Consider the following 72,089-nt stretch of genomic DNA (forward strand, 5'->3'; position numbering starts at 1 on the left):
AATCTTCACTAAAGGTGTCAAATGAATGTAGTGGAGTAGTGGGAGAAAGTACAATATTTGATTCTGAAATGTAGTGGATGGAACTATAAAGTAGCATGAAATGGAAATACTCAGGTAAAGTAAAAATACCTCAAAACTGTACTTAAGTACAGTACTTGAGTAACTGTACGTAGTTACTTTCCACCATTGCTGTTTAACAGAGCCAGAACTGATGGAAATCAGTTTCTTGCCAACTCAAATACATATATAGAGAACACTGCATACAGTGACGCAATGCTGTGTACTTTACAAACATGACTAAAGTACTACTTTTTACTCGTACTAAAGTATTTTAAGTTCAAAGATCTGAACTTTGCCTTTAATTGTCAGAAAAAACAGAGGGACACACCCACTTATTCACCTTAAATGTTGTTAAATAAAGTGAGTGTATACTTGTGCATGTTTGCTGAGGACACAGATAAGTATCCTGAACCTACACCAGCTCTTTCACATTCTACTTAAATATTCCAAACCAGTGAAAAGTTCGCATGGCTGAGAAACTGTGAGGACTACCACACAGCAGCAGCGGTGAATTCCTGCAGTTGCCTATGCTTTGTCCTCTGACCTCTGAGGCTTTCGAATGAGAGTGGGGGTTAACCTTAAGCCATTTTGTATTTGTGTGTGTATGTGGGTGTGTGAAGAAAGAAAGAGTGCATGTTTTTAAAGTGTGCACTTGTGTGTTAATGGTAGTGTGTATGTGTGCGTTTGTACTTGCATCGGAGTCTTAAACAGGGGGGATGGGTTGTAAAGTCAAGAAGGAGGACGGGAAGATGCAGTAAATGGTCAGCACTATTGGAGGAGGAGAAGCAGGAAAAACCAGAATAGGCCACTAAAGCATGACCGAGGAATGGACAGCTACCGCCTCTCCAAGGGCTAATAGACAGCAAAACATGTACATTACCACTCTGTCTGTTACTGACGTTCCCACACTAATCACACACGTGTAACGATTAGACAGTACCTGTTTTATTGTAATGTGAAGAAATAAAAAGAGCAGAAGCTGTTATTTATCCTTTATAGGGTTGTTCCAGTTCTAACTGTTGACAGCTAATTCTCTAACAAATATTTCTAGAATGAAGATGATATGTCTTAACTTATGTAACCATTTCCAAAGCACAGCTATTTCCATAGTAAATTCCAATATTCTTAATTCTTTTATTAATTATTATTAATTAATTATAATTTTTTTTCAATTATTCACTGTCTTGCAAATCCTTTTTAGAGCCCTGGAAAGAACACGTAGACCAGCACGAGATACAAAAATGCTATGCGGTACAAAGGTAATAGAGAGGATGAAAATGAAACATATACTTCCGTGAAATCCATTCTTTTGTTTTTTTATTTTACAAGAATACAGTTAGATTAAAGGCTTCTCGTACCAATATAGTATTGATCAAGTAAACACAAGGATATGAATATAGTCATTAAACTGTATCCTGTCCATCAGTGTTTGGAGGATAGCGTCGCCCGGGAGATATCTGAGTTCCCTAATAAAAGGCCACTATCTGCCTGACTCGCCGTTGTGTTCAATATGGAGAGCTTATTGTGAAATGATTTTTACTTTTCTTTTGACACATACTGTAACTACCATGAAGATACTATTTGCATAACTAAAAAAATAGATAAACCACACCTCACCACCACCCAGGAATCTACAGTTGTAGATCAGCGTTTAGATGTCTTTGCAGACAGGGATGTGTTAGTGTTGAACAAAGCTGAAGTCTAGGGGAAAATGCCTGAGGTTTGTTTAGCCACAAACAGGAAATCAGGGTTTCCATTGGCACTCTTCAGGCCTGCCCTGTCCTGTCTGGTAAGAGGTTTCTAAAGTGGCGGGAACAACACTTGGGGTCTCCTGCAAAAGAGGCATGGTTTGCAGTAATGCAATTCAGTATTAAATAAATAAAAACTAACTGTCTTAGTGATTTATGGGACAAAAATGTGCCCTAATGTCGCTATTTGGTGGCCCAAAGCATAAAAAGAGAGACATACAAAACAGTTACATACCTGCTAGACTTGTGTGACAGAAAAGCTGTTGACGCTCATAATCATAGTAAGAATCATTAAGCATATGCATGCACGCTGTTGCTAACAATGGGCATCACGGTTTAAAATTTCAGGATCATGTGCGTTCAGCAGCTTAGAGGGAAACAGTCCTGTTCAAAGAGGATCCATAATTGTAACCATTGTCTTTTTCAGAGTTCTCTTGTTGCTGACGGGTAATAGAACTTTACAGCCTCCATATTTCAAAACCCCTGACCTCTGAGGGAACTCTTCCTCTATTGAGCCAAACCTTTTTTTTTTTTTTAATCAAGCATCTATCTCCAGTCTCTGTTATGAGCATGGTAAGGACACAGGAATATTCTTGTTGCTCTAACGCCTGTACTCCATACCAGCGATGGCTTGTTGAGATTCAGTTTAGGGCAACCCCCACTGTGAAAGTGAATAAGTAGGAATCATTAGTTTTATTGTTGCCTTTTGATTTGCAGAATAGTCAGTCTATACTAGATACACTGTGCATCATAGAAAATCTAAATAATAACTAATAACCTAACCTACCATTTTTATCTGACAATATAGGGACTGATTTTACACTGTTGCTGTCAAGTTGCTCTGTGTATTCAGAAAAATAAGTAAAATGAAATGTAACATGAGAAAGGACCTAATGCTACCTCACTAGATCTGTTGAGCCATGCAGTCACATAGTTAGCAGAGCAGTAATAATCATTTTGAATGTAATGTAGCTTGTCTGTCACTTCTTAAACCAACCAAATGATGCACTAATAAAAAAAGCTCTTTCTTACACTAATGAGTTACAATGAGTTATGAGTTAAAAATAGCCTTTTCTTATGGATTATAGATGCCAACAGTCCATAATGCAGTGCTGCTAAGGTTGCCAGGCTTAAATTGAGCTGTTATAAGAAACAGGACATTAGCCCAGTTATCATGTCCCATTATTATAATATAGGTTCTCACAGATCACAACCAGGCCAAGCTGCCTTGTGGTTTCACCCAGCCTTTGACACTGTTGAGACTGATATTCAATGAGATATTCAGGATTGTGACAGACTTATAACCAGCTACAGCTTCATTCCAAACTACTACTATTGGCCCTCCAAGATCTGGTCTATTAGCTCTGCTGACAATGGTGAGTTTAGTTAGTTAGAGCAGTAGGCGTAGCTTTTAACCAAGTGTCCATCCATTCATCCATCCATCCATCTCTCCATCAATATCCCTCCCCCACAATCCCTCTATCTGTGCCTTTCTGACCTCTGTATGGATGCAGCAGCTGAGTCCCTTATTGCCTGGCAACCACATCCTCCATCTTCTCCTGTGACAACTGCTCCGCAGCTCGCTGTTGTACAACGAGAGTGCCGGCAGCAGCTTTTCACCTCTGGCTGTTCAAAATATACCACTATCCAATGTCATACAATCTTCTGAATGAATGTGCAATTCAACAGACTAAATGTGACCATGAAATCTGTGTTTTACCCAAGAGCCTTTACATTCACATAACTGTTTCTTACTCAACAACTTGGTTGAGATTCCTTACTGTGAATAATGTGTTTGTTCAAATGAGTAAAACAAAGAGTAGGCCTGTGCAGCGCTTTTGTCAATATAAAGAGTAGGACAGACTAGCTTAGTTAATACCATTAATTACACCAATTAGTGTAATTGGCAAACCAACCCGGCACCCTCATCTTCCTCTGTGCATCCTCCTGCAACCAAATGCAAATTTTCACAACATGCTATCAGAATCGTTATAATGAGCCTCCGTCCCCTGCATCTGTGTGTATTGGGTGTGTTTCACTCTGAGTCGAACACACCCAATAGTGGGTGAGTGGATAACACCAACAGACGGGACGTGTGTGAACGAAATTAGGTTGAATGAAGGCGTGTGTACGTCAGAGTAGGTAGGATTTGCATCTATGTCAGTTATGTTCTGTGAGTAACTGCCAGGTGTGTGTTGACGGCTGGGAAAGTCTGAAGGGGTAAGGAAGTTTTGATCAAATGACAGATGTGCTAGATTATGTTTCTTCCTCTTAATTCTGCATTAGCTTCTTTCACAAAGACATTGTAGATACATAGCAGAGGAAGTATTACTTCCTCTACTATCACTATTATTATTTCTAGTCCTACTACAAACACTTCTTTTGCTACTTCTATAGCTTTTACTTGCTATACTATAATTTTAACCCCAGCCCTGATATCATAACCTCAGTTTCTCGTACTATTACTGCTGCCTTTACTGAAATGCTTGTACTGTGACTACAGTAGTAGTACGACTACTGCCTCAAGTGCCACAACTACCCTGTCCACCTTTAAAGAAGCACACTGAAGCCAAACAGCCGTACTTGCTGTCCAGCTTAGCACAAACACGCCTCTGCTCGTACATAAACACACACATTCACACACATTCATACACACACGTGGCCAATCTGACGTCAGCAGAAGGGATTTCCCATGCCACATGAGAGCGTCAGACAGACACTAGAAATGCTGTGTCACTCTGTGGCTGCCTCACCTCCCCATGCCACACTTCAGCTCCCTCTCTCTTTTCGTTTCCGTCTGTGACTCTGTGTCTCTGTCTGCCTCTCGCTTTCTGTCTTTTCGCCTCAACCTGCTGTGTCTTTGCCAGGCTGCCTGAACTTTTGCTGACTTTGTCTTGACTTTCAGAGGTTTTGTAATTCAGCAACCATTTTCTGTCTTGCACGTTTTTGCCCACTTTCATATCATAGCGGACTGCATTGCTTCACTATTTGGTTTTTGTTAAGCTACCCATTTCAGAAAAGCTGATCAGTGACAGTTTTTTATGAGGGCTTCATTAAAAAAGAGAACTTTATCTTTGCAGCGGTACCCGGTTGCTGATATGGATAAAACCATTTCCCCTTGGCTCTTTTGGTTATGTTCAGCTGTCTGGCAACAACGTACGTTGATGTCTGATTTAAAAAGGTACAAGCTGGAGATGATCTTTCACACTCAGAATGTAAACATTATGAACACAGGCTTCCAAAAAATGCTTGGTATGTCATTCTCGCACAGATTCCGTAAAAAGAAAATCTAAGTCCCCTGTAGCTTTTTCCTTTAAGTGAAAGTTTGAGGTAGTGTTTGCTTTGCAGGTCACTGATTTGTACACGTGAACACAATCACAGCTGGTGATTGTTTGATCTCGTGGTAACATGAAAACTTTGCTTATTGCACTCGTGTAGCTTTAATGTGTATCAGTGGTACAGTGCTCATTTTCTGTCTTCACTTGCTTTGAGTCAGCATGCTGGGCTCTGCTGTGTAATTGTGCGGGTCAGAAGGGGGGTTATGTGGCTGTTTGAGAGGGTCTGTGTGTGTGTGTGTGTGTGTGTGTGTGTGTGTGTGTGTGTGTGTGTGTGTGTGTGTGTGTGTGTGTGTGTGTGCGTGCGCATGCGTGCACACGCTGTGCAGTCCAGTCCAGTTATTGCAGGCAGCCCTGACACAGATGGTACTCAGCGATACCACATACCAGAGGCATTGTTTAGGGAAGGCGAGTTCGAGGAGATAATTGAATGGCATAGAGAGGACCCATCCCCCTCCCCAACACACACTCACACGCACACACGCGCAAATCTCCTGTCCACCTTCACTCTGTCTTCTTATGTCAGCCTCTTTTTCTCGTGTGTATGGTTCTACATACACTCGCAAACAAACTCACAGAGTCCTTCCCTTTTTGTATTTTAACCTAATCTTTTAACTAGCGCTCTCTCTCTCTCTCTCTCTCTCTCGCCGCCCTCAGTTACTCTCCTTCAGTTTCGCCCTAGCAGCAGAGCCCAGCCTGGCCTCTGATTGGTGGACGGACTGCCTTTGTGTGCTATCTCTAGCGTGACGTCTCTCTGGCGAACTCTGTGTGTGTTTGTGTGTGTGCATGTACATTTGTTCATGAGTGTATATGTTTGAAGAGACGGGGGGGTTGAGGGGGGCATTCACATCATGTATGCAGAAGGAGAAGAGAAAAAAAACTGAACGAGTGGGAGGAAGGAGCGATAGTGATCACAGAGAAAAAAAACCCCTCTTTCGTGTGTGTGTATGAGTGTGTGTGCGGTAGACCTATTGGCATACTATCAGGAGAGAGAGAGAGAGAGAGGGAGGGGGGTAGAGCAGTAGAGTAAGCGACAGAGAGAGAGAGAGAGAGAACGTGCGTACGAGGGCTCATGTAAAACCAGATTAAAAACACAAGATGGCTTCCTGAATGGGCTGCTGGAACACAGGCGAGAGAGAGAGAGACCGAGAAAGAAGAGTGGAGAGATAAAGAGAGAGAGAGAGCGAGAGAGAAGAAAGGGTTAGAGGAACAGAGGTGAAGACAAGAGGGAGCTGGAGTCTTCTGATGGGGATTCGGCTAGCGGACGGAGTACAAACCAAGGCAGCTCAGAGGCTTGGAGGGTAAATATTCATCACTCCAGACTATTTTAGGATTGATAGGTGGGTGGGGGGTGGAGGGGGTGGGAGATGAGATTGGCGGGACGGGGGAACAGCTCGAGACAAAACACATCATTTAACATTGAGACAGCCAGGGCCATGTAGACAAGGGGGACATGCTGTGCCAAATAAGAAGATGCTATTGTTTTACAATTATCAGCCGTGCTCTGATGAACCATTTCATTCTATTACATGTTATTCTCAGCTAACCTAGCCACTGACACTTGTCCATGTTTTGCCAAGTTGCCCTTTAAAAAACCAGGTTATGCCAATTTGTCTATTGCATATATTAGGAAGGTTGCGCCGGGTTGGGAAACAGACATTACATGATTCCATAACTGAAATCAAATGCTGTCTCTCATTCTCTGTCCCAGCAGTAGAGGGAAGTGCCGGCTCACAGTTTGAGCACAAATCCAAAAGAAAGGAGATCTTTTTGCACTGATGCTTTTTGATGATTGCTGAGGATGCTAGGAATTATAAGAAAATTGCTTGTAGAATGGCATGCATGTTGTACCTGGTAGTCCTACTGTCCTTAATGAGGAGTCTTTTTGAACAGGCCCTTGTCGCATTATTCTATTGATTGTTATTCTCTCCCCCTCCCATCTCTCTCTGTCTCCCTCTCACTCCCCCTGCTCTTGTTCTGTTGAATGGCTGTAAAGGTGGTATATTTTGAAGACAACAGTGGAGGCTGTTTGGGAAAACCGAAACTGGTAGCTGAGGTAAGAGAGAACACTGGGTTTGTCATTCCGCGTTGTGTGCGTGTCACCTCTGTCACCTCTGTCACCTCTGCGTAATCTCTGTCCATGTTGCTTTGATTCTCAGCTGTGGGTTCATCATTATGGTGAGGCTCTTAGAAGGTGTAAACGTGATGGTTTGGCAACACAGTGACCAGTCCCTCTGCTCCTTCTATGTGCGTCTATTCGCGCGTGCATTTTACAAATGTGAGCATTATTTTATGTATGTACTCGTGTATGTATTTGTGTGAACGGGTACTGCTGTGTCGCTAGGATGTCAGACGGTTTGCTGCTCTTTCCAGCGAAGACATGAGCTCTTTATATTAGCCCTGATATCATCGCCAAGTAGAATAAAGGTGCATTAGTCACCTTTAGGCATATATCTTCTAAATTTGAGTTGCTCTGCTCGGACGCTGACTATATTAAATCAACAACTTTGGCTTTATCTCCAAGCCGTGATGAGCTGAGCGCCTTAATGATAAAGTGGCAGCGTCCTCAGTTTAAAGCGTCCCACGCTGCCCACTGATTGGTGGCAGAGTCAGGCATGTGTAGATGCAAGAGACCAGGGAGAGGAGAAGGGAGGAGGAGGAGGAGGAACCCTACGCGCTGGCTCAGGAGCCAGGGGGCCGTCCTTCTTCTCCTAGGTTCTGGAGTCAAATGAGGTAAAGGGAGTAAAAGTTAGTGGGTCACGCATGCGTACGTGTTTGATTGTCGGGTGTAGTAACCTGTGGCGTGTGGCCACTGAGAGTTGCTGTTCTACAGCTTGCCGAGTCGGGGCACGCTTGTGTGTTTATGTGAAAAGGAAGTTTGAGCGGCGAGGTTTCGTGGAGAAAGAATTATGGAGAAAGAATTATAAGAATTATAATGATATAAGATCTGTGATATCCTCTCCAAGTAGAAGAAAGAAAACTTTGAACGGACTTGCCATCAGCTGCGTAGTGAAACATTTCAGTGTTGTAAACCTAGATGTGATGTGGAAGTGACAAGTCATGACTGGAAGACATGATACATTCACTTGCGTCACTACAGTGATAGGAAATACAGGTTAGCCAGTCAGTTTCAAATGTCATGGATGGGTTTAGCTCAGTTCTACTGACATACCTTAGCTTACCTCTAAGCCTGCTCTAATCCCTGGCCATGTGTGGACAGTCTCTTTATCTACAGGGTATATACGGCCATCTGGTTCACAGGGGGAAAAAAATCATTCAACTGTCCGTTTGTGAGAGAAGCTGTTGACTGTATTTAACAAGTTTGTGTTCTCTGCCATTGTGGCTTTCCCTCACTCTACTGTTTGTAGAGGGTCCTGGTTGCTGTGGATGTCCTTGGCGGAGTGTTTATCTCGTGAAAATCTGTTTCCTTGTCAGTCTGTTCCCTGCTTACACAAAGACAAACATGGTCTACACCCAACAAGCTGAGGGCACTATTTTTGGCGTTTTAAATGAGCAGTTATACATTATCATTAAGTATTTTCAGGACCCACACAACAACTCCAAGATGTTGGAACATAAAACATTGTGTGATAGGAGACATGGTTAAAATCGAGTTCGGCAGTACTGTGAATGATTTATTTCAGTACGGCAGAGCTTTCCTTGGCTGGTTTTTCTCTGCTGTTCAGAAAACAAAACTGAATTAAGAGGTTACTACAACAGGTCCTAAGACGAACAGACTGCACCCGTGTGATTTGTTTTTCTACGATCATACACAGGATTTCCTCTTTATACATGAGATGAACTTCACACAGCACACTGATGGGAAAGAGTCAAAATTAGAGTAGAAACACTCAAACCACTGAGTGCGTGACAGCAGATGGAATGTTTTTTAATCATATGTTTAGCATCGCGTGGAATCCCCAGCCTCGCTCGCAAAGGGTTAACACTGACCTAGTTTCCCTGGCAACACTGAATGTCTGATGACATCATTGCTTTAATTTTAGCTCAAGTCCGGCATCCAAGGTTGGTCACATGACCAACTAGTCGGCACCACATACACGTGTGTGTAGTTGGGTTGTAAGTAGTTTAGTATAGAGTACAGACTCAGGAAGCGGAGGGTTTGACATCAGCTCTTCCATTCAGTGTTGGCTTTTGATGTATTTACGGCTCTTTAAGGTTTCCACTCAGTCAGTAAAGAACTGTAGCTCTGCTTCCCATGTGTCAAGAAACTGTAACACACAGTCAACAATTATACCAGTAATCAGGATTGTTTTTCTCAAGATGAGACTCGCACCTATTTATCCTTTTGATCTTGAAGTCATGTTGTTTTGGTCTTGACTTCAACTCATATGTTTTTTGAAGATGAGTGAGTGTCAGATCTCATTCTCCTATATTACTCATTCTTTAAGGATACTGGATTAACATGAAAGGTATTTGAGATCTCCAACAGAACTGTACAAGGGTCGACAAAATTAAACAACACTTAGAGACAAAGATAAATTATAAGTCCTGAAAAGCATTAATTTATTGTGTGCCCTTAAGTTGGTGACACTACTGTATCTTTACAGAAGATTCCTTCAACCTGATAATACTGAATATATGACTTAAGTTTAAGCTGAATCATTGTCTACGAGTAAAAATGTGACTTACTACACTTCCCAAATAACTGCCCTGAACAACCCTGCATCCAAACCCAGGAAAACTCAATTGCTACCAGATTGCCACTCAGGCTTCCTTTAATAGTTGTAAAAGAACTATTTTATCAAAGACACCCCAAGGACTTGAAAACAGCACACATAAATCCTTGTTGGATTCCACGTGACATTTTAATGTATATAGTCACCAACGATTGCCTAGCTTACATGCAATCATTAATATATAGGCAGTTGCTAGGCTCTGCTAATAGTTCAGTATGTACCACTGAGCATGGCTGGAGTCTACATTGATTCCTGGGCTGGATCGATAGCCTGCATGGCACGATGAGTTGTGGTTGGTTGCTTGTTGGCATCGCTGGTGGTATTTGTGTTTGATGTCGGAGGGAGGTTGTCAGCCGCCTGGTGCCGCAGTTAATAAAAAATGAATGGAAAGAGAAGGAGGAGGAGCCCTCAGCTGTTGCTGGAGCTTTTTAACTCTCAGCTCTCTGGTGGCTCCTCTGCCGTCCCCACTGGGCACGCAGTTTATTCAGTCCTGAATCCTACTGCTGCCAGACGCTGCCAGGTTTTATGTAACACAGTGCCACAGCTGTTGGAGTTTTCATCACACACTCTTGAAACAAGCACATGAAAATATTGATTTTTGAAGCAGATTTATCTGAATTCAGTGGAGAGTGATATCTCCAAAAAAGGTGGAGGATTGGGCTGATTATAATGTAAGACAAGCTATAAAACTAGTAGAAATACAGGGCATGTAATCACTTCTCGAAAACCTCACATTAAAAGGACAAAACATCATCCAGCCATCATCTTCTAGATGCCTGCCTTTCACTTGAATGATTAAAAATAAATTTTGACCTTGACTGTAAATCCAGATAATTTAGTGTAAGTAAAGCACCACATGGCTTCATAGTGCACAGTGAAGGTTTTTCTGATTTGCCACAGTCGAGTACTGGCCCTTTAAGCCCAGCTACGCCTGACTTGAACATATGGGAAGCTAATCTTAGCCCAAGTCTTGAGAGAGACAAGGCTGGCAACAAGCCATTGTACAGGGCTGAGGAAGGTTTCTCTTGCTTTCTCTCTATCTGTTTTTCTCTCAAGTCTGAGCAATTTATGATTCAACAGCCAAATATAGTCACCGAAAACTCACCACATAGTCATTTCAGCTGAGATGTGTTTCACCTTACATAAATTACTCTAGTATTTTAAACAACTGTATTCTGTTAATGATTATATCATTTTCCAATCAGATTTGACTGCTCAGCTCTTTTTCATGACTTGGCACACATTACCCTGGCAGGTAGTAGGACACAGTGTTCTTTTATTGTTTTTCAACCATTTTAATGTATTTCCCATCCATTTCCCTTCCGTCTGTTGTCCACTCTCTTTGTTTCATACCCAAAATTTTCTAACATATTCTGTATATTAATTACATTCCTTTCCTTCATTTCACGTCCCAAACCTCAAGCACAAAGAACCGCCTCTCAAAAATAGCGCCCCCCCTCCTCTTCCTCCTCCTCCTTGTTATTTTTTAGCGGCTCCACCCTGCAGAACAGCCCCCCACCCATCACCACCTTTCCATTTTTTTCTCTCCTCCCTCCCAAACCACTCCTCCCTTTCTCTTTGTGAGAAGTGGTGGTGGTGGTGGTGGGGGGGCCTTCCCCAGCTGGGCTATTCGTGCTGACTTGCACGTGCCGAATGTCAGGAGGTATGACTCAGACTGGATACTCTACACTTGTTACTACGATCCACACCCAAACACACCCTGAACCTAACACCATCCTGCCTGGGAAGTGTGTGTGTGTGTGTGTGTGTGTGGGGGGGGGGGGGCATCGCAATGACAGACAAAGAGAAAAAACAGCCAAACAGGCAGACACAAGGATTAAATAACAGGGTAATAAACAATATGTTAACCTGTACAAAAAAGTCACTATCAATAATTTTACTATCTGTATCCTTTTCATGAATTTAGTGATATTTGTGCCTGGTTTGTTCATAAAAAGACCAAACGAGACTAAAAATAATAAACTAATCATAATAATAAGAGATTTCAGTCAGATATTTCCCTGATTCGTTCAACCAGGCGCAACCACTTTGTGTTGCTTCTACTCTGTTAAATCTAATGTGCCCAGAGCAGCCCTGCAGCCTCTTGTCCCGCCCACCAATAAACCCAGTGACCCTCTGTGAACAATCCAATACTGTATGCATACTAGCATGTATGTGTGTGGAGAAAAAAAATCATTAAAGTGTGCCTCTGCCTTTGCAAGAGTCTTTGATGTCTTTTGGCTTGTGTGTTACAAGGAGGCAGGAAGTGAGCAAGAGATTGAAAGATAAAGAGAAAGAGAGCAAAAATAGAGGGGGAGGGGGAAGGAGAGAGAGTCACAGAGTGTGTCAGATCAGATGACCTTGATGCCATTAGACTGCAGGGTAACAAGGGGGGGTGGGGGTATGGGGGAGAGAGAGGTGGAGTCAGCTGACAGGGAGAGATGGGAGGAGGGGAAAGGACCCTCATGTAATGACCATGATGCTCATGTGAGTTGTTTTAATGGCTACTAGAGAAAGTGTTTTTTCCCCTTAATGGCACAAATATTCCCACTGATTATAGGTGATGAAAGTGAAGGTGATAGTGAAATCACAGAAATTCTCCCATTGAGCACCTGATACCGAACGCCTTGTTATTTATTGGCTTTTCTGTGTTTCTCACACACACACACACACACACACACCACCCACTACCAATGTGCTGGTAAATGTGTGTTAGGGTTTTATGTCAGGACTTTGTTGAGAAGAAAAGACAAAGATGACTCAGGCTTAGTCATATGCAAACCAACCCAACACACACACTGCTGAGGATGAACCTTCTTTGTCAGTCATCCCTCCTACAACTGTGTAGTGCTGAGAAGCAGTGAGCAAGAGACAGAAAAGTTAGAGAGAGAGAGAGAAAAGGAGAGATAAAGAGAGAGATGAGGGTGTGAAACAATTCATTTGGATGATAATATGACTACACTGTGAGATGAAGTGATCGATGTGAGAATTGGAGTCTATGTTGTACTATGCTCTTTCTCTCAATGCCCGGTTACAGCAGGTTTACTGTAAGTGTCATGTTTTCCATTTCATTTTCACCAATAGTTTAGGTACTTGGATAGTTGTTGTAATTTCCAATGTCTTGAGGTCTCAGTGTGTCTCAGTGTCATGTGAGGAGTTAGAAGTTAACTAGGACAGGGCTACAGACTGTATGACTCTTAGTTGTAATGTAACCTATCTTGTTCTGTTATGTAGTTGTGAAGTAACCCATTGTGGAAGGAAATCAGGAAGTGATTTCAGGAAAGCTATCTTGTGCAAACCTGACTGGCATAATCATACTGTTGCTTCTGTGTATAGCCATAATTATACAGAAACACTTAATGTCCTTTTCTGTCATTGTTGCTTACATAAATCCACAAGTAAGCCCTCTATTCTTCAAATAATGTGCCTTCTCAATCAAGATTATTCTTACTGTAATTTAGCTTTATCTGCCTACATACAGTAAATTGTGTCATATTGATATACAGTGTGTTGTTTAGTATCCGCATCATCTGTGGGAAACAGCTGGATTTGCCACTGTAGGGGATCCTTCTTCTGTTGATGTTTTGGACAAATGTACTTCTTTGTTTTACTCAGTTGTGTATGTGGACACGTGTACGTGACAAACTCACTCAGAGATCGTTTTCACAATGGGAGTGAGTGAGTTAATGATTTCTGTTGGTATGTATGTATATGACTCTTCTCTAGGTCACAAGTTCAGCTTATGTTTATGTTCTGTTTTCCTGATGTTCATTTAAAAACTGTGAAAGTGTTATAGCCATGTTATGTCATTCATTTGTTGCACTGTTTATATTAGATCTAGCTGTGATGACTGCCGGTCTGCCAAGATCTCTTTTAGCCTAATGGCCACGTTAGCTTGTTAAGTTATGTATGGCCAGTATTGCTTAAAGAACTCCTTCAACTGAAAGGTCTGACTTTTCTGATAACAGCCCAGCACAGGGCTGAAGGATAGAAAATGTCTGTTGTTTTCAGTGGGTCTTTGTAATGAGGTAATGCGCTGGGAGAGCATGGGATTCAGGAATTAAGTCGAGTCCTGGGCTAGAAATGCAATGTCACTGTAGCCGAGGGAGAGCGCAAGCACAAGTCAGTCGGGTGAATGAAAGCGCATGTTTTCGAGTGTCCGTTGGTGTGTGGTGTTGGTGATAGTAGAGAGTGGGCATGTGCCAGATTATACATGTGCCCACCCTTGTTGGGAGACACTGATGATGATGACGATGCAGCTACGTCATCGCCACATGTGTTTCCTACCTCTCTTGCTCACCGCTCTCACTCTTGCTTATTGGCACTCCCTGGTCATGTGACCTAATGCTCTACTTCTCTCCTTCCCTTAGACAGCTTAGGCTGCGCTGTGTTTCTCTTTGGGATTGACGCTCATCTGTGTGTGTATATACGAATATGTGTGGCAACAGAGAGACAGACAGTGTACAATTTACAGGGCCAGAGCGCGGATGCGTCAGAAAGTGTTGGAACGGTATTGCAATAAGCTATGCTAGAAGGAGAAAAGGCTCAGGAAACAAAACAGAGAGGCATATCGAGAGAGGGAGGCAGAGGCAGACTGAGAAAGCCAGAGAAAATGAGAGATCAAGAGAGACCAAGAGAAACAGGGAAAGCCAAAGTAAGAAAAGCAGGGAAAGGTTACTGAAGTTAATCCAGCAATAGCGCAGTGTAGCTGGCACATGCTCAGTAATATAACAGAAAAATACTACGCAGGAGCTGACAGCAATCTGCATGGGGGAGACGGCCATGTTCGCCCCCACACCCCCTCCTCCTCCTGGTTAAATCTGCTTCAAAACTCAAGCAATGTTGGAGAGAAGAGAGGAGACACCACAAGGCCAATCAGCCAGCAAGTGGGTGAGAGGAAATATCCAGCGATCATGACGACGTTGATGATGATAATGGCAGTGACGCCAAGGCAGAACAACGGTGAGGAGAGAACAACAAAGGGACGTTATCGTAGGCTGGTGGACAGGAGAGGACAGAAGTCTTGCGTCCTTAGCGAACTGTAATGGGTTGATTACTTGTGGTTGCTGTCTTTGTTTGGCAACAACCTGCCGATCTTCTTTCTCTTTGTACCCGCTTCCTCTTCGTCATCATCTTCCCTGTCGTTACAGAATCAGTCACATGAATAACTGAGCGACTCTGTCTTGCTTTCAACTGTTATCTCCACAGACTTCCCTCTTGTTGTCTTCCCTCTCCTAAGTGTCTTCCTCCATCCCTTCTCTTCATCCTGCTACTCTTGCTTTCTGATATCGAAGTGTCTTCCGTTGTTCTCTCTCCATTGCCCGGTGTAGTTGTCTTGCTCCTTTACCACTGTTGTAATCATATCGCAATCATTCTTCCATTTCCTTCCCCTTGTAGGTGAATGAGTTGACATTATAGAGTTCTGATGAATGATTGTAAATCAAATGACCCTCCGCTTCCTTCAGTCAGAAACCTTCCAACTCGTCTGTATCCTTTGGATCTTGGAGAAAGGGCCAGCAGGACCGCCAGCAAGCCAGCTCCCTCTTCATCTACCAATCTTTTTCATTCTTGTGCATGCAGCCTTGCTAGAGGATCTATTATCAGCCCCAGGTGTAAGATTGAAGCTTCTTGTTGCAAGTGATGAATGGGCAACCGATGTGAAAGTGGATGAGGAAGAAAATGGACATCGAGGAACCATTATCGGTGGCTTCTCCTTTGGCCCAGGGCTGAGCCGAGTCTAGACACTCAAACATGGAATAAATCTTCGTAAGGAAAAGCAGATGCAGTTTGCAGGAGGCACAAATAAGCAACGTATCATTGCTTTTCTTTGCTCCTTTTTCGTTTTTCCTGTTGATGCCGTTGTGAATTGAGATTGTGTATTTGCTTGGTGGCCGCTGGTTCGCCTCTGCACTCAAAAGCAGAGAAGCTCTGTCATAGCTGAAATTGCCAATACTTGGCTTTTGTGGATAAACAAACACAACATAGCCTTATATGTAACATCATCTAATGTAGTAGAGCAAGTAGTGTTGAAGGGCGTGGGTTGAGACAGAGAGAGGTTTTCTCATTGGTAAGAGCTCTGCTGCAATGTGCTGTTTCCTAGGCTGCCGCTACTAGGGACTGTCCCTCACAGCTCTCTCTGTTTCTGTTCACTGCACACTCCTCCATTCCATCGTACGTGCCTGCTGTGGCTCAGATAATGGCCTCTCACTCTGCACACACTGAAGAGAGAGAGGAGAGGAGATGGAGGGAGAGGCTGCGGGAGAGGGAGGGGAATGGAGGGAGGGAGGGAGAGAGAGAGGGGGGAAGGTGGGGGCTGCGAAGAGAAGCCGACTGCATGTGTAGCCGAGAGAAAGAAAGAGGATATTGAAAAAGGGAAGGGAGGAGCAGACAGAGATAATGAGACAGGAAAAAGAGGAGAACAGAAAGCATCGGCCATAAGAAGAGGCAAGAGAATGAGAAACGTGTGTGCTGTGCTGGGGGGAGGTGTGCTGTGTGCGTTTGGCTGGCTGTGTGTGCGTGTGTGAATGCATCTGTCTGTGCGCTGCACAGACTGGAAGAAATAAAAAGGAGCAAGCCAAAAAGGCCGGACTGCTTGTAGGCTGCTGTGCCGGCAAGCAAGTCTCATGCTCCTCTCTGTCTCCTCTTCTGCTCTCTGCGCTCCGATTGGCAGCTCCGTCTGGACGTCTAGGACCACGTAAGTATGTGCCGCTGGTCCTTGGGCTCTCAGCCGGCTTCATATTGTCAGGGTCTCTGCTTCATGTTCCTGCTCAGCACGGCAGCAAAGGAAGGGGTGGGGGAAGAAGGAGGAGGACAAGAGGGAGGATCGGGAGTGTTGTGTATCTAGGATTTAGGTTCAGCTGTCTATTCACAAGCTGAACTTAACCCCCTCACTACCACCAGTAGTATTTCCAACAGCACTCGCTTTGCTCTCACACAGAGCCGTACAGTCTTATCTTGTTTAAAGGGCTCCAAGACTCAGGTGTCTGGTCTACCAGGTTTTGTGAGATCTGATCCGGTTAGGTATGTTTTTTGATGCACTTCTTGGTGTGTGCCAAGCTTGTACAAATGTGTATGCGTATGTTTGTGTTTAAAATAGAGTGACATAGTTAGAGAGAAGACAGGGATAGAGTCCTTGTGAGAAAGTGAGCTCTGTCACAGTGTAAATATTTGTCAAAGCACGTGGTTTGTACAGTGCGAGGCACCCGCATAGGTGTAAAGCGCTGCAGGTGTGAGTGTAGCATTTCCATCCTGAACAGGCATATAGACTCGCAGAAAAGTCGATCGAGGTTCATCAAAACTCAGATTACATGAAGATTCAAAGAAGTGTTTCATTTGTGTTTGGTGTGGTATTTGTTATCTGCACCGGCACAGCAGAGAAAAATCCCTTTATCTTAAATGTTCAGCATGAGGTGCTTTAAACCCATGTGACTTTTGTCTATGGTAGTGTTTTGTATATGTAACTGTGAAAAAAAGACGAAAAGAGAGTGTCAGTATTACTGTCAGTGTGTGATTGTGGTATGTTAGGTTGTGCAGTGTTGCAGTCACTGTTTCAACACTGCAGTTCTCATAACTGCTGCACACAGCTAACCCCCCCCCCCTCCCACCCACCCACCCCCCCTTTCCTCTTTCCCGTCTGATGCCACTGATAGTGCAGACATGGGGCCTCTCACGTATTGCATGCCGGCTGTTCACTGCCACCCCCAACCCCAACCCCACACCACCTCTCACCAATACTACCGCCACCCCCTGGGACCCCAATCAGACACCCGGCGCAGAAGGTGGATTCAAAAGAACCAAGCATACTCCCTGTCCAGTAATTAGCCACTTCAAAGGCTCATTTCAATAATATTCAAATGATGGGGAAGCTGGACGTCAGGCTCCCTTCTACTGTCATATACTGATGGATCCACAAACAGAAGCCATCTTCTTTCCTTTTTCTGGGTGGAGAATACTGGGTGGTTCACATTGATCTAAATCAGTAACTATTATACATTTATGTTGGAGTGTAATGCCGTCAGTTGGTTTGACTTCAGTGTGAGTTGTATGTATTGGTAAGAAATGATTTATATCTCAATCACATTATCATAGTGCAGTATTTATTATGTCTTCTGTCAGGGCAGGATTGTGCTTGCAACCAGAATTTTGATGCATGGAAGTTTCCTATACAGTCAACACTACAGTAGTGTGTGAAGCATACAGTAGGTGCTTGTTTAGGGTATCTTTTCTGTTTATAGTAAACACATGGGTAGAAGACTTTGACACTAAAAAGGTAATTAATAGTGTCTTGGTTTCTTTTAATGGGGCGAACACAAAAATGTATTTATATAGTGAGTCTGCCATTGTTTTCGTCGGACAAGAGCAGTCACACATGTTGGAATACACTGTTCAGCCACAACATGGACTCTGTCAATGATTTCTCAGCCTGCCCTTGGATTATCGTTGTTTGCTGTTCTTCTCTAGACTCATTTAATTATAATCTATGAGGAGCTAACCTGGGTTTAATACTGTTTGCGAGTAACGTCTTAGAATTCAAGTGAACTGGAGTAACATAATTGGTTTTAACATATCACGATAGCTCAGATCAGTAGTCATTTTGACAACTGTAGCAACATAACTTTTTAACAGTCCACGCCTTTTTTACACTATCGTGGTTATACTCACCTAACTGGTGCTTCAAGAAGACTAAAATAAACAGAATTCTTTGAAAATGTAATTTGACACTGTGTCAGGTGATATGTTTCAGTGTAACTACTAATGTGGTAACTGTCCTAGTTTTGACTTAGAGAGGAAGTGAGATACATGTATGTGGCTGCACTGATCAGCTCCTGAGTAGTGTTTCCACATGTCTGAGAAGGTCTTAAAACCTGCTGAAAAGGCTGATAATAAAGTGCATTGTATTTAAAAGACAAATGGAAGAATTCCTCACTTATTTGTGACTCTTACCCAGTGTGTTTATAAAATACTCCTGCATTTTATATTTTCTGTTTTTGTATGCTGGGTTAAAATGACTGCACGGAATGCTGTAGTTTGAAAAATGACCATCTGAGTCCATCTATAACAGATGCAGTTACCTTGTCACTTTCCCAGCCAATAGTAGGTCCCGCTGTACAGCAGGTGGTATGGGGTGGGAAAGGTGAGCCTTTGTCAAATATCAGGAGCAAGACGTTGCTTATATTTTGCTATGAAAATCAGTGATAGGAAAGACAAAGATTTGTTTGGAAGCATTATTTAAGAAATTTTAAATTTTTTGTCAGTCCACAACACTTGTATTGAAAGAGGCCTCTATTCAATACAGAACATGGGCCATACTCTTCAAAGAGCTCTTTTGTTTCTTCATTGAAAACAAAGAAATGTTTTGTCAAATTGTGGTTCTCAAGATTACATTTCACAAATACATATAGTAAGTGATAATGAGGATTAGAGTCAAGTTCACAAAGAGGCTGCTATGCTCATAACACCTCATCTGTGCAAAGTTGTTTGAACTGAACAACTAACAAAGTGAATGACACACTGCTGTTGCTGATGCCCTATGCTGACATAATTAGGGGTAAAAATCCTATGATTTTATGCACATTAATAAACGGTATCTCTGTCCACTGTTTGCCTTTACTTCAGTTTGCACTGTTTCTGCCATCAAATCTACATCCCATATGCAAAACTTATTCCCATTACATTTAGAACATCCCACAGAGTGTCTTATTATGTTATACTATGTTTCTCCTTCCTCAAATGTTTCCAAAGAAGTTCAGTCAGGTTGAGGTCTTTTACTGAGGAGAGACCATGCAAGTCAAGTCACACCTGAATATTTTCCTCACTTATTCTCACTTCATCTGCTTCTCATGAGCACTCAACATGACGTGACCTTGGTAGTGCCATGGTAGCTCAAGCAGGAAAAGTTTTTTTATATATACGTTTCATTTACCCTCCAATCATATATGTCCACAACATTTCTAACACTAGACGATCCATGTAGACGCTCATACTTTTTGTGCACGCCCACTATGGGCTCTGCATCTTCTCTGCTACGCCAATGCCTTCTTTCTGCATTTTAATTCTCTTTACCTCCCCAAAATTCTCTTATATAAACATTTAGTTGTAGACATCACGTGAAGAGAGCCACACTGCCAAACTTCAGTTCATACTGTTGCAATTAATGGTTAAACCCTCTATGTTAGTGTCCTGACCAAGTAACTGTAATGTTCAACACCAGCTTATGTTCAGCAAGACTTTCTTTCGTTCTTTGTCAAAGAATATAAGTATTTCTAGCTCTACACTTGGTCAGCAGCTCTCTCTGATACATCATATGACTGTACTTTACCAACCAGGGCATGGCTTTTGTTTAGTTGGCTTAGATGAAGTGCTGTCTGTTAGGCTACAGATTATCTTATCTTTACATACTGGTCTTCAGATATTCAGGTCATTTAAGGTTTGCCATTTAAGGTCTTGTTTTGGATGAAAATTTCTTGAGTTTAGAAAAATTGCTCCAGTGAATGAGAGTTTCACTGTACACTTTCAGACCCTTAGTTTAGCTGCAGTTTAATGATAAAATCATTTTTCAGCACTTAAGAGAACACTTCGGCTCAAATGAACCTCAACAAGCGAATCATGAACAATTGCATGAAATAATTCCACAAAGACCGTAATAACCTAATCAGTATCTGGTTTTGGCTGATGAAAGTAATTCACACTGTAATATAAGCATATACATGTTGTAATGTATTTCTGTTAATAAGGAACATTTTTAAAATATCCAAACAGTTTGATTTGTTTCACTTACTAAAATATATAGGTTTACTCTGTAGCTCCTACTTCCCTACTTAAGAACTAGTTGTGTACTTTTTTGGAACTGGACTAAGATTTTTTTTAAACCTCACAGTAATTTTTTGTATTGTAATTTGTTTTCATCACCTGTCAGTGTGTATTTAATGCCCTACTTGTGCCACACACAGTCTCGTAATACCATAGGTTACATGTTTTAACTCCAACTGCCTGCTTTGCATAGCCCAACTGATCTGGAGTAGAGTGTCCATTTATAAACAACAGTGAAACTATGTCACATGACCTATGACTTTCTTGACAAAACACCCCTGTTGTGAAATCACTCCACCGAAGCCATAGTTAATTCAGTTTTCCTTAGCCCCAATGACCTGACCCTGCAGTACTGTATGTTCTGTATGTGTGAGAGGTGGGAAGGAAACCCTGGAAAAGAGCTGGGAAGAAGGGAACGGAGTCTGACTTTATGTTGATGTTTGATACCTTGTCAAATTATTCTTGGAATATAGATTAATCATACTAATTTATTTTATTCATTTACAGTGATTATGAAATACACATGGGCGACATTGGGTGATCATGCCTAATGTAATTTAGAATTTTTTTTGCATATCAGTCCTGGGTTTATTGGCTTCTTACAACCTCACTAACCTTGCTACATATCTGTCTTTCAGACTGTTCGCAAAGTCATTTCAGTGGATGGCCCCAGAAGTGGAGGCCAGATGGAAATTGGGTCACATGACCGCCTCCAGGAAGGCGCGCTGAGCCTGGAACTGGCCAATGGGGTGAATCGCTACCGTAATAATGATGAGGCATCTATGGAAACAGAGCAGCAGAGGGCAGGAAGTGTGCCTCCAAGGCAGTGCTGGGTGGCAGGACATGGCAAGGTCAGTGACACCCAACAACAGCAGCCATGTTGGAACAGCAGCAGTGGTGCAACCCCTGGTGAACCTGTCCACCATGCAAACGTCGAGGATGCCCACAATCTGGTAGCTTTTTCTGCTATTGCTGGGTCCTTGCCTCCTACTTCCTCCTCTTCCTGCCCTCTTGTGCAGCCTAACACATCTCAGCTATATGAGAGGTTCACCCAGGAGATGGGTGCTGAGGGGGCTCAGGCCAGACTCTCTGCAGGGACTCCTGAGGGAAGCCACCAACCTCCAGAAGACCTGAACACCCTACAGACAGCACTGAGCCAAGCCAAACATGGACACAAGCCCCCTAACTGCAACTGTGATGGGCCTGACTGTCCAGACTACCTTGAGTGGCTGGAGAAGAAGATTAAGTTGGCAACCAGTGAAAATCAAGGTGTCCGCAAGATGGCTGATGCTCCCCCACACTTACAGCCTCATCTACAGCAGCCCCTTTTGCAGCATCACCCTCAGCCCTATCCCCAGGTGAATGGTGGCCACGTTCTGTCTACTTCATACTCCCAGCAGCAACAGGGAACTCAAGGCCCTCACCTAGACCAAGTGCCCTGCTCCAAACCGCCAATTCCTTGCTCTCCCCAGGTGCTCTCCATAGCCAAGGAAAAGAACATCAGTCTTCAGACAGCCATTGCCATAGAAGCCCTGACCCAGTTATCTGGTACCAGTCCACAATCTGCTGGCACTCCAGGTCAAACACCCTACAACAGTAACCTCCATCACCAACAACATACCCAGAACCTCCGATCCCAGCCCCCCAATGGCTCAAGCTTGATTTCACCCTCTCCTGGTACTCACTCATCTTCCTCACGCTCTCAGTCCGTCCCTCCAGGACTACACACCAGCCAGCAGGCCCCAGTGTCCTGTGAGCACCACAGGCCCCAGTCCCAGGGCCAGCCACCCCATGCTACCCCTCTCCCTTCCTCTACCTCTCCCTTCCCAGGTCAGGGAAAACCTCCAGGCTTCAGCCCCAATCCCCAGAAATGGCAGCAGAGCTCAGGCAGAGGCTCTGAACAGAGGAACCCATGGATGTGTATGAAGTCTGAGCCCCAGCCTCACAGTAGCTCAGACCCTATGTCAGAGCTCAAACAGCTGCTTGCTGACACAAGCAGCAAATTCAACAATACTTCTTTAAAGTTTCGAGTCACACAGCAGCTCAGTTTAAACCAGAATGGAGGTATCCAGGCCCAGGATAACCCAGCACTGTCCAGGTTAAAGCAAGAGCCAGACTCTGGTGAGCACTACCATCACACTGCCTCCATGGGACATTATGGCATGGCTAATGGTCAGCAGCAGGGTCAGCACTACCCTGGCCCTCCCCTGTCACCTGGCCAAGCAGCCATTAGCTACTCCACTCAGGCAGCTCTGCAACAGCACCTTCACTACAAGAGGAACCTCTTCTCTAACCACTCCTCTGGCTTCGGAGCACCAGACCCACGTGCACCTGTGGCTTGCCAAAACTTGAAAAAATGGTGGCCACAGATTGAGGCAGAAGGTTTGCCACATCTGGCAATCAAACAGGAACCTAAGGAACCCAAGAAGAAAAAAAGCAGCCAGGGATCTCCTGTCATAAAAGCTATGAGTGGGATGCTTACAGGCCCTCACCTGCCCAAACCCAAACAGATAATCATCAAGAAGACCAAGCAGAAAGCCTCCATGCCAACCTTCCTGCCTCAGACTCAGATCACCATACAAAAACCAACAGTCCTCATGATGGACAGAGCCCCGGCCCTGACCAGCCTGCAAGCAGGTTGTCTCCCCTCTCTGCCCCTCCACAGTAACTCCACTCAGGCTGCTGCTGCAGGCTTCCCTGCCCCAGCCGAATCTCAGGTATCCATTTCCAAATCCTCAATTACTCCCTCTTCCACTGTTTCTGCTTTGTCAGAAAGCACTCCAGCCCTCATGGGCCCTCTGCCCCCACCTGTGGCCCCTGTAGCCCTTGCTAAGTCAGAAGGAGCGGGCAGCCTTGCGTCCAGCAACACCAGCACCACCATACCTCTGACATCAACATCTCCATCCAGCTCCTCGCAATTACTGAGTCTCATCAACATAGATCCAATGAACGAAAAACTGTTCTGCCAGACTGAGGCTGAATTTGGGGATTCAGCCCCAGATGCATCTGCCAGTCAGTCCATGGAGGTGATTGCTACAGCCCCTCAGCCGGAGAATCAGTCCCAGACCAGTCCTCAGGACCTCAATCCTACATCACCATCTGCCTCCCAGTTGGCTCCCTTAATTCTCACCGCTCTAGCCAGCTCCACACCTCATCCAAGCGATCAGGAGATGAAAGTCAACAAGGATGAGTCAGGGACCAAAAGTGAAGCAACCTTGAGCGAGGCATCCACAGACATCCCGGCAGAGGAGCAGAATGATGGGGCCCTCCATGTCTCTCTGCATCAGGAGGCCATTCTAGACAAGCAGCAGCAGCCCAGTGTGTTAGAGGATAAGTTCAGCATGCCATGTTCCCCGCTGCCTAAACGCATGAAGGTTGAAGCCTCGGGTGATATAGCAGTACTGTCCACCACTTGTTATTCTGAGGAGGACACGCCCACTAAGGGCAGTCTGCCTTCTTCTCCATCTCTCAGAGGCTTCTTAGAGTCCCCTCTGCGCTACCTGGACACCCCTACCAAGAGCTTGCTGGATACTCCTTCCAAGGATCTACAGTCAGAGTTCCCCACCTGCACTTGTGTGGGTAAGTCAGTGTGTTAAGTGTATGTCCGTGCTTTTGTGTACGCAGGGAGATGAGGTTGCTGTCAGTCCACTAACTGCATTAGCACTTTTCAGACACATATTGAGTAATGTTCAAACAAATATCACAACATTCAAAACATTACCCATTCAAATTTAAGTAAGTAAATCTGTAAGTATGGCAAGTCTGACCATTGTTAGATAGTAAAGGCTTTTTTGTGAAGTGCCCTGGAGCAGCAAGGGAGCATGCATACTTTGCAGGGAAGACACTTGTGGGAAAAATTTTTCTAAACCTGGAATGTGAATGTTTTGCTGTACCTATTAAGTTAAACATTAATAGGTAAAGCAAAACAGTCTGTGCTGTCAGTGCTTTACTCTACTAATTGATCTAACCAGGCAAACTATTAGGTTTTCTTTTTCAGCCCCCCCCCCAGCTTCTCTTTCTGGATGCTTGTTGAGTGTGTCTAAGAAAGTGTATGTTGCTGGGGTGTGTGGCTGCAACCATGCATACTGCAACAGTGGGAGGCAATGAAGGCAGCGGGAAGGAACAATAGCAGTCATGGCAGGCCAATCCACTCTGGCAGGCAAGCAGAGCAGAGTCTTTGTTTGACAGAAAGGGTTCAGTCCTATAGTTTGAGTAGAACCTTGCTCAGGTTGTCTAACAGTAGAAGTGTATGGAAATGTATAGACCAAATTATAAACTACATATTTAAAATAAATTTACTTATAAAGATTTTTGTCTGTCTCAACAGGTAGATAAAATAAGTCTAGGTGGATTTACCGTTTGATACACCCACATTATTACAGTGTTAATGGTTGGGTCTTTATTATTTAAAAACACCCAGCCTGTCTCTGTCCACTAAGTCATTTGTTAATGACTGAGTAAATAAGAATATTACTGCTCTAGCTACTGTGGTTAACAGGGCATTAGCTTGGTGCACAACTGAATAATGAAATATTTTGTTCTAGGTGAAGCTATTAAGATATTACCACTATTTTTATGAAGTTACTAGGTGTTAATTTTAAGGCCATGAAGGGTTAAGGCCTGGTAAATAGACCCAAGCTGTCCCATTTGAAGAGGGTGCACAGCAGGGGGAGAGCAGCTGCAGCGAAACACTTGCTACAGTAGCTGTGTGCTGTTACTAAGCCCCTGATGCCATACCTGGTATTAACATGCGTCTTGGTTGATCCGACCACAAGTGGGCAGCTATAAGTACATCAGTTCACCCCTGGCATTAGAATGGGTCTCCACATGTAGTTTGAGTGACTATTTGTGATTGGATCTTACTTCTCCGCTCTACATACAAATAAACACCTACGTCAATTCTGTTTGCAAAGACCAAATGTGTTTGTTTTTTTTAAACGGCAGGTGGCAGCAATGCACTTCCCTTGCCTTGTCTGCTGCAAATTAAAAGAAGAAGAAGAAGAAATCAAAACAACACAGACTGGGTGTTTTTCTTCCATGTTCCAGACAAACCGAATCTGGTTTGGCTTGTCTGGAAAGATGTTCACTTGTAAAATATCTCGATTGGCTTTTCGAAATTTTCAGACGTCATGTACAACTTGTACAACTACGATTTGTACAAATTGTATTGGATTTGTATGACTTGTATTTTTTTGCGAAAGAGTACGTACATCAGCATGTGCTGATGACATCAGTTGAGTAGGCAGTCCTTCAATGTGGCCCAGGACACATTTGCATACACCCTGCTAAAAGAATGTGGCCATATGCAGCCCAGACCACCTCCGGATTTGGTCTGAGTGATCGGATCTCAGTGAGTCTTGGGTGCATTCACACTTGTACTCAGAGCTCTCTGCTTGTGATCGGATCACCCAAGACGCATGTTAATGCCAGGTATGAACAGTGCCTAAGAGTAAAGCAGCAAATAATAAGTCTTTAAGGTAAAGCCTGGTTACACACTGCCCTGTCAACTCCTGGTTACACACCACCACACTGGAATGAGACTGCTTCCGACACACACAGATACAAGATGCAACCATGATGTGCGCACACAGAGACACACACACGCACACATGCATACACAAGCACATTTCCACGCAAGAATTTAGTATGACTCCTCCACTTCCTGCCCTGAACCACGCCCTGGTGCCTCCCTGCACTAACAGGGTAATGTGACCTCATATTGCCTTTGAACCAGAGACATAGACAACACTGAGTGTATGTCCACATTTCAGATTATCAGCTGACAGTGGAGTGAACATTTACATTTAAAGCATTTATCTAATGTTGCTATCCACTAGAGATTATTCAGAAGTTTTTTATACACAAGCAATATTGACACAGTTTTAGTTGCCTAATAATCCTGTTTTAAAACACATAGCAAAGCTGTTACAGAGCTAGGCAATGCAAAGTCCTTTACTGTCTAAATTCCAGTCTAATTACAGTTCATGTAGGATACATAAAGCTGCACTGTATCACACACAAACATTAGCACTGAAGTCTTATGGCATGGTTTACAACTACAGACATGTAGGACAATGGTCAAATGCACTCACACACACAGACACACACTAATACACAACATAGGCACAGATGTACACATTGTGCACTAGGAGGCAGCCAAAGTCCCTCTTAACACTCACATATACACAGTCATTCATACCTACCTCAAAAATCTTCTGCTTTGCAAAGTATCCCCACACATGCACCACACCCTTCATTCACAGCCCACTGTCTGTACTTGTGGAGGGATGTGTGTTCATGTGTTTGTGGGAACTAGATGTTGCAATCAGTAGCACATTCTCACGCTTCTCATATGTGATTTGGCTTCAGCTACAAAGAGGACGTCTTTGAGTTTTTCCAAACAACATGTCAGCTGTACTTTTGACCTTGCACAAAACTCTACAGAAACTGGGGTGTAATAACATGCAAAGACACAATTTCACTTTTTACTGAGGTAAAGGAACTTTACTGTTAAATGTTTGCACCTTGAGTGAGACATTACTCAGTTCAATGAGGTGAACACCCATTAGTTTCAAGCAGGACTTTATTGAGGCCCTGGTAAAAGGCAGAGAAATTATTTGTTTGATCAATTTAATGTGCAAAAGCATTAATAAAACCTAAGTAGTCTCCACTACGGACATGTTTTTTTGGTGTTGCTGATAATATTGACACCAAAATTATGTTAATGTAAGTATACCAGAATAAAGTATTGAATGTGGAAGCGTAGTGGTGCTGGTGTTCTACAAATTCAGAAGACATGTTTGGAAAAGTGTCCATCAAAAACAATACATTATAATATTAATATAATGGCTGTGACCATACCCACGGTAATGCTCTCTTATCTGTCAATGTCTATGCTTAAACCAAGCAACTAACCTCATCCTAGTAAAGTAAGTCAAACTTTGCCTTGCTTCCCTTATGAGTTTAAGATAAGGAAGTTGAAAATGAATCATGAAATCGTATAAGAGGAGTATTAATTCTGATATTAACTCATGATAATAGACCACCCAGACTAAATAAGAGTTACTGTATATTTAGATAGACTAAAGTGTCTGTCACAAATTGGTTATAACATGTAATACACCATTAGTAAGAGAACGAGTACGTTGTCAATACCAAATGGAATCTATTGTTTATTGGTTCCTGGAATAGCAGTTTACATTTATAGTGGCAATGTCAAAGATTTTCATTTAAATAGATGTCTGATAAGTCACTATCTATTACCAAATGGGGTAGAACAATTGTGATTGAGCCTATGGCCCAGTGATGAAAGTATTGCAATATTTATATATTTGCAGTGTTATGAACTGGGTGTCTATGGCGACATTCCTGGAATAAAATTCTGTATTCATTTACTATTAACGCAAACCTGACATTTCCTACTCTGTCAGCTTCACATTAAAAACATTTAATTTGTTAAACACAGGCTAACTTTTATTATGAAGTATGAAAAGGAAATGAAATGTATTTGTCAGTGAGCTTAGCGCTATCTTACGCATTCATCAGAAATGCGTCTACAAAACAAGACAATGGTCATTTCAGGAATTTGTGGACAGTGGATCAGTTTGAAATATTATAGGGAGTAATTGAAGAGGAAGGAAAAGCCACAGTTAGATGAAGAGCTGCAGGTGATAGGCTGCTCACCTCCAACTTCTCGGCCAGGTAACCAGCTCCTGTCATTTTGCCCGGCTGTTTGCATACTCATGCCATGTGCAGCATAAAATCAGATCACGGTTCCTCACAGAATGATGGAAGAAGGCCAATTATTGCCTGACTTCTTTTTTAAAGTGACAATAGTTTGTTTTCCTGCCCCCAGACTTCTGTGAGCTTTAATATTAAACCTTTAGTACAGTAATAACAGGTGTCGCCACATCAACCAGGACTGACAGATTGCTATTTTAAATGTATGATTTAAGGTCCAGTTATGTGTTGTTTCCTCACTCTGTAATGTCTCTTTTCCTAGAGCAAATCCTGGAGAAAGATGAAGGGCCATACTATAATCACCTGGGATCTGGACCTACTGTAGCCTCCATCCGAAATCTGATGGAGACAAGGTGAGCATTTCCTTCTCTTCTCTTCTTTTCTCTTCTCTTCTATTCCGCCTACATGTTCTTGCCCCCCCCACCTTCCCTCCTCCTCACATTTAGTCCTCAGGGGATCTGTGACCCAGAATCCAGTAGGAGGAACAGGAAATATCAGCATCATTGGCATATCAGAGGCACAGCAAGAAACACAGGAGTAGCAGCAGATGATAGCTGAGAATGAGGAGAAAGAGGGAGGAAGAAGGATAGAAATCCAATCAGAGAAAGATGGTGGGAGAGGAAGTTGGAAGAAGGGAGAGAAGAAGAGAGAAAGCAAAATTATAGTAGCAAGCATGATATCAATTATATGATGCATTTTTTTTATGCACAAGATCAAGTTCAGTTATTTATATTATATGAATACTATTAATTAAGGCTGAAACTTGGTGTTCAATAACTTTTTACATGCAAATAATGCACATACAAACTGTTTTTAAGAGTGAATGAAGAATTGCCATACTTGTCATGGCTTGGTTAACACATTCTGATGATGTCTTATGGTGTGTTTTGCAAAACACCTTGTAATCCACGAAGTACCCTTCTGTCACTGGAGGCCTCATTTAGTCAAGCTTCATATTAACAGTACTGAACATTGTACTGAAGCACATATTTGGCTGTTTTTCAATGAAAAATTGGTTATCAATAAGACCAATGAGTCATTAGTCCCTGGAGACGACTGGTTGAGTGGGGGATGTTAGGCCAGAGACCACTTTTTGTTGTTTGAGAGATGATGTAAGATGCTTATACCCCATAGTCTCTAGCTGACCTTTGACCCACCCCTGACCCCAGCAGGCCACCCCTGTGGTGCTAGAGCCTACTCCCCTCCCACTCTCTCACCCCCCTCAGGGTGATTCCTATTCAGCAGGAGTCCCTTGTGTTCACTGTCATGCCAAATCTGCTCAGGGCTGAAGTTTTAACAATGGCAGGTATCAAGCAGCCAGGGGACCTGATATGAAATCTTACAAGTTCTGATGGCGTGTCCCCACCCCAACTCAACCTCTGACCCCTCCATTCTCCCATACACCCCCACATTCTACCGAAAGATGGGCAGAAATGCAGTCTGCCGGTCTCAGCACTCCCAACACTCTATTATTCGCTCAATCCGGTGTTCACAGACAAATACACAAAAACACACAGGATAAATACAAAAACGTGTACACGAATAATTTCATGCATGCACGTGTGGACACAAACTCCAGCACAGAAATATCGTCAAGAGAAGCCCTGTGGCGGGCATTGTGTAGAGGCTAGTGGGTTCTGGTTTATACCGACGTGCTCGTGTGAATCTCAGCAGAGCCTTGTGAACACTCCTCCCCAGCCAGAACGGCTGAGGTTGGCCTCCCTTTGTTGGAGTTGACATATACTACTACTCCAATGGACTTATGTAGGCTTACAGAAAATTCAACAGATTCACAGAAACATGGACAAAAGCAATAGCTGGCAAAAAAATAAGAAAAACTCTTAATGAGGTCAGTCATGACAAAAATAAATAATTGATTAACTTCTGCACAACAGGATTGTGTATCCTATTACTGCACTGATGCACCAAGCCAGCAGTCAGCAGCTGCTGCGGTTCTCTTGGACTGTTACTGAGGAACTGTGGCCATGTGTTGCCCATAGTTTTTTAAATGTGGTACCACTGGCAGTAGTTTATATCAGATTATTGAGATCAGTAAATTAGTAATTTCTTTTCCTGTTTTTTATGTTGAGCATAAGACAGTTTAAACATTTTTGCAGCATGAAAATAGCTAGTTTTAGGTGTCTTTTTAATGTTTTGTAGATTGTGAATATAGGCACAGAACACCCATCCATACAGGTGGTCAGCTGACATCAGCTGTAGTCTTTGTGGTGTGTTCCAGTTCAAATTTCAACAGAGCACGTGAGGCCATAAGTAACGATGCAAAGCATTTGATCAGTCAACTTTTGTCTGCACCAGTCTTTTGAGGTCGGCCTCTTGGCCCCTAGCAGCCTTATACACAGAAAAGACCAGAGCTTGTGTTTAAGTGTAGTGACACTTGAATGTCAGCTCGGTTTGTCAGAGTCCTAAAGTCAGGCATCGGGGCTGGAGGCCATTCTGGCTCGAAACACATAATGCTGAAGTGGATGAACATTAAAATGACAAATTTTTTTTTCTCTCCTCTTGTGTAGGTATGGAGAGAAAGGGGATGCCATTCGGATTGAGAAGGTTGTGTACACAGGCAAAGAGGGAAAGAGCTCACGAGGATGTCCTATAGCAAAGTGGGTAAGTAGTATCACATCACATTTGCCATGTGATGAATTTTGAAAAAGCCCTACAGTTCATGACTTTAAAAAAAGGGGACTGCAATGGAAAAAGAGTCAGTATCCTTGGCAATCTTGGTCATGTGGAGGTCTCTTTTTTTCTTTTTTGTAGTTTCTCAACAACCAAAACTGATTGTGTTAAAGTAAGAGAGAGAAAAAGAGATGGAGAGGTGTTTTTGGGCTTTTGTCCCACCTGACAACAATGACAGCCAATCAACAACAGATTTATGCAGTGTGTGTGTGTGTATGTGTGTATAGTGAGGGGCCATGGGGAGACACTCAGCAAAGTTTCTCACCCACAGTGAGTAAATCAGTAGGAGGTCTCACTCTGTAACAACTGCCTGCCCTTTCCTCCCGTGTCACCCCTTACACATCCTACTAATGACTTTATGGATTTTACTGAGGGAGGGTGAGTGCGGATGTGCGTGTGTTGGAGGCAGAGATAGAGAGGGATTGTAGAGATAATATAAGTGTAAGAGAGCAGGCTCGCACATATCAAGAGACATTTATCTTTTCTGATTAAAAAAAAACAGTTGTGAGTAATCAGATATTAAGGTTTGGGAGGTAAATGTTGGACATTTTTATTTTCTATTACACTAGTATATTTTTTCTAGAAAGTATACACTAGTACTGTATGTGTAATGTGAATTGACTCTCCTTGTAATCATATTTAACCTGTAGCATCATAAGGTGATTTAGGACCGGTACTTTTCACCAAAGCAGGTCAGATTTCAGTACAAATATCAAATATAATTCCAAAATGCAGTGTAAGCATCAACTGCATTGTGTCTTGCACAGTATTTCAAAAGTGTGTATGTGTGCCTTACATCTAAAGGTGACTGCATTGTGAGCACAAATGTTTATTACTAACAAATTCACTAACTACAATATTAGACAATAGTAGATTTTGCAGCATTTTATGGTTCAAACGGCATTTTCTTTTAGTTGTGAACATGCTAAGCTGTATTAAAATCAGAGAAGGGGAACTTTGTGAGCGTAAAGGTATTCCAGATAAAGACACTGGGTGTTTACCTAACCTCCTCTGTATAAGTAATAGCTAAAATAATGATAAGCTCTGTTTCCTTTCAGGTGATCCGTCGTAGCAGCGAGACGGAGAAACTGCTGTGTCTGGTGCGTCAGCGGGCAGGCCACCACTGTGCCAATGCAGTCATCATCATCCTCATTATGGCCTGGGAAGGTGTCCCGAAGGTGCTGGCTGACAAGCTGTACCATGAGCTCAGTGACACCCTCACCAAATATGGCAACCCCACCAGCCGACGCTGTGGCCTCAATGATGAGTGAGTAGCTGATGGGTAGTCTTGATACTGGTTTTCTGACTTTTCAGGTTTGGCAGGTTTACTGTATTTCATCATGATATTACATTACTGTACCTTCACTGCACATCTGCCTGGAATTTAGTCATGGAGGGAAAGAAGAGCTATTTTTGAAGTATGTGCTAAACTATTTTATCTCAAGTCATCTTCATCAGGAGTTCGAGAAAGACCCATGTCACCAAGGAATCTATGGTAAAAAAATGTGGCAGTGTTTACAGGCAGAATCCTATAGGTTGGGAGTCCATTGCTTAATCTGTGCTTAATTGGAAGTCTGTGATATGGAAAAGTTTAAGAACTTCAGCCATGAAGCTAATATCCACCAAAATCAACAAATCATTTGTGTATGCAAAAAAATCTAAATGATGCATCTTCCTCCCCAGATGTGTGCACATGTACTTTAAACTGTTTTAGCCTAATGACTGACTAATTTATGAACCAAGATGTGTGTATTATTCAAATTAAGTGTAAGAAAAATGAATATTTGTTTCATGAAACTTGCAAGAGGCTAAGATGATGTGTATTAATATTAACACTCCAAATGAATGTTGCCCTGAATTTCCTCATTAACATTGCTCTCTGCCACACTTTTATATCCCACTTAGCTCAGTTGACATATAGTGTACACATGATGTAAAGCATGCACAGGGCAAACATCATTTATACATGAAGCCGATAGCATGCTCTTTGTCTCCCCCTGCAGTCGTACCTGTGCGTGTCAAGGCAAGGACCCTGAAAGTTGTGGTGCTTCCTTCTCCTTTGGCTGCTCCTGGAGTATGTACTTTAATGGCTGTAAGTACGCCCGAAGTAAAACACCGCGCAAGTTCAGGCTACAAGGAGATCACCCTGAAGAGGTACTCATCACATCAAAGCCACTTGTAATATTGAACTAGTCAATATTTTAAGGTCTTTTTTTAAATTTTGAGTTTAGTCACGTCCGTAATCTTAAAATACCGTTTTATAGCTCTGTGCCTCTGTGTTTTGTTCTCACCTGTGATCCATGTTTTTGCTTGGCAGGAGGACAAACTCAGGGATAACTTTCAGCATCTGGCAACTGAGGTGGCTCCTTTGTACAAACGGCTGGCCCCACAGGCATACAGTAACCAGGTTTGTTGTACAGGCAAAGTCTTAACACAATAACAACGTCATGTTGCCACCAACTACACCCCTCAGCTATTTCACATACAATGAGTAGTCCTGTACATCAGACCATCAAGACCTTGGCTGTCACATAATTACACTTCCTGCTTCTCACCAAGAAGACTGAGAAACAGAAAAAAAAAATCTGTTGGCTGGGACTGACTCAGCTCTGAGCTATCATTGTAGTATGCAACCTGGGAAGTGCTGCCTTGGAGAATGTCTAAAAAAAAGAAACTTAACTACTGTGTGTGTCTATCTTGGATGAATGTAAGGACATAAAAACATTAGTCGCTGTCCTCTCCCTCAGTGCCAGTCGGAGATAAGAGCTCCAGACTGCAGGCTGGGCTTAAAGGAAGGCCGGCCGTTCTCTGGAGTAACTGCTTGCATGGACTTCTGCGCCCACGCTCATAAGGACCAACACAATCTCCATAATGGTTGCACAGTGGTAGGATCACTCGCCATAATCTTAAATTTGAGTTATGGGGCTAATTTGAGAATAATGAGGATAATATTTTGTGTGAAACTAAATAAGCAAAATGAAAAGTGTTGATGCTCTGTAGCTCCATAAGTTTACATTTCATCTTGCTCTCACTGTCAGGTGTGTACTTTAACTAAGGAGGACAACCGTGCAGTGGGGGAGATCCCTGAAGACGAGCAGCTTCATGTGTTGCCCCTGTACAAGATCTCCCTGACTGATGAGTTTGGTAATGATGAGGCCCAGCGCCTCAAGATGCAGACGGGAGCCATCCAGGTGCTTCAGGCTTTCCGCCGTGAAGTACGCAAATTGCCTGAACCCGCCAAGTCCTGCCGACAACGCCGACTGGAGGCCAAGAAGGCCGCCTCTGAGAAGAAGAAAAGTAAACTCATGCAGCAAGCAGGGGAGACGCCAGAGAAAACAGTGGTCAAGGCTGAGGTCTGCATTACCAGTTCCCCTCAATCCCAAGGCAATAAAGGTTAGTTATTGTTTTGTGTTTATTTTTTTGTCACTCATGACATACTTTGTTTGTGTTCAACAAATGTTCCGCTTGTAAAGCAGTGTACTTTAAGTTGCTTGACGTGGCGCCTTGTCTTGTCGCCTGCAATGCATTTACCTAACCTGCAACCAGTGTGTAACAGAGCTCCAAAATAAAAGTCCACAGAAGAAATAAATAATAGAAACAAAAGGCCCTTTTCAAGCTGACTTGTGAAGTTTAGTCTGTAATTTGCCTTTCATTTGTTTCAAACATTCAGCAATTATAAAACAAGAGATGAAGCCCAACATCAAGAAGGAGCCCTTCAACGGATCAATAGATGGATACCCTGTGCAGGCAGCAGACCCCTTCAACAACATTTATCCACACCCTGCCTACTATGCAAGAGGAGGCCTCCCCCCAACTGGCCAGCCCTCTGCACCAGACCCAGTAAATGGTTACCATCCACCAATCAATCTGCCCGCAGTGCACTGTGGCTACTACAACTACCCCCGGAATGCACTTTTCCCCCCTAAGCTGAGGACCTACGAGGGTCGAAATGGCTCTTTGCCCAAAGCAGGCACTAAGGCGGTCCAAGTAGACAAGAAGCCTGATATTCAGAGCCTTCATGCCAGACTGGCCCAGTCCTACCCCAGCCACCCAGAGCAAACCAACCAACCAAACCATAGCGCTTATGCCCAGCCTGCAGACTACAACCAGTCCCGTCCTTCGTCTGTCTCCTCTGAGCCCTCCAATAGAGGCACTCCAGTAATCAAACAGGAGCCTATGGATGTGCCAGTCTATGAAGGCACAGTGCCTAGCCAGGCTGGGGCCAACACACCTAGCACCACAACCCAGCCTGCTGCCTGGCCAGGGCACAAGCTTAATGGAAGCATTGTTCCAACAAACTGGGACAGCCATCTAAACCATAAACAAAGTCCTGAAGCCTCATCGTTGAACCCAGAAAAGCAGCAGTTTCACCAGCACCCCCAGCATCGGCAGTCCTCTCCTTACCCCCAGCAGTGGACATCCTACCCTGGCTCAAATGCCTTGATGGCTTCCCCTGCCCCATCACTCCAAGTACCTCCCTCTCCATCTCCGTCGCCTCACCCATGCACAGCGCTCCCGGGTAACATATACCAAGGCTCCACACATCTTGCCACCCCACACCCAAGCACCCCTCACCCAGGTACACCACAGCCTGGCACCTCTCACTCAGGCTCAGTTACACCACAGCCAGGGACCCCAGGCCCAGGCACCCCCAGGCACTGGGCCAGCCCTGCCCCTAGTCCTCAGTCGAATGCCTGGGCCATGGGGCCTGGTGCATATAGCCCTGGTTTGAAGCACAGCAATCCTGCAGGAGCCTACCCGGACAAAATCTGGTCCAAGACCGGGGAGAGTCGGTGTTCCACTCCCCTTGGGCTCCAAGAGAAGGCGTGGAAGTCTTGTGGAGGGTCAGTGGCAGGCAGTACCCCGTCCCCTGCCCCTGAGGGCCGCCTCTTCCCTGATGCCCTGCAGCAGTCAGATCAGGTCTGCTGGGACACCAGGCGAGTTGACAGTGACATAGAGAGCATCAAGGGTCGGGAAGAGGACGAGGATGAGGTGTGGTCTGACAGCGAGCACAACTTCCTGGATCCCAATATTGGTGGTGTAGCGGTAGCACCAGCCCATGGCTCCATCCTGATTGAATGTGCTCGTCGGGAACTACATGCTACCACTCCACTCAAAAAGCCTGATCGCTCCCACCCAACCCGCATCTCCCTGGTCTTCTACCAGCACAAGAACCTCAACCAGCCCATGCACGGCCTGGCTCTGTGGGAAGCCAAAATGAAGCTGTTGGCAGAGCGAGCGCTGCAGAGGCAGCAGGAGGCGGCTCTCCTTGGCCTCTCCCAGGATGACATCAAGGCACTCGGGAAGAAACGCAAGTGGGGGGCAACGGTGGCAGGTGCCAGTCCAGGACCTGGACAATCTAGAGACAAGAGGGAGGGGCCGGTCACGCGGTTAGCCCCCACGTTCCACACCACCTCTATGGCTACTGTGTCTCCCTATGCCTTCACCCGCCTCACTGGGCCCTACAGCCACTTTGTCTGAGGTCAGACAGACACAAACAGACTAATAGCTGCAGAGTGGTGCAGTGAAGGGCTGGAGAGAGCGATCAGCAGGATGAATGTCTCTCAGCCATCTCACAGTCTGGCATCTCTCCATCCTACCCCCTCCACAGTCCACTTGGAGGAGGGGACATTTTTATTGTTTTTTACCTCATGTCAGGCAGTGGTTTGGGCTTCAGACACACTGCCTGTGGTGCTCTTCCTCTCTCTTCCCTGGAGAGGAACTCCATTGCTTTCTCTTGTTTATAGAATTTTAATGATTCTAATTATTGCTATTATTATCAATATTATTATGATTGCTATTGTTACTGTCAATGTTGTTATTACAGGTATTATTATAATGAAGACTTGTTTGTTTTTTATTATTGCTGTTTTCATTAATGTTATTAATGATGTGATTGTTTTTGGTTATATATTTTTTTAAATCAATCAGTCTGAGTCAGTCAGACTCAAACATTTGCTTTTTCCATGTTTGGAAAACATGTACCCTATTTTCTGTTTGATTTTCTTTGTTCTTGTCATTTTTCCACCTGTGCATAGAGGAGGAGCAGTTGTCTGCCTGGCAGGACGGCAAATCAATATTACCGTAATCATAAGACGTTATATAAAAAAGCCTTTCCAGCAGGCTTGCCACAGATCTCTATCTCTATATTGACAATATACCAATATGTATTTTTAATTTTATATAGGCCAGTTTAGGCCCCCATAAAGGATATTTCCAATTTTTATCAATATGGGCCTCAATTTCCTACATTTGGCCATTATGAGGATTGTGTTCAAATTTTTTTTGCCTAAAGAAAAGTTTAGCAGCGTCACTGATGTCTAATACACGAGTCACAGTCTACTTTTCTATTATTATAAATATTGTCTATACAAATGGTAAAAGAAGAAGAAAGAAGGAAGGAAAGACAGGGATCCACCAAAGTCAGTTGTTAAAGCAGTGTAGTGTATATCAAAAAGATCAGTTGTATTTTTGCTGAATCAATTCAGCATACCTTTTTGATATGACTACAGTAACAATTAGAACATGTAAAAAACCTCTTTAAAACTGAAAACAGCCGAATCCCTTTCTGCCCTAAGATAGTCCATGTACACAGCAGAAGGGCAGTGGTTGGTTTCAGTGTGTATGGGATAGCAGAGACCCTAAAAGGCTAAAACTGAGCTCTAAAGTTAGAAAATAAATCCAGTCACTGGGATGCAAAAGGTGTGAAAATGATGCCCCACTTAAAAAATAATTGCCCTTACCCCTTAAACCCCACTGGGAAAAACATTGCTACTTCTCTTGTCATGAGATGATGTGCTCCTCCTCCTCTTCTACACACCTCCAGCTTTCAACTGGTGCTCAACTTCCAGCTCTGATCAGTTTTCATTCCACTACTCTTCATGGCACTTGATGCTGTACTTTGGTGCTCTAGCTCAAATCTGGCTCAAGTAGTATTTGCAAGTAAATATTCTTGTTTTGACTGAGGTGGAGTAACAGAATGATGCAAATTATTGCTTCAAGACGTAAGCGCAGGAAATATATCACGCAAAGCAAAGTATGATGAATTATCTTACAAATGCTTTGTTTTCCTATGTGGAAAACTGTATATATCTGGTATTCCACAGAGGCTGAAATAAGTGATATTATTTTCAAATGCCATTTGACCCAGATCAGCTATTACCACATAGAGATGTAACAGGTGGCACTCTTTATCTTCCTATTACATTCAAGTAGGGGTGAGCACTTCCCAGTGTAAACTCTAGAGGGCAGCAGTGACTGCCGTTTCAAAGGGGTGTTACAAACCTACAAGCACTTGAGATCCATTCAGAAGCCAGTGGAGCTTTGCCTTGCTGCTTTAACCATCTATGGCCAGTAGAGGGGGGTCTCACACCCTGTTTGCTGACCATGGATGGGCCTCACCAAAGCAGCTCAAGCTAAAGTTGGACTTTGTCCCATTGTGGCACAAATGTGAATGAAGTCTGGAGATGCCTTTGGGATGCCCGTCCTGGGTTAGAGCAGAAGTAAACAGTGTTGGGATAGCAGTGCTTTCGGTGCTCCTAGACACACTCTGGTGCTCTCCTATTACACTTGATTTACTGTGAAGGGTCCACTCCTTCCTCTGCATGGTGCTGTCATCTTCGAGCAGAGCAAGGTGTGTCCTTCTGCAGGCACCTTGACACCACAGAGCCAGCCAATCAAAGTGGCCGCCCTATGGTTGCAGCTCTGTCACTGGGCTGAAGAACTGGTTCCTTTTGAGGTGTTTTTGCAGTTTATTGTGGCAAAGTGGTTTTGTCTCAAACAAAGTACACTGTACAGGGCAAAGAAAGCACAGTCATTCAATGCATTCTTGGTAACCCATTCACAGAGAAAACAACAGTGCTAAGAGTTAAAGGGAGATCTTAGAAAATTACTGTAGCTTCTGGGAGTTGGCATCAAATGCAAATGCATTGAGTCAATGAATCTCTCACTTTGTGTGTGTCCGTGTGTGTGCGTGTGTGTGTGTGTGTGTGTGTGTGTGTGTGTGTGTGTGTGTGTGTGTGTGTGTGTGTGTGTGTGTGTGTGTGTGTGTGTGTTTGTCTGAAAATGACATAAATGCATGGGTGCGTGAAACAGAAGAGCCAAAGAGAGAGACTATTTGATAGCCTGGATAGAGTCCTGTGAATCACTCAGTTTTATTTTCTCGCCATGAACTATGTGACTATTTGATCAGTTCAGTTCAAATGGTGACATGTTTTACTTGCAACATGTGATGAAAATGAAAATAAGCGACTAACAGAACTTGATACAGGCTGACTCCTGGCTGCTGGGTGGTTGTTTGGGTCAAGGCCCTGGTCATCTGTGAAAGATCCTGTTACCTCTCCCGAGGGTCTCCAGCTCTCTACCTCATGCTGTAGAGACACTGGTCACAATCACAACTTGCTACTGAGGGCAGAGAATCATGCATATGTCCCTTTGTGTGCTCTAGATCTCCACACTCATTTTAACCTGCTTTTTTTTTTACTCTTATTTATTACTACATGGTGATGATGATAATGATTGTCTTTGATGTTTTTTTCCTCTTTTTTTATATAGCTAATACAAATTGTACATACAGAAGAAAAGATTTATAAAAGCACTTTTAATCTTGATTTTAATGACAAAAAGAAAGAGCCGATTATTGACAACTTGAAGCTTAGGTTTTCGTTTTTTTTTTTTCAATTTTCTCAAGAGAGAGATAAAAAAAAAATGTAAATATTAAAATATTTAGGTAAAATTATTTAACTGGTGAGGATAGTAACTTAACCATGAATGACAAGGGGGTATTTTGAAGTCTCTGACAGCCCTTAACAACAGTAAACAACACTTGGACCCGATGTGTTGTGTGTAAATGTGTGCTTAGTAACACTGCTGTTTTGCTTTCTTAAGTACTGTACCCCATGTCAGCATGTAACTGACAGAGATCTGTCACTTTCTAAAAACAAATTCATTAGCCCAATTATCTAACATGGAACTGCACTTGACTTACTTACTGACGAAAGTCAAAATAACTAGAGGATCCCCCGTGATGCAGTTGTCTGACCAAAACCTCTACAAAAAGTATGAATTGTAGAGTTTTAGAAAAGCCTGTCTGCTTGACAACAATGAATTTTTCTACATTTTACTGCAGGTGTCAACAGCCCAAGAGAAACTCTGTCATTACAAATTGATAACAATGTCAAATTTTTGTTTAAGACTGAAAAATATTAAAACTGCAATTATGTGGTGCTCAACAACAGTGGTCTACTGTCAGTAAGCTAAGGACAAATCCAAATAAGTAGCCATGAACCTGATATGTGCTGTATGTTGTTTAAATGAATAGTTAAAATTTTGGGAACTACACTTATTTGCTTACTTGCAAAGCCTTAGATCAGAAGATTGTTACCACTCCCATGTCTGTACGCTAAATATGACGCTACAGCCAGCAGCTGGTTATCTTAGCTTAGCATAAAGTCTAGAAACGGAGGGAAACAGCTAGCCTGGCTCTGTCCAAAGGTAACACCTACCAGCTCCTCAAAAGCTTGCACAATACACAATACATACTTAAGGAAGTTACTCTTTGCTTTTGTATGGATCAAACCAATGAGATATAGCATGCTTATTAGTGCCCTTTAGAGGTGCTCAAAGGCTGATTTTGTGACATTTGGACAGAGGGTAGATAGATTTTTCCCCGTTTTCAATTTTTATACTAAGCTAAGCTTCGTATTTAGCAAAAACATGAGAGTGCTATCGATATTCTCAAGTAACTCTTGGCAAGAAAGCAAATGAGCGTATTTCCCAAAATGTTGAACTCTCCAGTAATATCAGTAGAGTTGCCCTTGATATCTTAACCACCAGAACTACATGTTGTGGATGTTTAGGAACATACTGGTGGTTGCAGAGCCAGTCTGAGGTGAATCAGTGGGCGATGTTTTAGCAAGAAATAAGACAACCGCAATTTCTGTCAGTTGTGTTAGACTATCAGGTAAGAGACTGCTCCCTGCTTGTTTAGATGTATCTGTCATGATTCTCTAATCTAGTTCTCATAATAGTAAGTATGCACTTGGCATAAAAATCATGACATGGGGAGGACACCAGGTGTTAAGTTTGTAATGATAATTGTATGACACACACATCATGGCTAACAGTAGTTTGATTGGTGCAGGGGCTTGGACTGGGCCCATTTAACTTTTTAACCATGATGCATGGCCCAGATTACACACACATACACACTTGCCTAAGAAAGGGTGCTGAATATACGGAGTACATGATATCTTAATAGCTTAATAACTGTACATTTCTAATTGTCTCACGAGTTTGGTGGTTGGTTCTCATGTGAGGCACCACCTCCCAAGCACGAACCTGGATGGGGGGTCGGTTAGCTGGTGCTATGATGATGCTACACCTTAAATTCACTGTGTAAAAAAAATGTACGGGATAAATGATTACCACAAATATTTTTCTGAGCTCTTCGAATGTCAAGAGAACTATACTTTTGATTAAAGCAGTTTCACAGGATAGGAAGCTGCCCTGGTGCTGACTTTATGAAAAGTCTTTTGTTACAACGCTACAAATTTACATCTCTTTTTGAGGGCAGGGGGCACTCACACAGTTGATCACATTCTCTAGTAATATTCATTCCATATTGTACTTGAAGTCATTTAAACTAGGATGAGATATAGAATCATATTATATGAAGACTGTTATCTGGGGTTCATGTTTGGTACAGCGCAAGTACCAAAGGCTATTGAAATTATCTTTGAGTATGTTGTATTTGTTCATGTTAAATGAATGCTAAGGTATTTGAACAATACAAGAATAACAATTGTGTACTGGCTCCCTCTTCTTCTCCTTAGTCATGCACTTCCTTTACTCGACCCCTCTCTTTCTCTTTAACACCTTGTATATTTTGTCTTTCTCACACACACAAACAATGATATACACATGCATCTCACTGTGTTTGGCCCACTTTTAGAAGTCTATCAACACCTAATTTACTGAACACTCTCCAAATTTGGAATAGAGACTTGGACCCTGGCCCTTTCCAAAAAAAAAAAAAAAAAAAAAATGAAAACGAACCTACACAACTGGCAGCTACATTCCTTTTTTGAGTTTTGGGATTGTTCTTGGTTCTTTATTTTTCATGTCAAGGATGCAGTATGTAAAAAAAAGTGTTTTTGTTCAGTCTCTCTCTCTTTGTAGCTGTATGGTGTATTATGTGAATACATAGTGTATGTGGTAAAAACCCCACAATATTGTTTTATGTTGCGCGATAAATAAAAACATTGAAGTGAAAATGTATTTTTTTAAGTGACTTCTTCAATATGCTTTACAGTAAAACATGGAAAAAATCAAACAAATGAGATAGAAAACATGTAAAAATACTCCACATAAATACAATAACCTTTCAGCCACACAAAGGCACACACACACAAACACACACACACACACACATACACACACACACACACACCAAAAGCCTGAGAGAAAAGTAATGTTTTAAGACTGGTTTTAAAAGAAGATACAGTTAGCAGATCTCAGGTGATCGAGCAGTTTGTTCGATGACCTGAGACATGCAGTGGATGATGTCATCAATGTATCTGACATGCTAATTTACAGGCTTGAGGTTGTCTATGGAAAGTGAGACATACAACTGTGTATCATTGGCATAGGAATGGTAGGATACATTGTGATTCTGTTTGATGGTACCAAAAGGGAGCATGTTAAGATTGAGCAGAAAATGTTGACTTCTTCAGATGTGAAGTTCCCAATAGGTGCTGGAGAAAGTCCTTCCTTATTAAATATGCTGAAGAACAGGTCCCAATAAGCAAATACAGTTTTCAAGTATATTTAGAAGATTGTCATGTCATCAAAAAAAAAAAGTGGCACTCAGGTCAAAAAAAAAATATACTAGAATTTTTTTTTTTTTGTTTGATTTTTGATGATTGATTAATTTGATTGAAAAAAAGAAAGCTCAGTCAGTCATTTCATTCATTCATGACTGGTGCACATCATTACAGGTTGTGGAGGGCTAGGTCACAGTGCCGTTTATTGTAGGCAACATTTTCGAGGATTTTACCAATAACAGGAAAGTTGGTGATTGGTCTATAGTTGCTAGTCATGGATGGGTCTAGATTACTCTTTTTCAGTAACGGAGTGACAACAGCACGTTTAAGAGAAGTGAGGAAAATACTAGACTGTAGGGAGGCTACAGTCTAGTATTTTCTGATTTACAGATGTAGTATCATCTGATTTACAGATGATCATCTGATTGGCAGTGAAAAAGACATTATACAGTTTTGTGGGAATAGGGTTGAGAGAAAAGGTGGTAGATTTAAGTTGCTGGACCACCTCATCAAGTTCACTAGAGTTAACGGGTGAAAAATTACACATAGTAACCAGGATGGTGCGCTGATGTGAGGGGACAGAAAGGATAGATTCACCTTTGCACAATATTAAAGAAGTTCTGATGTTGGAGATGTCTTGGAAGTAAGTGGCAAACTCATTCCATTTATCTGAAGAGAGGAGATCAGCAGGAATTAGTCTGGTGGGATTTATCAGTTTATCAGTTGTGGAGAACAAAAAGCAAGCATTAATTTTACTATCATTTATCATTCATGAGATGTGATGCTGTTTTGAAGTTTTCATTTCTTTGTTATAGCAGTTAAATTTATTTTTACAAAATTCATAATCTGCAGGTAGATTATGAAATTTATAAAAATACACTTAACTGCTTGGTTTTTCACCATTTACTTTGTGCCTGTCACAAGGTCACATGCCACTGTCCCAATCCCAGTGCTGGTAATGTTAGATGAGAGCTGTGAAGAACAAAACTACCACAAAGATTAAATGTCTTTGTCTGAGAATAAGTAATACTACTTAATGTTGATGCATAATGAATAATGTTGTATTACTATTTCTTACTTGAGCTATTTGGGATTTTTTTAGTAATGCATACATAATAATGATTAATAATAACACTGATTTGGACGTCGACTACCATGGCAATGTCCAAAGATTCAGAGCTTCGAGGCATTCCTGTCAGTCCTAGTATATACTCCATATTTTTGATCAGTCCAAGCCACAAAGGGGAGTTCTGCCCCCTCGACCCAGTATCTCCGCTACTGCAAACTTGACTGCAAGCAGCTCCTGGTTGCCTATGTCATAATTCCTTTGTGCAGATGACAGCTTCTGGGAGAAGAAGGTGCAGGGGTGCATGTTCTGATCCTCTGCTGAGAATTGGGAAAGGATAGTCCACACCCCGTGTCAGAAGCATGTAAAGCATGTAACTGAAGAGGGACAAATGCTGCCACCCACCAGAGACTCGCTTATGAATTTTCCATGGCCTGGATCTCTGGAGCTGACAGGGAGAACAACTGACCCTTGGGAGGAGAGGTGCCAGAGAGGAGGTCTATGGCGCAGTCGCAGGGTTGATGAGGAGCCAGGAATGTGGCACAGGATCGGTTGAAGACCTCCTTAAAATCCAGGTATTCAGGCAGCACCTTACCCAAATCTGAGAACTCAGAAGAAGAGGCAAAACTAGGGACAGTAGACAGGGCATTTCTCAGGCAGACAGCATGACAGTGTTCACTACCGCCTAAAATCCAATAGCCTAATCAATGTAGGGATTGTGTTTTACTAGCCAGGGTAACCAATAATTACTGGAAATTGAGGGTCATGAATCAGATGAAATGACAGAGTCTCATGATGAACGTGACCTGACATGCTGAGATGCACCGATGCTGTGTGGTGGGTGATTGAGGTGAGGAGGTGGCTGTCAAGAGCACTGGCCTGAATGGGGTACTCAAGGGGGTTCTGTGGGATGTTGGGAGCGGGAGTGGTGGGGGGTCGGTATGCATACCTTTTTTTGTCGGGAACTGTTCATGGATTAATTGTCGGGAGGGCATTTCAGGGAGCAGGGCCTGGCCCAACAGCGCCCTTCAGATGGCGATTTTGAGTCCTTCCTTTTACTGGACAGGAAGCGAGTAAGTGTCCATGTCGGCCACAACAATTGACAGAAGAAGAGCAGACAGGTGCCCAGGAATCTCTCCCTTTTTCTCTCTCATATGGTCATCAATACATATAGTCAGTTCAACAAGAGCATCTAGCTTGTTGGGTAATTCTGTAGCGGCTAGTTCAGCTTTGATATTGTCAGACAAGCCATTATAAAAGGCATAAAGGCATCATATAGTCCAGAATTCAATGGGGTAGTCGGCCACATGTCGTTCCCCTTTTCACAGGTTTAGCAGCCCCTACACTGCCTCCCGGCCCGAAGCAGTGTGATCAAACACTTTCCTTAATTCTGCTACAAACACCTACGCAGTGGACCACTCCAGTGACCCCCTTTCCCACTAGTTTGGCTTGGCCAGAGAGCAGAGAGATAATATATGCTACCTTGGAAAGTTCACTGGGGAATGTAGATGGCTGGAGTTCAAAGGTCAAGGAACACTGAATGAAAAAAAAAGCCGGCAGCCACCGGGCTCACTGGAGTAGTGTTTTGCGGAACACACACGAGGTTGACAGTGGTAAGGAAAAACAGGTAGCTTAACAGGCAGAAACCTTGAACAAAACCCGGCTCATAGTGGGCGGCCGTCTGCCTCGACCGGCTGGGTTGAGAGAGAAAGAGAAAGGGGGAGAGAGAAAGATTAGGGTGTTTGGGAGGGATTTATATAACTGCTTTCACAGGCTAAGTAGTGCTCTTTAAGATGAGTAAACTTAACTTTGTGCATAAAATCGGTAGAGCGCCTGATTCAAGTCTGAGAGTCCGTTAGGTAGGAGAACGATTGTGTGACTTACAACTGAAACACTGCTTCTCCCACCTTCTAACGTGTTACAACCATTCCCCGTTCTCCCCCACTGTAAGTACAGACTCATTCAGTCAACACATTTTTCTTTAAGAAGACAACAATATTACTTACCGTAAAAGGTGCTGTAGTGATTTCATTGACAATGAAGGTACTTCACTTTACAGTGAATTACCAATTATATCATACCGAAATACCAAAATATAGCACTACCACAAACTTTTAAAATGCTGTTCAGAGACAAGTGGCTTTGAAAATCCTTGTTGTAGGCTGCATTATTTTTAAGTCCAACAAGCTTTCAGGTTAGCTCTCATTGATCTGTATGTTCACTATGTTTGAAAAACAAATATTTGCTCCATAGTATAGCTAAATACATTTATTTTGTTTGTTCCTCATGACTCTGCAGCCAGAAGTACTGTTTATTGGTGCAGTGAAAAGTTTTTGGAAAAATCTACAGGGCCTGTTAGCTTGTGAAATACACTAACCATTTAATAACAACTTGATAAAGTTGGCTACACATTGTGAAAACTAACGATTTAAGGCAAGCTGAAAAATTGATCATTGATAGTCATCACTATCCAGTCAACAGTATGATAGCACTGGAGGTATGAGACAAAACTGTCATTAATCTGCTGCACAGCTATACACATGGCGTGCCTTACTCTCCACAATAATCTACCAAACACCCACTCCAAATTTGGCAGGCTATTTAAGCTTAAAAAAATGCCCCATCTCTCCCTCTGCCTGTCAATGCCGCTGCTGCCTGTTCTTTCAGCTTTCAGTAACAAGGCAATTCAAAGGGCTTTACATAAAACACAAAAGACATCAAGACAAAATGTAAAGCATCATAAGCCAATACAAAAAAGAATTTAAATAGAAATTAAGAAGAGTTAAATAGAAAATTTAAAAAAAGAAATACAAGAGTAAAAGTTACAGTGCAGTGTAAGAAATGAGTAATTACTTGATTAAATAAAGGGCAGTGGCCAGTAGAAGTGTCTTTGGCCTTGATATAGCAGACTTACAGTTCTCTGGGATTTTTTTCCAGATATGTGGAACATAAAAACTGAACCCTGCTTCTCCATGTTTAGTTTTGAGTATGGGGACAGAAAGCAGACCTGTCCCAGACGACCTGAGGGGTCTGGATGGTTCTTATGCAGCAGCAAATCAGAAATGTATTTTGGCCCTAAACCATTCAGTGCTTTACAAACCAACAGCAGCATTTTGACAGAAAGGAAGCCAGTGAAAAGATTTGAGAACTACAGTGATATGATCCACCTTTTTGGTCTTAGTGAGGATCCGAGCAGTAGTATTCTGAAACAGCGACAGTTGTCTGATCGATTTTTATAGATACCAATCAACACACCATCACAGTGGTTGAGTCAACTGAAGATATTTGACAAGTTTTTCCAAATACTGCTGAGACATAATTCCTTTAATCCATGTTATGTTCCTAAGGTGAAAGTAGGCTGACTTTGTAAATGTCTTAATGCGGCTGTTAAACTTCCGTCCATGACTACACCAAGATTTCTGGCTTGGTTTGTGATTTTTTTACATTACCGATTGAAGGTGAGCACTGACTTTTAATCCTTTTTCCTTGTCTCCAAAAACAATTACTTCAGTTTTATCTTTGTTTAATTGAAGAAAATTCTGGCACATCCAAACATTGATTTGTCAAATGCATTTACTCAGAATTTGTATGGGATTATAGTCCACAGATGATATGGTTATGGAAATATGTGTGTCATCCGCATTATTGTGGTAACATATGTTGTTGTTTTCCATAATCTGAGGTAATGAAAGCATGAAGATGTTGAAGAGAATAGGCCCCAGAAAGGAGTCTTGAGGAACTCTGCACGTAATTTTTGTTCGCTCAGATCTGTAAAAACCTATAGACACAAGGTGGTCCCTGTAATTTAAGTAGTATTCAAACCAGTTTAGTACTGTGCCAGAGAGTCCCATCCAGTTTTCCAGTCAGTCTAGCAATATGTTGTGGTCGACTGTTTCAAATGCAGCACTGAGATCCAGTAATACTAAGACCTACTGCTGCAGGGGGCAGGATCCTCAATTTCTGCCACTGTCTGTGTTTAAGTGGATGTCATTGAAGACCTTAACAATATTTGATATGGGCCTACTATTGTTCATTAGTGATGTGTCTAAATTGTTCTTTTATAAGAGTGGCTTGATGACGGCAGTTTTCAGGGCCTTTGGGAACACACTTCAGAGAGACTTGTTGACAATCTGTAGAAGACCTCAGGTCATGCAATTAAAAACATTTTTGTTAAAGCCTGTCTGGCAAATATCACTGCAGCAGGAGAATTTCAGTTTTTGTATAACGTCCTTCAAGTTTTTCTGGTTGATAGGATCAAATTGTGTAATGCCACTTGAATTGATTTTAAGTAGCACATATCCTGTACCTGATATGTGGGTACTGACTTGCTGGTCTAATTGTAAATTGGTTCCCGGCAGCGACCAGCTTTTTCATCTGGTCAGTAAACTCCAAGAAGAGGGAGGAGGGGGAAAGGGTACCTGGAGAGGATGGTGACTTGGATGGTGACCTGGATGGGGTTTGGGCAGGGTTAGTGGGGTATAAAATCCTCTTCCTTTTTGCTTTAATGTCTCTTATTATTAAAGCTTACTTCAGGCAGTGGCTGAGGTGCTCTCCAGTTTTTGCTGCTTCATATTATGTCTGCCTCCTGTTTTAATTCCTCTTATCTGTTGTCTGTGGCAGAGGGAATAGAATGGTGACACAGGAAGTAAAATAGATTAGAGATGAACAGTTTTACTCCTGACATGTTAAGGCAAAGTCCATCTACCTTAAAAAGATGTCTACAGTCCCAGAAAAGGTTGAAATTGTCCAAACAGTGCACTGAATGGATAGTCCATGCAGTTGAAAGCCATATTTTCAGCTTCTCTTCTGACATCTCAGCATTCAGAGAGCTGACTGTGTTCAACAGATCATTAAAGTCTTGTTTCAGCATTTCAGACTGATGCTTCACAGTATCATTTGTCCCAGTGTGCAGTATGAAGTTTTTCACAGTTGGACGTGCAGCCACAATATGCAGGATTCCTTCTGCCATGTAAGAGACCATATCCTTCGGAAAAAAGAGTATTTTGGCATTTTCACTGCACATGCTTCTCACAGCTTTTACAGTAAAGTCACCCAAAATTGGTGTTGTAGGCCCAGTCGATAGCTTTCCCTGTAGCTTATTTACTCTCAGTTGTTACCCTTCTCTGTGGGGATGAGATCTTAAAAAAAAAAAAAGAATAGTGTGGTGCAGATTTGCCCTTCCTCCTAGTGTGTCACCACCAGGGATGCATATGCTAGAGCAGCTGCTGTACTGATCGCAGTCCCCTTAATCTGTAGGAAGTAACGGCCCTCAAATCTGAAATACTTTTTTGTTAAGATCAGGCTAAATATTTCAAGTAACAGGTCACTGGAGGGTAGGCTATGGGGGTCTATTTGAGAGCGATTTTTGGAGATAATCATTCGGAATGCAAGTATATAAGCTTGCTACATCCATAGATACAAGTATTGTAGAGCTGTATACAGTGTTCTTATCAAGACAATTGAGTACATCTTTTGTGTCTTTCAAAAAAAAAAAAGGTATGGATATTACCAGGTTTTCCAGGAAAAAGTCCACAAACTTTGACATTGGTTCAGTAATGGATTGTATACCTGAGACAATGGGTCTTAGTGGAGGATTGTTTGCATTAGGGCTGTCACAAGTTCTAGCGTGGGCCCTTGGCAGCTGCACTGAATGCACTGCATGACAAACAGTGGTCGCACGACGTCACTTTCATTGATTGAAAATGAAATGCAGGTCAAGCTGAAATGAGCCAATAATCCAACAACCCCATGGTGATCTCGAGTCAGAGCAATCAAACTTTTGGAACCTTGAGATAAAGCTGTATGCAAAAGTACAGTTAGCCTAACATTCCAGCACAAGCAACCTGAGGGAACATATTGAAAATATACACCAAAGTAGTTATGTCTCTCATTGCATTGGTTTGCCCTCTTATGGATATGCGTAAAAATAGATATTCGAATAGTTCGACCAAATGTTTTTTTTAGAAGGAATAACCAAACATCATTTTGGGCAATTTTGACAGCGCTACTTTGCATCTTCGCTCCCCACCCCATCGGTCTGCCCCCCTCTTCATCACTAATAGCTGCATACCCATGACGAGATCCTGGCTCTCCTTAAAGCTGCGTGATCTCTGCCTGAGCTGCCGCCTATCATATCTGTTGTCTATGTGTTTGCAGGAGGACTGCGTTCACTAGATACAATAGTCCACTCGTGGTCAAGGCGCTCATGGGGAATAGCCACACAGTGGCCCACAGATAGAAGATCCTCACATCAGGATTATCAGTCTCCAAATCTGTGCAGTTCTGGGGGGTTTAAGATATATGTTCATCACACCCAAATATCTTCATCTAAACATATCTGCCTGGAATGATGCGGTCGAGCATAGACGCCAAACAAACTATGTTCTACTGCTGTAAAACGTGAGTTGTCCGCCTGAAATACTGTTTATTGTTTTTTCAGTATCTACATGGGATCTAAAAGTTTGAGACCACTTTTTGACCCCATTGTATTCTTTTAATTTGCCCTTGCAAGTGATTGCCCTGGTTTTCCCCCATGTTCATAATATGATTGTTTTAATCTTATCAATCTTATCAAAATCAGCATTAACATTAGAAAGAGAGAGAGTTATATTGTGTAGCTATATTAAAAGTTTTTGATTGTATATTTGATGTTCCTACTTTCTCTAGATATTTATTTTTTGTCCCCAATTTTTTTGTTTCTAAATTCAATTCTCTAGTTTTGAAGCTGGTATATCAAATTATCTGGCCTCGCACAAAGAATTTAAATGCCTCCCACCTTATACAAGCAGAGGTTTTGTCCTTATTGGTACTAAAAAAAAAAGTCTATTTTAGATCCAAGGTAATTAAGAAAACCAGCATCATGAAGTCATTTAGGATGTAGCCACTATTTTTACGCCTTTATGCCATATTTGACGCTTTGCTGATTAATGAGACATGGCCTGAAATTGTGATGGAATCAAATTTACAACTAAGCACTTTGGAAAGAATGTCATTAGAAATAAGAAAATCATCAATATGGGAATGGCCGTTTGTTACTGACAAGCAACATGAGTATTCTGTTTTTTGGGTATAAGGTTCTCTATTGGTTGCATAAATTAAGTTCATTTTTAAGGGTAAGTTTTTTTTCCTGGTTTGTGTGTGACTATCATCAATTCCTGATGATCAGTCAAGACCAAGGATTATAGTGCAATAAAAATCTCCTACAATTATTAATTTACCTGGTAGCAAGGTCAGAGTTTAAAACAAATTTTCAAAAAAGGTAGGTCAATCTGAGTTAGGTCAATAAATATTAGCCACTGAGAGTTTGATCAATAACTGAGTCATGAACAATTAGGTACTGTCCACCCTTTTCTAGAACAACTCCAATTACCTGAAAAGGAATTTATAGAATAAAATCATGACTCCTATAAAGGTTGGAGAGTATAAAGCTGACGAGATCTGGCGTTGCCAGTGCCTCTGGATAGATGTTATATTTTTAGACATCATGTGACATTCTTGTAGGAAACCTACATTCGGTTTAAGCTTTGTCATTTGTGACATGACTTGATTGAACGTAGCAAAAAATAAAGCTCTATATACACACATTCAATAATATCTGCTGTCTGATTAACCAAGAAAACATCACACTAAGTGAAATGTTCCCCTTAACACTGAATCCCCTATATTCCCCTAGGAGTATAGCATACATGTGTTTTCACATGGATTGCTCTCATATGCTGAAGTTAACCATTTGTTATAAATAACCAAAGAGTGATAGCTATCACAAAATATCTTAAATAATGTTGTATAGGGTTAATATGCAGCTGACCTAAATAAGTCATCCTTTCTGGACTTAAAATGAACTCAGTTTGCTGGGTTTTTTTATTTTTTAACAATCAAATTGGAAAAAGTGAGTAAACATATTGAAAATTGAGGAGTAAAGCATACCAGTAAACTTAATCTTTAATGTTGCTATAAACAAACAGCAATATACAATTCTAGAAATGCCTCAATAGTGATGCAGTTCGTTTTAACCGTATGGATAAAACACGAGCACTGTAGTCACCACTCTCAAGTAGGTTCAAAATAACCAGTTAGTTTAGCTGGTTAACTTGTTCTACACTGAATTTTTAGCGATTTTAATTGCTGTTTTACATGGTTGAGGCGCTTTCTCTTAATGTCTATTTTCTCTGGCCATACCTTGGAAGAATTTCTCCTCGTGTTGACCATATAGTATCTTCCCCTCTAACCCACTTCATAACTTTTTCTTTGTCTCTGGAGTTGAGAAAGGGCACAATAATTGTCCTGGGTGACGTTTGGGCTTGTCAGGTTTGTGGTTTTGGAAAATCCTGGCTGCCCAGTGCCTCAGGTAGCCACTGCTCCAGGAAAGCTGGTGCATCAGGTCCCTTTGCGCCTTCAGGCAGATCGGCAATTCAGATATTATTGCAATTGTTTTTGTTCTCCTGATCTTCAAACTTAAAATTTAGAGAGTTCACTTGTCGCTGAAGGTGGAAACCTTGCTTTTGAGAACCAATACATGTCTGCAGACCTTAATTCCAAAGGGAGAAATTGCCAAAATTTAGAACCCACAACCACAGTTGTCTTTAGTTTTAACCAAGAGCAAGGAACATTCAACAAAACCTGATCAGAGACCCTCACAGACCTACTGGTGGGCTGCAGTAGATCCCTAATGTAGGCTGGTGCCTGACTATGTGGAGCTCTAAGAGTGATCACAAAAACTGTAAACTGAATTCTGAATTTGTTGGGGACCTAGTATAAAGAAATCAAGCCTGTTGGTGCAAAAGACCTTTTCGAGGATGTGGTCAATAGCTTGGCAGCAGCATGGGCCACTTGTAAGTGCTCCAGGGATGTTTTGCCAAGAAAAATGAAGACAGAATTACAATGACAACCCTGCATGGTTTGCCCTTGCCCTCTTGGCACTACACTGATACCAAGATGTAGCCCACACATCAGTGGGCTTGAGTTCCGGTGACCGGTTTTAATGTTGTGGCTGAATGGTGTATATACAGTACATTCCAAAGTATGCAGACCCCTTCCCCTTTTTCACATTTTGTTATGTTGCAGCTTTATGCTAAAATCATTTATATCAATTTTTTCCCTCATCAATCTACACTCAATACCCCATAAGGACAAAGCGAAAACAGAATTTTAGAATATTTTGCAAATATATTAAAAAGGAAAAACTGAAATATCACATTGACATAAGTATTCAGACCTTTTACACAGTACTTACTTGAAGCACCTTTAAGCACCTTGAGTCTTCTTGGGTATTAGACGACAAGCTTTGCAGACCAGTGTTCTGGCTGGGCCCTTAAGGACATTCAGAGTTGTCCCTAAGCCACCCCTACCTTGTCTTGGCTGTGTGTATAGGGTCATTTTTCCTTTTGTTGGTGAACTTTTGGCCCAGTTTGAGGTCCTGAGCACTCTGGACCAGGTTTTCATTAAGGACATGTCTGTACTGTACTGTACTCCTTTCAGCTTTCCCTCAACCCTGACCAGTCTCCCTATCCCTACCGCTGACAAACAGCCCACAGCATCATGCTCCCACCACCATGTTTCGCCACTGGGATGGTGTTGGGCAGTTGATGAACGTTGCTTGGTTTCCGCGGGACATGACGCTTAGAATCGAGGCCAAACAGACCTTATATAGAAAGGTGTGTGCCTTTCCAGTTCATGTCCAATCAATTGAATTCATCACAGGTGGACTCCAATCAAGGGGTAGAAACATCTCAAAGATGAGTAGGAGAAATGGGAGGCACCTAAGCTAAATTTCAAGTGCCATAGCAAAGGGTCTGAATATTTATGTCAATGTGATATTTCAGTTTTTCCTTTTTAATAAATTTGCAAAACTGTCTAAAATTCTGTCTTTCCTTTGTCATTATGGGGTATTGATAGTAGATTGATGAGGGTTTTTTTTTTAAATGATTTTAGCATGAGGCTGCAACTTAATAAAATGTGAAAAGGTTGAAGGGGTCTGAATATTTTCCGGATTGCACTATATATACACTGTATATACACACAATTCAGTCACAACAATAAACACTCTAATCTTAATCCCGACCCACCCCCTAACCCTAACGTTAAGGTTTAGGCTTCTTCAAAAGCGCCACCTACCAAATTCATGGACGTGCATTGCCAAGGAAACAATACAATGGCGAGAGCATCTTATAGAAGTGGAAACTCTTTCTCATAGCTGAAGCAAAACAAACCTTGTACTATAAAACATCATCAAACAAACAACATGCACACAGCATCCAAAACACAACAGAGTAAAAACTTGCAAGAATTAATTGTTTAGGTTGTTTTTACAAAACTGCAGTCCTCTCTACAGAAGAAAGAACCATAGGTTTGTAGCTAAGCTAACAAGAAAGGCAATGTTACCTGGCATAGCATTTTGAATTATGCATCAATCCAAATAATTACACTGTGCTAATACCCTTTGTTTTTAGTTCCTTGTGGCTACAAAGCCCTTCTCATGTTTACAAATACCATGATATAGAGCAAACAACGAGATAGCAAACTGTTGCTACAGTTGCTGCTGCGAAGCTACATGCAGAGAGGATGAACCAGCACACCAGCTGCAGACAGCGATACTCACAACTCTCCTGCTACTGTAGCTAATATCACACCAACAGCATATCTTGGCAAACTAGAAAGTAAGACGAATGTCCACGGGCAAGTAATTTATCCTTTCTGGACACACAAATGTTATACCGGTACCTGCTTGCTAACCAACCAATTGGGATTAGCTATCAAAAATATCAGCAAACGGGACAAAACAATACTGACCTATTGGCTTCGTGAAACATAGCAAAACTAATGTTTTACACATCTGTCAAGCAGGAACAGAGAAACCTCCAGTGCCTTTCAACTCTAGGAGGTCCACCATATTTGGACTGGCCATCGAGAATAATGGGAAAAAAATCCGGTGGGCTGCTCACTAGTAGGCTGCTTCATCAGTGGGCCATTACAAATAAATCATTTTTTAAAAGTTTTTACCAGCTCTGTCAGTCTCTTAATGGGCCCTCTCTGTGCGCCTGTTATTCGGAGAGTGGGCCGGTCCCAGCGGAGAGGTCCAGGCTGAATTTCTTTCCCAGTCCGACCATGCAGTCGCCACCATCGGAAAATCTCACCGATGTTATCGTAGGCCTTCCCCCTCACCTGATCATAGCCCTTCTTTTTCAACTTGTGTTCCTCAGACCTTCTCCTCTTAGGCTGTTAATCTGCCATCTCTCATTCTCTGTTGTGTTGCATGCGCTGGAATTACCATCTCTCACAGTCCCACTGGCCCCTTTCACCCCCTTCCTCCTCCTATGCATGAGCATGATCACCCCGAGGTGCTGAATGGCTGGAAATGTCAGTTTCCTTTGTTTATATCCCATTTACAGAGCCAGGGCTGTGTAGAAACACCAGATTTTTATTTCAGCACACAGACAGAAAAAACAACTAGTGGACCATGAGGAGATATTCACTGAAGTTGACAAAAACTGTATTAGATTAGGATTCTACCTTTAAGTGTCCCAAATTATCCTCTTCATACTTAAGGTATTTGTATGACATTTTTGGCCTTTGACCCTAATCGTTGGCTGAATTTGAACATTTTCTATACATATTAAACAATCAGCCTACCAAAGATATGCTTATCATGTGAGGGTCGTGGGGGTGCTGGAGCCAATCCCTGCTGACATTGGGCGAGAGGTGGGGGTACACCCTGGACAGTTTGGCAGTCTATCACAGGGATGACAAATAGAGACAAACAACCAGTCACACTCAAATTAACACCTAAAGGCAATTTAGAATCGCCAGTTAACCTGACCTGTATGTCTCTGGACTGTGGGAGGAATTCTGAGTATATGGAGGAAACCAATGCAGACACGGGACGAGAACTTGCAAACACACAGAAAGGCCGAAAAGGGATTTGAACCCAGAACCTCTGAGCTGTGAGGCTAACCACTGCACCACTATGCCACCCATGTGTGTGATTGTTCTTCAGAATTTGAATAGAAACATTGGAATAAATAAATAATTGCTGTGAGAAAGTAAAGCATAGGTCACATTGGTGGAGAGACAGGTGTAGGGGAAAGGACATGAAGCAGTAGACCACAAGATGATTCGGTAGGAAGAGAAGATGAGGATGGAGAGGAAACAGTAAGGTAATGGGAACTGGGCAAAGATTGGGGCTCTGAGAGGATTCTGAGTTATGTGGAAAAGACAAAGAGATAAAAGAAACAGAAAGGGTTGAAATCAGAAACTGGCAGTGACCACATCGTGAATTATGGTCTGTGTATCAAAAAAGCTTTATTGATTACTAAATACATAATTTTCACGTTCATGAGTTAAATTTTGTTCAAAATTGTTATGAAGTGTTAAAGAATAATAGACCATGGCAGAACGAGATTTGAGTAAATGTGAGCATTTAATTTAATTTAAATTTATTTTAACATCACCATTTGAAATTAAAGCTCTGCTATGAAAGACAAAACTTAAAAACGTTAAATACTTAAGATAACTCAAAATGAAATAATTATTTCCATTGTTGAAGATGTTATATAGCCTAGTAAAATCTATATATTATAATAGCACTAAAAAGAAAAAAGACTACATGCTAAAACACATGAACATAGACAATTATATGTTGGGTATGTAGCTTTTAATGTGCTACTTTCCAAAAATAAGGCTTTCCTTCACAGTAAATTGGAAGATTTTTTCTTTTACGTTCCAGAGTTCCAGTATTAAACAGCATGCACTGGCCACCAGCCGCGACAGGCAAGTATTGTTTTCGGCTTGTGAGTCTGTTTGCATGTGTCTCATCAGTTTTTTGTGGTATTTCTATCCAATAAAGGAAAAAGCGCCCACTCCTCCCCGGAGTGTGTTGTTAAGCGCGAAGGTTTGGACGGGAGCTTGCCGTCCTCTCCAAGCCGCCGCCGGGTGACACTGAGTAAGAAGACGCCGCTGGATCCGGAGGGGAGCGCTGATGAATACCCAACCCAACACTAAGTTCACGGTGGCATCCGCAGAACGGCGCAGTGCACCTGTCGCTCGTCCGTGTTCTCGCTCATTTTCGACCGCCGACTCTCGACGGCTGCAAGTCACAGAGCACCCGCGCCCACAAAGGTAGGTCGTTTTCATGCCTCAGATGCATCTGTTTGCGGTAAAAATGAACAGGCTGCAAACAAGATGGCTCAGCCCCTTCTCCTCCACAGTGTGGTGACTGTATGGACTTTTTCTTATGACACAAACTGTTCAACCCCCCATGAAATGTGTTTGTTTTATGTGTTTTTACGCACGGTAGTGTTTATTATTAATTCAGTTACACCTTTAGGTTGCGGATTGTAGGTGTTCAGAGTGCGTGTAAAAAAATACAGTCGAACTAGTCCTGCTCGTTAAAACGACAGAACAGAAAGATGCCTGAAATACAAAGGAATTGTTTTAATTACTAGGCTTGTTTGGAAATAACACACTAATTTTCCTTACATGTAATACTTCATTCAATACATTATCTTGTCTCATTAAGCATCAGTTCCACTATAGAAAAGGAGAAAATAATGATTTGGGGCTAAGACAGCACACAGTATCATGCATGTTATCAGGCTGGCAGTGCAGCGGATTTGCAATGAAACAGTGACTATGAGGTAAAAGTGCTGTTTTAAAGCTTCAGTTTTCTAGGAGTAGTGGAGTGTAACCCTTTTTATATAAAGCATTACAGCAGGGGTCAGAAATTAGTTCAACCCTGGGGCCATTGGTTTCCACCATTCAACCGGGGGCAACGTTTGACAGTTGCCATGGTAACCGGTTGTGCCAAACGTTGTGGTTTTGATAAAGACGTGCAGACCAGTGGCCTGTACTACAAAGCGAGTTCAACATTCTCAGCATATCTTTTCGTAGTCTGGCTTCACTGAGCCTAATATTTGGCCATCTTAGATAACCTGTATCATGAAGCTTGTTATCAACTGGTCTCGTGAAAGAGGCGGAGTTGTCAATTACAAACAAGACTGTCAGAACCACGGATGAAGTTCTTAATAAGATATGTGAAGAAACAGTGATACCTGCAGGCAAGTCCTGTGGCAGCGAGAGCCAAAGGGGATATTCAGCAAGGTGAAATGTAAACAATATGATCTCATAACTGGAATACAAGAAGAAACACTACAAATGATTTCCAATTAAATACGTCAGGCTAAGTTTATACTACAAATAAGTACAGAATTTATTATTAAGTTTCTTATTGAATGAGCGTTTCTGCTCTTTCGTCTGATGATGAAAAAACTATTATGTGATGCGGATAGAAAGTTAAAGTAATGTCAGACTGTTTCTGTTGCCAAAGCAGAGGGGAGAGGAGAGAAAAGAAGAAAAGTAGTGTGTGTCTGGTGAGGTCAATCTTGACTTGCATGTTCATTTATAATCATGGGAAATATTTGAAGACACATCAGAGAGTTTAGCTTTTTATTCCCAATTATTGCCACAGTCTCCTTGTGTTATTCTGAGCTGCAGTAATAGAATAAGAGTGTAAAATCATTGACACTGTCATGAATCCTGTCAGGAATGAAAGAATCTTTTTTCAATTAAAATGAAGCTATAATAGTTATTATGTAGTTATTTAGTGTGATAAACTCCCCCTACTTTTGTTAGAAGCTCTGTTTTAAACCAGAGTGGACACATGGAAAGCCTAGAACAGCAAAAGGAATCGACTGATCTATGAAAATATCTATTGCTCTTCATTATTTGTCACTTTATTGTAAACTCCTTTGTCCATGTCAGGATCCAGTAGGAATGATGGCTCTAGTTTTCCAGTGATCTGATTGGTCAGTAGTTGGGCTGTTGACAGGTTTTGATTTGACTGGGTTTAACCTGGGTTTTCAGGGTTACAGTGCAGGTCCACTTCTTACCAGGGTACTGACCAATCAGTTCTCTTGGAAAATGCCATCACCATTTGTAGAATGGATCATGAGAGGGTCTCTTAAGAGGGCAGGAGTGTTCAGAGACTGGCAAAGCCCTTGAGCTTTCCCTGTGATTTTTTATATGAGCAACCCTCATTATTGCAGAGGGCCAACTCCTGTGTACGAGGGTCCCCTTCTGTCTTCTTCTTTTTTTTTTTTTTTTCCTGTTGGCTGCAAGTACTGTCAAAGCCACTTCATTGTACTTTTGTATACTCATGTCATCCTACAACAGAGACCTATTGAAGCACTAAGCACTAGCCCTGTGCATGTTGTGCTTGTAAGATATAAAAGTAGTTTGCTCTTAACATATGCTGTAAAATATGGCGCTCTTCCAGTAGACTTGTCATTGTTGGCGATTGGTCATATGCTGTAAACACCACCCCTTTAATGTGTGTATATATATATATATATATATATATATATATAAGACTATATATCTATATATCTATATACATACATATATAGATTTAAAAGAACAACGTTGCCAAAGCATCAAAATATAATAAGTACACAATAACAGACAAAAAGTACGACAAAACAACACCAAGATTGATTTACATGTACCAGGGGCCATAGAAGCATTCATACATTTTCCTTCTCATATTTATATATTTCCACTCATACATTCATGCAGTTTGCATTCAATGTATACATTTACTATTATAAATAATATATGTATGTAAGAAGAAAATGTATGTACGTCTGAAGAAAATAAATGTATGTAAGAGAAGAATGTATGCCTGTGTGAGAGAGACAATAGTGGAAATGTAAGGCAGGTCATTTATCGCAATGTGACTGGCTGAGAAGCTCGAGCAGGATTATGATCAGGTCCTGATCCGCATGGAATAGGGAGATGAGCTGCGAGTACTGCAGCAAGCCACTGGGATATTAGGAAATATTTCATCATCCCCTGAAACTGTCACGTCCTTGTCCTCATCCCTTGAGCAGCAGAGGACAGGCTCACCTGCACATAACGTTACTCACAGCATGGTGGAAAGTGATATGAGAGAACTGTTCAGGCTTGGAAACTTCCAAGCAGCTACACAAGGGCAAACTGGAGGATTGCAACGGCAGTCCCTGAGATATCAGACTCAGCAACGCTTTGGCAACTGGAGCTCCCGGTCAAGGAAAAGGTGAGAACAATCTAAATGACCACTTAACTGGAAGTTGTCAATGTACTAAATCCTAAGTGTACGTTTGCTAATTTAGCAACACACTTTGCCAACACAGTCAATGCTGTAGCCTAGCATTTGTTAATTTTTTTAAAAACCATGTCTGTAGTAAAATTTATTCAAATGACAGAAAATATTGAAAGCTATTTTGTACTTGTGAGCGACTATATGACTATCAATAACGCTAAATAGACTGTGATTATATAGTGCTATTGTAGTCTTAGCGACCACTCAAAGCGCTTTACTCTTAATGCCACATTCACCCATTCATATAGCGTTCGATACAGGGGTTAGTTACACTCACACACCAATGATGAATCAAACTTCAGTATCTTGCCCAAGGACACTTCAGCATGCAGACTGGAGGAGCTGGGGATCGAACCACCAACCCTCCGGTTAGTGGACGACCCACTATATCTCCTGAGCCACAGTTGCTCCTAGAATGTTGACTAAATGCAAACTGGCTAACCAAAACTAACTTCAAATTCCAGTACTTTAAGCATTTGAATCTAAATCTAAAGAGTCCTGCAGTCATCACACAACAGAATTAGATAATAATAAATTATCTGATCGACTTCATTGGCTCATAATAAGTGATATTTAAAACTGGAAATGTGTCTTTTTATGTTTTGAACAGAGAACTAAGGAGGTGCACATTTCTGTTTTAAAAGGGCAGCATAAAAAAAATTGAACCAGTAAAGAAGAACGGCTTTAAATAGTTTGGGAACGAGGATTTTGAACAAGGAAAAAAAGTTGTTAGCCAGTTCAAATGTAGTTGAACTCTGGCATTTGGATAATACTCTAATTACTTAAGCCACCTTATTCAGTGGAAATTATCACAAGTACTAATTTTTCATGCCTTTTATGCAAGTCCTTCTGTTCTTACACTGGCAATTTATTAGACCACTAGTTAGTTATTTATTTAGTTTACTTCCTCTGTCAGACCATGTTTCATTTAATTGCTTTTGACAGTGAAGACACACGCTTGCTTAGATAATGTAACATGCATGAAGGCCATTTTGTTATGTCATATGTCAAAAGCTGTTGCAGTTGAAGGTTTAAGCGGTGACGGTGGATTTCACTGGCCATATGATGTCGCCCAGCAATTTTAATCAACTGTACGCGGTTTGTGTCAAACTGTGGAGCTAACGTTAATGCTATCTCAAGCAGTTCAAGTCAAGAGCTAGCAGGTTCAGGCAGTCCATATCGAAATATTGTCAGAACTTATATTCAATGCAATGTAGACTAGAACTACAGACCACTGTCATTGTTCAGCAGTTAGTGATAGTAACATTAGCAGCACTCTTAAGATATTGACAGTGCCTTATGTATTGTGTGATTGTAGTTCATTGTAGGACAGCCTTTTCCGTTTTCTAGTTCTGTGTTTTTGTTCATCCACCAGCTTTTAAATTTAGAATTTATCAGATGGTTCGATTTACTCTCTTGTCACCAGTTTCAGTGCAGTGTTAAAGGGCTTGCATGATTGAATGACAGCCAACTTTTTTAAAAGCTGTGGTCGAATTCTAAAAATACAACATCCTACATTTAGCCATGTTTTATGAGTTGATAAGCACAGAATGCAAGTAAGGATGAATAAATATCAAATATTGTTGTGCAGGGCCAAAACACATTATTACTTTCCACAAGAATTCATCCTTCCAAGGCTGTCAAGCAGTATCTTTGTCAAGTGTTGCAAAAACAGACAGTTACATGACCAAGGACATATCTTGAGTGGATTTGAATTTCAGAAATCCTGGAAACAGAGGAATGTCACGGAACAAATAAAGGTTTCCTTGGGAGAAAAACTCTGCTGATGTGAGGTAAGCACTTATATTTTATTATATCAAATCCATACTGTGATATAACCATCCTACTCAAATTAAAAATTTTAAGGATATTTCTTGTCATTTCCAGCGGTGAAAGTTGCATGATATTAGATCATGTATACAACAGACCAAACCAAAACTATTAAGCCAGTTATTCATACTAGGGCATTTGATTTTGTGGCATCACTTACATTCTCCTTGTTTATTTTTCTGAACCCTGGTTTTCTGCTTCGACTACCTGTCAATAAATGGTGCACTGGCTGAGGTGTCTTCTAATGATGAGGATTAAACTAGGCTCCACTTGCAAGTCTGTAGAGTAAAGGGTTAGTACAAAATGTTTTACGGTAGCCAATTGCAAAGACACAGTTTTGTTATGTTATTGCTGAGTTTTTCTACTCAGGTTTTACAATTGGATCCTTTCTCATTTTAATTGGTTGATTGGCCTGTATCAAATGTAGTGCAGGGGCACCATACCAGCTCGCGTATTTATATGCATACATAATGTGTACATTGGCCCTTGACAGTACTGGTAAATATATATTATATACAAAGTTAAACGATAAGGCTGGCAATTTTCTACATTTTTTGTTATTCTTAACAAATGTGCTGACCAACAAATTCCAAATACAAGTACTGTACGTGTATCCAAAGATATATCTTATTGATCTATGTTGTAAAGCTACGTTGTTGTCCAAAAACCATGGAAAAACACTTCAGAAAGCCACACTGCTGCACTGAGTAACATATTCCTTCATCCCCGGAGAGAACAATTACTTTGTTTAGAGATGGCTCCAAAGACTAATAACAGCGTGAAGATTGTGACTGTCAGGAGAGAGGTTACTTGAATGGCAGATGCCGCTGATCATGCTTGGGAACGCAGTTTACAGAACGTCGCTAGCTTATTGTGCTACATATCACAATCCCTTGGCTTTATTTGTACTAAATACTTACTAATATACTTTGTACTTGATAATTATGTACTGAAGTTGAAAATTGCCAATGATCACAAACAACACAGACATAATGCCACAATCTTAAAACTAGTGTGCATACTCTAACTTATATTTATCTTGATTTTTTTCAGACGGACCACAGGATGTGCAGTGGCAGCGAGAGATATTTCGCAAGATCTTCAAACAAAAATAAACCATCAGAAGAAATGCAAGTTTAGCATTAACCGATCCACAGGCCTGGATGGAGCCATCAGAGGTTTTAAACGAGGGACATACGATCCATTTCACACTATTTCAGTCAAGTTTTCTGATGATGTGGGAGTACCTCAAGAGGCTTTGGACTTAGGTGTGGATTTAGGTGGACTTTGCAATACCCATGGTTTCTGCATAGCTTAATGTGTGGGCAGGCCTCCATGTCAGTGTTCTGTTTAAAGTTCAGTCAAGTTCGTACTTCATTAAGTAAATTTGAGTCAGCACTCAAATAATTCGGAAACAGTTTTTGACACACGTTTTTGGTGTGGATATCATTCTGTAGTGTTTTGTTAGGAAAATACACATCTGTTGATTCTTTGTTTAAACAATTAGATGCTAAAAACTTCTCATTGAGTAAAGTTCAGGTTTTTACAAAGTTTAATGAAGGCAAAAACAAAACCTTGAGTGCAGAAACCTATTTGGGAGTAAGCTTAAAATGGGTTTGGAACTTGGCTCTATATTTTTAGCCAGCATTAGGTTGTTAGTAATTTTGAAACCAAATGGAATTTACTGTAGCTTGTTTTCATTGATATGTAAGTTCATTGTTAAATTGCTTTAATTTCCACAGTGATGTTCACCCCTCCCCTTGCGCTTTTCATCAAAAGTCTTTATGTAACAGACTTCATACTTCTAATTTTCTCTTTACTTAATTACTCGTTTTGGCATGGACCGTTCAACAAACACACTTTGAGTTGCTCCAAGCATTTTTGTTTTTGATCGAGTTATGAGAGTTCACCAGATCTTACTGTCGGGCTAACTATTACTGTACAAGCATGCTAAAGGTGATTCACTGAATGAATCTATACACTGACATTATGTTGACATGTGTCCTCTTTCTTCATATTTCTTTGACAAGCAGAGCTTTTATCAAAATGATAAACCTCAGATTTCCCCAATAAGTTATGCTTAAATGTTGTTAAATACAATTTTAGCCTGACGATATATAAAAACCCAATTTGCCATGAAATTTCCTACATAATTTTATTTCCCTCTTGAGGACGCCCCCTTTTACTTTGGAGCATCCATATGCTTTACTCTTATATCAGGCCAAAATGTCAATGCTGCATAACCTTATTGCCCCTGAACTCATTACCACTGAATCAGCTGAGTATAGTGATGCTTTACACTTTCATAGTCCTAGTAATGGAAAGTTTATAAGACTAATAAAATGTGCAGGTTGTTTAAACTCTTGAATTGCATATATTAAACAATTGAGTCTCAAGTTTTGTTTTTTTATATCAAGATGTTAAATTGTTATTGTTATTACAATTTGTAAGTGATGGGTCCTCGTTCTATGCAAAAAACATTCCTTTTTCTTGCTAGGATGTGGTGGAGGAATAGTTGTACAAATAGGGAATTGCGTCACGGCAATATGGACAAGAGGAATGGCAATGACCAACAGCTATTTCAGTGTACTGTACATACTACTATACTTGAAAAATGTAAATCTTTCCTGTATTTAGTTATGCTATAATACTAAAATAGGGTGGAGCAGAAGCGTCAGTTCCTCACAAAGCAGAATTGGGTAGTCTGTCAGATAACTTGAAAATTTGAAATTAAATATGTAAATAACAGAAATTTTACCACTGAAGGTCACCAGTATGAAAATTGGTATCAAGATCTACAAAGTAGTTATAATTTTCTAGTCATATTGGGTAAATTACCCTCCAGGTAGTTGAGAGGACTATAACAGGTAATATTGTTAAAGGTCCCATATTTACACTATACTTATACTTTTCCGGTGTTTTATTTGAAGTCTTGATATCCATAGGAAGATGTATCTTTGGTTTTAAGTACCAAAAACCATCTCAATATAGTTTTACATCTATCTCACGCTTCTCTCTGGAGCTCTACCAAGAACAGGACGTTTTGTGTCGGTATCTGAGCCTCTAATCAATTCAATTCAATTCAATTCAGTTTTATTTATATTGCGCCAAATCATAACAGAGGAGGAGGAGGGAGGAAAGAGAACATAGCACTATACAGGTACCACGTAAAGATGTATAGCAAAACTAACAAAACTAATAATTATAAAAATAAGGTGAATAATAATAAGACTAAATATATCGTAACAATTGAAGCAGTGGGTGTTGAGCAGGATAATGGGGGCTCCAGGTGGTTTGCAGTCATAGATCCAGACTCTGCAGCACCAGGGGCAGAAATACCTGCAGTGAGAGAAGAGAGACGAGAAAGCACAAAACTACGGGAGAGAGAAGTCAAGTTAGTAAGGAGCATTGATGGGATATGAATGCATACAGATGGAGAGGGAGAGGAGGAGAGAGGAGCTCAGTGCATCATGGGAAGTCTCCCAGCAGTCTAGGCCTATAGCAGGATAACTAGGGGATGGTTCAAGACAAGCCTGAGCCAGCCCTAACTGTAAGCTTTATCAAAAAGGAAGGTTTTAAGCCTACTTTTAAGCGGGGAGAGGGTGTCTGCCTCCCGGACCCAAACTGGAAGATGGTTCCACAGTAGAGGAGCCTGATAACCGAAGGCTCTGCCTCCCGTTCTACTTTTGGAGACTCTAGGAACCACAAGTAAGCCTATATTCTGGGGGCACAGTGCTCTACTGGGGTAACAGGGTACTTTGAGCTCTTTAACATATGATTGTGCCTGACCATTAAGGGCTTTGTTGGTGAGGAGGAGGATTTTAAATTCTATTCTGGATTTTACAGGGAGCCAATGCAGAGAAGCAAACACAGGAGAAATGTGATCTTTTTCCTAGTTCCTGTCAGTACTTGCACTGCAGCATTCTTGATCGGCTGGAGAGTATTTAAAGATTTGTTCGAACAGCCTGATAATAAGGAGTTTCAATAATCCAGCCTAGAAGTAACAAAAGCACGGACTAGTTTTTCGCCATCTTTTTAAGACAGGGACTGCTTGACATTTACAATGTTACGTAGGTAAAATAAGGCAGTCCTTGAGGTTTTTTTGATGTGGGAGTTAAAGGACATATCCTGATAAAAGAGAACTCCGAGATTCCTAACAGTGGTGCTGGAGGCCAGGGCAGTGCCATCTAGAGTAACAATATCATTAGATAATGTGTTTCTGAGGTGTTGTGGGCCAAATACAACAACTTCAGTTCTCTCTGGTTGCCTGACTGTTTTCTGAGTGACGTACTGCCAGGCCAACCACAGTAGTAGATTGTAGCCTACTACTGTAGCCTGGTAAAACTCACGGGTAAATGCAAATGGCAAATGGTAAGTCAGCGCTGAAATGAGCCGAACAGATGGTTTGGACTAAAATGCGCCAATATTTCAGAAAAAATAAACTTTAGCCACTGGTCTTTGATATTACTATCCTTGGTAAGGCTGTGCAATGATAAATTGGCTTCCTGACATTCAATGGTTGTTCAGCATTTCCTCAACATTTTTCTGTCTTGCAGCCTTCTAGCTCAGCTTCAGAATGACAACTCTGTTTTATGTTGCTAATAAAGTTAATACAGTGAAAAAACAAAGTTGGACAATGGGGAAGTCCTGATGCGGGGGTGCAGTCAGGGATTTTGGGCACTACAAAAAGATATCACATATCCTCCATGAGAAATGTGCTAAAGGCCATCCTTGACATTTTAAATGTAATTTTAATGGTAAAATTCTTGAATGGAAAATTCTCTTAACGTTACTGAATATCTTAAAATAAATTACTTTAACTTAAATATACATTAACCTCTTCAATTAAAATAAATTATATATTATATTACATTATTATTGTAAACAAATTTACATATAACATTATCATCTATAGAATGCTATAAAAAACAAAAGAATAAAATTCAAATTTTTGAACTAAGTAGTCTATACATACCGACCAGAAAATAAGCAGCTGTAAAAGTGAAAATGGTAAATGGAAAACAAAATAGAAATGGTAATGAAAAGGCCTGATGATCGCGCCAGAGGAAAGGTCTAGTGTTGACCAAATCTGTAAGTTTCTTCCACTTGGGGTCTTGATTGTGTACAAAAAATTTTTTATGACAATTCAGCCATTACTTTTAGATATATCACAAACCTTAACCAAATTTTCAGAAAATCAAAGAATTAATCTGCAAATTAATGTGCATTTCCTTCCACCACCATTATGCAAATATTAGGAGTTGGGTACATCAAGATAAATAATGGTGCTAATTCTGTAGTCTGGTGTTAGTAAACCACTGCAGAACAAGAGGGCGCAAAGAGATGATAGAATTAAAAGGAGCCACAGGCAAACCTCAAACACTGAAAGACATGTAGAAAACATGATGGAAATATGACATTTATGTATTTTTCATGTATGCTCATGTATGCCATGATTTATCCATTAAGTCTGTTTCTTTTGCACTTTGTTGCAATTTGTCATTTTTGATACACCAACTTTTCCACCTTGGCCAGGTGTAAAGATTTTTTTGTGATTATTCTACTTTTTTTTTTTTTTTTAATTTTTGGTTTCCACTGGCTTTTTTATTTGCAAATTGAAAATGCACAGAAAACAACAAGTCCTCTGACTTAAACGACAGAATAGGTCATTTATAACAAGCATACCAGACCTTCAGGGTTTTCAGGGTTTTCAGAGCAGCACAGGGTCCATGAAAACCATTCATGAAGATAGAGCTCAACATGTTCTAACATCTACAGACTTCAACATAATTAACCGTATACTGCATGCAATATACTGGCCAGTAACTTTCACAAGACATAAAAGAGTGAGATCTTACTAACATCACAATTGATGGGTAAAATTGCATCCATACCACGCAAAGCTCCCATCAATCTGCTTGGATGGAGCACCATTTATTGTCAGTTCTGTCCTTTTATGCCGGGTTCAGACTACGTGATATAAGCTCCATAATAGTCAAACCGATAGTTGTAGGGTAGCGGGACTGTAAATGGATGTTGGATGCAACAATTGATAATTTTACCTTGTACAGTGTATCATAGTGTACGACAATTGATGCTACATCTGGAATGCCCCATTCTGTGTTTACGTTCTTGTTCCTGGAATATGGTCCCTGGAACCTCCTTCCAGTGACAACGCCAGTCGTGAAAGACGACAAGCTATGATTTGTTGGGTACCATCAAGTAGTATGTCATATCTATCAGCCTAGTCACGGCTAGAAATTGTGACTCTATAATTGCCTGATTTGACTCAGTGACCATCTTATCAGACAAAATATCATGTAGTCTGTACCCGTCATCAGGGCTGTGTAAGTCAAACAAAAGCTTTTCACTGCATCGTCGACTGCGAGTAGCTGGTGTCTGATAAACTGAAATGAGACCAGATCAGTACACTCATACTGTAAGTTGTCAGTTTTATTTGAACATGTGCTCTTAATTTACAGGACTTTGATAATGGCAAATTTTTCCTGTCTCAGGATGACAAAGGAAAAGTGTTATGAAAGACGGAAAGTGTAGGTAACGTTTTTTTTGGAAATCCATTGAGAAAAAATTTGAGAAATATTCCAATAACAAAACTGGCTGCTCTTAAACTATTGTCAATGTTTTGGTCAGTTAGGTTTGTAAAACATTTTTGTTTTGTTCTGCTTGGATGCTACCCATTTTCCTACCACCCCATGGTCCATCCCTCATGGGATTATAAGATACTTTTACAAATCAGAAATATTTGCAGTAAGTCACACAGAAAACAAGGAAGAATAGTGTTGACCAGCCAGTTGGCCTTCAGTCCAGTCTGAATTTTGATTATATCTAATTACAGTAATATTCAACAATCTGGGCATCATAAAGATATGTAAATTATGGTTTTTTGACCCTCTGAATTGATGCAATTCCCCTCTCAGTGGCTCTGATTTGATTGTAGCTGTTTGATCTGACAGTGTGTTGTTCGATGAATTCAGCAGTAGTCTGCAGTAATCTTTTAAGCAGCAATTCAGATGTGCTAGACAAACAATTTTTTTTATTATTGTTTGGTTTGGCTTAAATCATAAATGACATCTCTGCTCTGTCCACATGTTGCCTAATGTAAATTTACATTAGGCAGCACATACTTCCTGTTAATAGGATTATAATTGCTGTAGAGGGAATGGAGGCTGTTGCATTATTCTTGAGAGAAAATGGTTGACAGATTCAAGAGAAACTGCTTGTCCTCTTCTCCTCGACATGGAAACGAGGTAACAATCTTCTGTAGTTTATAAAAGATTTTCTTTCTAGTGACAGTCGAGTACAAATATTAAACTAAATTACAAGGTGAAAAACTTGTAACTTTTCTCTAGCTTTGAGTCTTTTAATTGTTTAACTAAACACATAATTATGAGTTTATTAATTTCTTTCTTTGAAAATTAATTATTTATTAAAAGCCATTAACATTTAAACAGTCGGTATACTTCTTCTGCTGTAGTAATGTAATGCATGTCCTTTTCCTCTTGAGTGTGACATTTATAACTTCCTGAGGGAGAGCTGGAATTAGTCTCTCAGCCTTTAGGTGTACAGCTGTGCGAGTTACCACTGTGAATATTAACAAGCACTGTACCTAAACACATTTGCAAACACATTGCAAGTCTGACGCTGAGTCATTTTGCACCAGTGTTCACAGAAATTTACTGTAGAAGAGGCTATCATGACAATTCCTTCACTAAGAATGGCACCTGTAGACTTTAATGCAATGCACTCATATGACATTTTGGTTAAGTCTTGTAACTTTTACTATTTTTTTTGGTAACTTTCGTATTTGCTCACTACTAGTACTGCTATTATAATTGCTGTCTGCATTTAAATTTATTTTGCTGAAATGATACAATTGTGTGATGCACTTTTCAAAAATTTACATTTTTTCTGTTGGATAAATGCAAAATTACCATATTTGACTCAGCTCTATGAGGTTGTACTTGGGACAATACAGATGGTAAATGTTTTTTTGTAGGGCTGTAACAATAGTGTGACAATAAGCTTGTCAGTATAGGTGTTGAAGCCAAATATTTATCAAAGGCAAAGTCTAAGCCTAGGAGTATCTTAGCCTATGTCTCGGTAACATTATTGCTAGTAACAGTAATAGTAACTTATACTCTACTGTCAGTGATACATGGAGTAATGTTGTTAATTGTGAAGTCTAGAAAAAAAAGGAGGAAAATAACGTGGCAGGGTTATGTCTCTGTTCATTTTCTTCTTACTATGGTGCAATTCCGCAGAAGAGCACATAGTCGAGCCAAGTAGCATTACATAGGCGAAGACGTGTAATTCTTAGGGAAATAATCTGAGGTCTGCTGTAGCAAGTAAAATATGTTTATACCAAGTTGGCGAGGTAATAAAGCTGATGTTATTTACGTTTCATTACTATCATGGTGTGATGCCATTCTTCATGGGCGAGAACATGGAAGAGGGAGAGTAGCCGTCAGAGGTAGCGGAAGAGGCAGCGGTCCGAGTGCAACTGATTCTAGCAGCTTGGCCTGTGCACGAGCACGAATGCCCCCTGTTGCTGATTTGCTGGAATAGTGTTGGGTGGCTCAGTCCAAGCCATTTTGTTTGTTTTCCATTTACAGAGCCAGGGATGTGTACAAACCATTTTTTTTCCGCGACACACAGAACGAACAGCTAGCGGACAGGAAGAAAAATTTGCTGAATTTGACAAAAGTGTATTGAATTAAAATAGCTGACAATACCTTTAAGTATTAAAGTGAGGGGGTGACCTAAATGGTAACATCAGCATGCTAACATCCTCACAATGACAGTGCTAACAGGCTGATGTTTCGAGGGCATGGAGGGAATGAGGAGGTTAGCATTTAGCTTAAGTACAGCTTCGCAGGGTGGCACATGGCCTTTGACTCTTAGTCTTACTTTTGTAAAGCATTGACGGTTGTCTAAATCCAAACATTGGAAGACAGCAGTGTCTTACATTACATCTTACTACATTTTTTGAATGTGAGAATTTTAAAAACTCATATTTTTGCATCAGAACTATCTTTGCATCTTAGGATGTTCTATAGCCTTCTATGTTACCTTTAACAGTTTAATAGTTTTATGTAGCTAACACAGAACATTTATTTCACAAAGCAAGCTTATTGAGTTACTCTTATCACCAAATATGTTGTAAACTTTGCAGTCAAGCACATAACTGAATGTTTAATAAAATCTGATTATCATAATAAGCATATAGAAGCATACTTAAGTAGCCATGTTTCATGGCTATTTATCTCTGGATAACCTAAGCATAACGGTTGTTGAAAACAGAAGTGCTATATTGCTAAATGCTATACAGTTTTCCTTATTGCAATATTGCACCGAATTGAATTAAATCAGAGACACGAGCCTTAAAATATTTATATGGGTAAGATATTTTTTCTGTTTTGTGGTAGTGAATTGGGAAGCTCCATATTATGAGACACTTAATGAAGTGACTTATATTGTACTGATCACACTGATCTGAAAATGAAGAGATTTTGGCAGTTTACAGGCAATTTTTCCAAAGAGCACTGTTGATTTGTAGAAACATATCCTCCTGTATTTTCAGTCCTTTTATTTTACTAGGCAAGTCAGTCATTGATCAAATCCTACAATGGATTGACATAAATTGTATGCAAATACAGTGTTTATAAATTAGTTTGTTTTCAGATATCATTAGTGTAAAGGGCCGCTATTTGAAAGCCAGTACAGTGAGCTGATTGGAAGATTAGACTGTTGTCAGAACAGACGGTCCCTTGTGATAGAAGATTTATCTTCTTTTCTTGTGTCAGTCATTTATTTCTCCTTTCATGTTAAACAAGAAGCTATACATCATGAACTGCCTCACAGAAACAGAATTCAAGTGGCTGAGTACAAGACGAAGGCAGAGCAAAGAGCAAAGACCGAGACACTACCACGGTTCTGACATCTGAGTCTAAATGAGCTTCAGTTGTAGCTTCACTCTTGATTTCTTATTTGATTACTGTTTGGTTTTAGAACTTAATTAGCTGTTGATGCTGGTTTTGTGACAAGATGACCTGATTAAATGAGCTAACAATGGAAATAAAGTGCTTTTAAGTGGGGCGCTATAGCTCACTCTGCCACATGGGATATATGACCAGAATCG

The 72,089-nt window shown here is 41.3% G+C and overlaps 1 protein-coding gene across 5 annotated transcripts; it reads left to right on the plus strand.

The window, feature by feature from the left end:
* The first annotated feature begins 6,200 nt into the window (after positions 1-6,200).
* Positions 6,201-39,065, plus strand: tet3 (tet methylcytosine dioxygenase 3). Of its 5 annotated transcripts, XM_040154687.1 has the most exons (11): positions 6,201-6,444; positions 7,140-7,199; positions 21,288-24,228; positions 28,652-28,742; positions 30,918-31,011; positions 32,139-32,347; positions 33,084-33,234; positions 33,398-33,487; positions 33,828-33,965; positions 34,119-34,473; positions 34,751-39,065. In XM_040154687.1, exons 3-11 carry the CDS (start codon positions 21,336-21,338, stop codon positions 36,559-36,561), a joined length of 5,832 nt encoding a protein of 1,943 aa, XP_040010621.1. In that variant the 5' UTR covers positions 6,201-6,444; positions 7,140-7,199; positions 21,288-21,335; the 3' UTR covers positions 36,562-39,065. The 5 variants fall into 5 exon arrangements, with proteins under 5 accessions (XP_040010621.1, XP_040010624.1, XP_040010620.1 ...); XM_040154690.1 differs by lacking the exon at positions 7,140-7,199; XM_040154686.1 differs by lacking the exons at positions 6,201-6,444; positions 7,140-7,199 and adding an exon at positions 12,679-12,887.
* Positions 39,066-72,089: the final 33,024 nt, after the last annotated feature.

This window comes from Xiphias gladius, chromosome 19 (genome assembly GCF_016859285.1).
Source record: "Xiphias gladius isolate SHS-SW01 ecotype Sanya breed wild chromosome 19, ASM1685928v1, whole genome shotgun sequence".
NCBI classification, from domain to species: domain Eukaryota; kingdom Metazoa; phylum Chordata; class Actinopteri; order Istiophoriformes; family Xiphiidae; genus Xiphias; species Xiphias gladius.

Bases quoted from the DNA above. Each gene is read 5' to 3' on its own strand.
- tet3 (XM_040154686.1), top strand. From the start codon at position 12,849: ATGCTCTTTCTCTCAATGCCCGGTTACAGCAGGTTTACT. The intron at 32,348-33,083 runs GTGAGTAGCTGA...CTCCCCCTGCAG, and splicing joins CGCTGTGGCCTCAATGATGA to TCGTACCTGTGCGTGTCAAG. The intron at 33,966-34,118 runs GTAGGATCACTC...TCTCACTGTCAG, and splicing joins TCCATAATGGTTGCACAGTG to GTGTGTACTTTAACTAAGGA.